Source organism: Artibeus jamaicensis, unplaced genomic scaffold, assembly GCF_021234435.1.
Source record: "Artibeus jamaicensis isolate MK-2021 breed Jamaican fruit bat unplaced genomic scaffold, CSHL_Jam_final contig_601, whole genome shotgun sequence".
NCBI lineage: Eukaryota > Metazoa > Chordata > Mammalia > Chiroptera > Phyllostomidae > Artibeus > Artibeus jamaicensis.
In genome coordinates, this window is record NW_026521902.1 from 102765 (window position 1) to 174853 (window position 72089).

General features: G+C 42.7%; 1 long non-coding RNA gene across 1 annotated transcript; it reads right to left on the reverse strand.

Annotated features, from left to right (window-relative positions):
* Positions 1–28049: 28049 nt before the first annotated feature.
* Positions 28050–47215, reverse strand: LOC119047532 (uncharacterized). Its single transcript, XR_005082165.2, has 3 exons — positions 47131–47215; positions 33447–33588; positions 28050–28143 (listed from the first exon to the last, which is right to left on the reverse strand). It is a non-coding gene; the product is annotated as an uncharacterized LOC119047532 (long non-coding RNA).
* Positions 47216–72089: the final 24874 nt, after the last annotated feature.

A 72089-nucleotide genomic window follows, 5' to 3' on the forward strand; every position in this document is an offset into this window, starting at 1 on the left:
TCTGATCCTAACCCCTGGCCCTGGCCATAGCCCTAGCTTTAACCCTAGCCATGGCCCTAGACCCTAGGCCCTGGCTCCTAGCCCCTAAGTCCTAAGCCCAAAGCTCTAAGCCCTACCCCCTAGCCTTTGTCCTAACTCCTGTCCCTAGCCCCATCACCAACCTTGTGCCAGACCCCTGACCCATGACTCCTGATTCTGACTCTAGCCCCTAGCCCTTAGCCTCTCCCCTTCTCTGACCTTAACCAGGCCCATAACCTATTGCTCACAATAATACAACTTCTTTGAAGCAAGTCTACCTGTTTGAGTTTCAGCTGTTGTGATCTTTCTTTTGCCCCATGATCTCTTCTCTGCCATGTTCATGTAATAAGTGTAGTGATCATCTACCTATTTATGTTGAAATGATGCTTTCCTTACCTTCCCAAAGAGAGTCCCATGTAGAAATGCTCTCATGAATGCTGCTTGAGGGCTGGTCCACTGCTGTCGAACTCAGCGATGAACATAAACATCCTGGTGCCAATGATTTTCAGCGATGGATTTGGGTACTTTGAGTATGTCATCTGTTTCCCGAGTGGCCTCATGTGGTCAGTCCTCAGGCAACATCTGGACAGGATGGCCTCAACAGCAACTAGTCCATCTGATGTGTTCAGAATCCTGGCAAATTTCCAACATCAACCTATAAGGCAATTAAGACATGTTAGATCCATCGCAGCACCTTCTACATGCCCCATGTTGTTTCTTTGGTTTCGCTGACATTTTCACCCTTTTTTGATTTACAAACACTAGCGTACCAAAAACTTGGCTTCATCCACCTTCATTATCAAAATAACCATACAAACACTCAATAGTTTTAATAAACTTTCTTTATTATCCAATGCAGAGGAAACCAGCATGAACACATGCCCCAAAGGGCAACCAAGTGAAAAAATAGCAGTTCTATATTTTATTTTATTTCTTTTTAACCCATTATAGACAGTATCAAAGAAATTTTACTTTTCTCATTATATAAGGAAGATGCAACAAAGTGAATGACAATGATATTCAAGCATACTTAGAATGTTTTTTTTCTTTTTTAAATTTTATTTAGTTATTTTTCAAGTACAGTTTTTTGTCTATTTTTCTCATCCCAGCCTCCCCCACCCCTTGCTCCCCACCTCCCTCCCATTTCCACCCCCCCTTAGTTCTCGTCCCTGTGTCCTTCCTATTTGTTCCTCCAAATCCCTCCCCCTTTTTCCCCTTAACTTCCCTTCCTTCTCCCCTCTGGTCACTATCCCCTTGTTCTCTATTTCAGTGTCTTTGTTTTTTTTTTTTTCTGCTTGCTTGTTTGTTTTGTTGTTTAGCTTCCTGTTAAAGGTGAGATCATATGGTATTTGTCTTTCAGCACCTGGCCTATTTCACTCAGCATAATGCTTTCCAGTTCCATCCATGTTGTTGCAAATGGTAGTAGCTCCTTCTTTCTCTCTGCAGCATAGAATTCCATTGTGTATATGTACCACAATTTTTGGATCCATTCATTTACTGATGGGCACCTAGGTTGCTTCCAACTCTTGGCTATTGTAAATTGTGCTGCTATGAACATTGTGGTACATAGGTTCTTTGATATTGATGTTTTAGGATTCTTAGGATATAATCCCAGCAGTGGAATTGCTGGGTCAAAAGGCAGGTCGATTTTTATTTTTCTGAGAAAAAATCCATACTGTTTTCCATAATGGTTGTACCAGTCTGCACTCCCACCAACAGTGAACTAAGGACCCCGTTTCCCCCACAACCCCTCCAACATTTGTTGTTTGTTGCTTTGTTTATGATAGCCATCCTGACTGGTGTAAAGTGGTATCTCACTGTGGTTTTAATTTGCATCTCTCTGATAGCTAATGATATTGAGCATCTCTTCATGTGTCTCTGAATGTTCTGTATGTCCTCCTTGGAGAAGTGTTTGTTCAAGTCCTTTTCCCATTTTCTAATTGGGTTGGGTGTCTTCTTAGAGTGGAGTCGTGTAAGTTCTTTGTATATTTTAGAGATTAAACCTTTGTCTGAGGTATCATTGGCAAATATGTTTTCCCATACAGTTGGTTGTCTTGCTAATTTAATACTGTTTTCTTTAGCCATGCAGAAGCTTTTTATTTTGATGAGGTCCCATTTGTTTATTCTTTCCTTTACATTCCTTACTCTAGGGGATATATCATTAAAGAAGTTGCTGCATGAAATAGCTGAGATTTTCTTGCCAATGTTCTCCTCTAGGACTTTAATGGTGTTATGACTTACATTTAAGTCTTTTATCCACCTTGAATTTATTTTGGTGTATGGTGTAAGTCTGTGCTCAAGTTTCATTTTTTTGCATGTAGCTGTCCAGTTCTCCCAACACCATTTGTTGAAGAGGCTATCTTTACTCCATTTTATGTTACTGCCCCCTTTGTCGAATATTAATTGACTGTAGAGGGTTGGGTTGATTTCTGGGCTCTCTGTTCTGTTCCATTGGTCTATGTGCCTGTTTTTATGCCAGTACCAGGCTGTTTTGATTACAGTGGCCTTGTAATACAGTTTGATATCAGGTATTGTGATCCCCCTTACTTTGTTCTTCTTTCTCAAAAGAGCAGCTGCTATTCGAGCTCATTTATGGTTCCATATAAATTTTCGAAGTGTTTGTTCTATGTCTGTGAAATATGCCATTGGTACTTTAATAGGTATTGCATTGAATCTGTATATTGCTTTGGGTAGTATGGACATTTTGATGATGTTAATTCTTCCAATCCATGAACACGGTATATGTTTCCATTTGTTTGTGTCTTCCTTGATTTCGTTCTTCAGGGCTGTGTAGTTTTCTGCATACAGGTTTTTTACCTCCTTAGTTAGGTTTATTCCCAGATATTTCATTTTTCTTTTTGCTATATCAAATGGGATTTTTCTCTTTATTTCTGCTTCTGCTGATTCACTGTTGGTATACAAAAATGCCTTTGATTTCTGGATATTGACTTTGTATCCTGCTGTTTTGCCAAATTCATTAATTAGTTTGAGCAGTTTTTGGGTAGAGTCTATAGGATTTTCCATGTACACTATCATGTCATCTGCAAACAGTGACAGTTTTGCTTCCTCCTTTCCTATTTGGATGCCTTTTATTTCCTTTTCTTGCCTGATCGCTGTGGCTAAAACTTCCAATACTATATTGAATAGAAGTGGTGAAAGTGGACAACCTTGTCTTGTTCCTGATCTTAGTGGAAAAGCTTTTAGTTTTTTCCCATTGAGTATGATATTGGCTGTAGGTCTCTCATATATGGCCTTTATTATTTTGAGAAATGCTCCCTGTATTCCCACTTTGCTGAGTGTTTTTATCATAAATGGGTGTTGTACCTTATTGAAAGCTTTTTCCGCATCTATTGATATGATCATGTGATTTTTGTCTTTGCTTTTGTTTATGTGATGTATTACATTTACTGATTTGCGAATATTGAACCATCCTTGCATCCCTGGGATGAATCCTACTTGATCATGTTGTATGATCTTTTTGATATATTGTTGGATGCGATTTGCCAATATTTTGTTGAGGATTTTAGCATCTATGTTCATCAGCAATATTGGCCTGAAGTTTTCTTTCTTTGTTGTGTCTCTATCTGGTTTTGGAATTAGGATGATGCTGGCTTCATAAAAAGAATTTGGGAGTTTTCCATCATTCTGAATTTTTCAAATAATCTGTGGAGAATAGGGGTTAGCTCTTCCTTAAATGCTTTGTAGAATTCTCCTGTGAAACCATCTGGTCCGGGGCTTTTGTGTGATGGGAGTTTTTTGATTACTGCTTCAATTTCTTTTGCTGTTATTGGTGTATTTAGATTTTCTGCTTCTTTTTCACTGAGTTTTGGAAGATTGTATTTTTCTAGAAATGTGTCCATTTCCCCTAGGTTTCCAAATTTCTTGGCATACAGTTCTTCATAGTAATTTCTTACAATCTCTTCTATTTCTGTGGTATCAGTTGTAATCTCTCCTTTTTCATTTCTGATTGTGTTTATTTGTGTCCTCTCTCTTCTTTTCTTGATGAGCCTACTTAAAGGCTTGTCTATTTTGTTTATCTTCTCAAAGAACCAACTCCTGGATTCATTGATCCTTAAAATTGTGCTTTTAGTTTCTATGTCATTTAATTCTGCTCTAATCTTGGTTATTTCCTTCCTTCTGCTTGCTCTGGGCTGTCTTTGTTGTTGTTCCTCGAGTTCTTGCAGGCGTAGGGTTAGGTTGTTTGTTTGAAATGTTTCTATTTTCTTTAAGTAGGCCTGTATTGCTATAAACTTCCCTCTCAGGACTGCCTTCGCTGTGTCCCATAAGTTTTGGGTTGTTGTGAGATCATTTTCATTTGTTTCCAGAAATGTTTTGATTCCTTCCATAATTTCATTCTTGACCCATTCATTGTTTAATAGCATGCCATTCAGTCTCCATGTTTTGGGGTGCTTTGGTTTTTTTTTTCTTTGGGGTTGGTTTCTAATTTCAGTCCCTTGTGGTCAGAGAAGATGCTTGGTATGATTTCAATTTTCTTGAATTTGTTGAGGCTGCTTTTGTGTCCTATCATGTGGTCTATCTTTGAGAATGTTCCATGTACATTTGAAAAGAATGTGTATTTAGCTTCTTTGGGATGAAGGGCTCTATATATATCAGTTAAGTCCATTTCATCTAGGGTGTTGTTTAATGCCACAATATCTTTGTTGATAATTTGTTTGGAAGATCTGTCCATTTTTGATAGTGGGGTGTTCAAATCCCCTACTATGATTGTGTTGCTGTCAATATCTTTCTTGAAGTCCTCTAAAATTTTCTTTATATATTTGGGTGCTCCTATGTTTGGTGCATATATGTTTACGATGTTAATGTCTTCTTGGTGGATTCTTCCCTTGAGTATAATGAAGTGACCTTCTGGGTCTCTCTTCATGGCTCTTTTTTTTTAAGTTTATTGTGTCTGATATAAGAATTGCTACCCCCGCTTTTTTTCTTGTCCATTTGCTTGGAAAACTTGTTTCTAGCCTTTCACTTTTAGTCTGTGATGGTCTTTTGTCCTGAGGTGGGTTTCTTGTAGGCAGCATATGTGTGGGTCATGCTTTCTTATCCATTGAGCTATTCTGTGTCTTTTGATTGGAGCATTTAATCCATTTACATTTAAGGTTATTATTGATGGGTACTTATTCATTGCCATTTTTGTACCTGTATTCCTTTCTATCTCCCTCTTTTCCTTCCTTTCCTTAAAGCAGTCCTTTTAGTATTTCTTATAGAGCTGGTTTGGTGGAGGTGTGTTCTTTTAGACTTCTTTTGTCTTGGAGGCTCTTTATTTGGCCTTCTATCTTGATTGAGAGCCTTGCTGGGTAAAGTAGCCTTGGTTGTAGGCCTCTGGTTCTCATTACTTGGAATATTTCTTGCCATTCTCTTCCTGCTTGGAGTGTTTCCATTGAGGAGTCAGTAGCTAACCTTATTGGGGCTCCCTTGTATGTTACTTTTTTTTCCTCCCTTGCTGCCTTTAAGATTCTCTCTTTGTCTTGGAATTTTGCCATTTTGATGATGATGTGTCTTGAAGTGGGCCTCCGTGGGTTCCTCTTGGTTGGGACTCTCTGTGATTCCTGGATTTGTGAGACTTTTTCTCTCATCAAATTAGAAAAATTTTCTCTCATTACTCGTTCAAATACGTTTTCTATCCCTTGTCCTTCTTCTTCTCCTTCTGGTATTCCTATTATTCGGATATTATTACGTTTCATATTGTCTTGCATTTCTCTTAATCCTTCTTCATTCTTTCTGAGCCTCTTTTCATTTTCTTGCTCTTTCTGTGAGATGCTTTCTACCTTGTCCTCCAACTCACTAATCCTATCCACCGTTTCATCTATCCTACTTTGGAAACTTTCTACTGTGTACTTCAATTCGGAAATTGTATTCTTCATTTCCTCTTGTCTCTTGCTGATAGTTTCCATTTCCTTTTTGATGTTGCTGTAGTTTGCAGAGAGATCATTATAGTTCCCCTGTAGTTTCTGGTAGTTCACTGTGAGCTCTGTGAACTTCGTAATAACCAGTGCTTTGAATTCACTGTCTGATAGTTGATCAGCGTCTATTTCATCTAACATTCTTTCTGAAGTTTCCGCTTTTTCTTTCATTTGGGGATTGTTTCTTTGTCTTCCCATTGTTTTCTCTGCTTCCAAAATTGATCTGTTCTGAAACACTGGTTTTATGGTGTAAACTTCTGTGGTATGATCCTTGTGAAGTTCAGTGGTACAGACTCCTTGAAGTTTCTTGATGTTCTTCGTCTCCACCTACACTCACGCTGGTCCTCGCGCTGGTCCCTGCGTTGGTCGCCTACCACTGCTGAATGTCCCGGCTCTAGTAGCCGCCTCCTCAAGCACCCAGGCCCATTACTAGGGCAGTGGCACAGAGGCTGGGAATGTCCTGGCTCCCGGATCTGGCTCTCTCTGCAGCCCAGGGCCGTCACGGGGGCTTGGAGTGTCCCGGTTTCTGTACCTGACTCCCCGGCATCTAGTCCTGTCTCTATGGCAGTGGCACAGAGGCTTAGAAAGTCCCAACTCCTGTACCTGATTCCCCAGTGTCCAGTCCCGTCGCTATGGCAGCAGCACAGGGGCTGAGACCCTCCCAGTTCCCGTAGAGGGATCCTCTGCCACCTAGGGCTGTCTCAGGCGTTTGGAGTGTCCTGGCTTCCGTACCTGACTCCCCTGCATCCAGTCCCGTTGCTATGGCAGCGGCACAGGATTTGAGAGCTTTCTGGCTCCCGTAGCTGGCTCCTCAGTTGTGTCACAGGGGTTTGGAGAGTCCCAGCTTCCATACCTGACTCCCCGGCGTCCAGTCCCGTCGCTATGGCAGCAGCACAGGATTTGAGAGCTTCCCGGCTCCCGTAGCTGGCTCCTCAGCTGCGTCACAGGGGTTTGGAGAGTCCCAGCTTCCGTACCTGACTCCCCGGAGTCCAGTCCCATGGCTATGGCAGCAGCACAGGATTTGAGAGCTTCCCGGTTCCCGTAGCTGGCTCCTCAGGGTCCAGGCCTGTCTCTATGGCAGCGTCACAGGGGTCTTTGGTGTCCCAGCTCCTGCAACTGACCCTTCCGTTGCCCAGGCCGGTAGCTATGGCATCGGCACAAGGGTGTCCCCTCTCCGGTTCCTGACTCCTCTGTCTCCCAGGACCGTCACAGGAGCTTGGAGTGTCCGGCTTCTGTACCTGACTCCCCGGCTCCCAGGCCTGTTGCTCTGGCGGCAGCACAGGGGCCGCGTGAGACCCAGCTCCAGTAGCTGACTCTGCCGCTGTCTGGTGTTTCAGCGTCGGTCACAATCTCTGGTCTTTTAATTTCATAAATGCTGGGTAACCAATTGTTTATTGTGCTGTTTCTCCATAGATCTGCCAGGATTTTCACCCATGAGTACAGGAGCTAGTATCAGCTCCATCTTACTCCGTCGCCATCTTCCCAGCATCCTCCAGAATGTTTTAAAACATAATTGTATAAGGCCACAAGCGCAGTTCCAAGAAATAACATATAAAGAGAGTTTCTTAACTGCTTTGACCCTCACTGTGAAAACCAGTCACAAGGTAACTAGATCGTGCTGACATTTTTTACATGCTTTGGGATGCACTTGTAAATACCACTGCCATCCAAAGTCACTGATATTCCACTGGAATCAACCACTTTTTCCACCAACCTGCACTGAGGTGTCATTCCCCAAAATAGCCACGAGGTGACAGCAGAGACCGACATATGCATGCCTAACCCACTATTGCCTTGGATGAAAGGTTCCATCCATTTTAACTGTGATGGGCACATTTTTTATTTTCCCAAAACAAAACAAAAAGTGACAACACAGGGTCGTCACCATTCTGTTTCACTCTCCTGTGGCATCTTTCAGGAGCACAGAGTTCTTCCAGGGGCTTTCCGCAGGCTTCCTAGGAAAGGAAATTTTTCTTCGCTGACAGAAATTTAGAATCCTGAACTAAACGGCCACACAAAGGTTCGAGGTCTGGTGACTACGAAGAATGAATCGTGACTGCGCAGCCAGGCTGAAACACTTCTTCCATGGTCACCAAACAAACCTGTGCTCCCACCTCATCCTGAAGCTTTGCAGTCTTCTGATGATGAATTCTGGACTCTTTCCCTCGGGGGATGCTTTCACTTGGTCTCACAGGGAGCAGTACCTGTTGTGAGTAATCTACTGGATTTCCACAAACACATCCTAATGCAGGACTCCATAAAAATCCATTATCTAAGGGCAACCTCACCTTGTTTAGATGAAGACCTCCCTTTGGAGGAGGATGGTGGTGGTTCCTTGACTGGCCCTCCATCTCTCCCATTCCACATTATTGTAAAATAGCCATGATTCATCCCCCCTCACAATTTATTTTTGGACATGTAACATCTTCCTTATCTTTCAGTAGAGAACCTCATGTGGATATGTGGTCAAGATGTGTCCCCCCTCCTCCCCACGTCACTTCTGTGAAACCCAAACTTCAAAGCAATGGACCTAACTCTGCTGCTACAAATGATTTTTGATGCTTGATTAGGGTGCTTTACGTATGTTGCCTATCTCCCATGTGCCATAACATGCTTTGTCGTCAGTGAACCTCTGCCCTCCACTGCACTGGTCTGCCAGACCCATAGGGCAACTGCACGTGAGAAATCTCCAGCATGATGCTGCGCAATCCACTTTGGACATGTGGTGTCACTTATGGCAATGTCTTCACACACACCACAAATCTTTCTTGACTGTACAGTGGCACTTTACCTGTCTTGAAATGACAAAGCCAAAAGGGTTCAATATGTTGCCTATGTTATGCCATCTTCAGTGAGAAAATGGACACACACACATTCACTGGTTGTGTTTAGATTTTTTTTTAATGCAAGCTGGTAAACCAGTTGTCATGGTACAATCTAACAGCACAGTTTTTAATGACATAAAGGCAAGTATGCATGACCAAAGTGATTGGATAGGGTAGGTGTGTGACAGTCGGGGAGGGTGGGGACCAAATTAAAGTTTATACTTGCCCGATTTAATTCAAGTTTCAACCATCATCACAGCCTTGAAATCTTACACAATGTTTTCTTGCTCTCACACCACTTCAGCTACCATTCACACCAAATGGATAACTTGAAAGTTCTTTTGTTTGGGACTTCTAAGGTAGATCCCTACGGAGCCTCTTAAATGCACCACCAGTGCAATTACAAAATAACTCAATATGACAGATGGTAAAGACGCTCCATACCAAACTTGAGAAAGAAACCTTCACCATTGATTGCACATGTTGCAAGCAGAAGCTACAAATGGACAAGTTTTGCACCTGCAAGAGGAATCTAAAAGGGTAAACAAAGTCCAGGCAAATCCAAGCAATGAGGCTGTAGACATATTCAGAAGAACATGAACACACAATGATACTGCTGATATTTTGTTTTGTTTTTTATTTTTTGGTAACTCTTGGTGCAGCATTATGTATAAATTTTATCTCCTCATTCTTTAAGGAAGTTGCAGCAGACCAACCAAAGACAAATAACTTTCAAGCACACCCATAACTTGTCAAAGTCTGATTCTAGTAGGCTGCAAAGCCACTTCAAAAAAGGATCACATAGTACACATTCACTGCTCCCTTTGTCCTTGACTTGCAAACCAGTCACAGGGTAACTGGACAGTGCTACCATTTGGACGTTTTCAAAGGCACGTGTAATCACTACTGCAATCAAAAGCCATTGATATTCCATTGCAATCAACCACTTTTCCTGCAGACCTACACTAAAGTGTCATTCTCCAAACTGGCCACCGGATGGCAGCACAGACCGCCAGATGGACCACATATCCCACTAAGAAGGGGGCTAAAAAGTTCCTTGGCTTTGTAGCCTGAGATGCAATGTCAGACACAGTTTTCAGCCCCCCAACCCCCGCCCCCCAACAATGTGACTGAAAAACAGCCTCGCTGTTTTCTTCCACTGCCCTCTACCATTTTTAGGGTGACTTCACCACAGCGATGGTGACATCGTTCCACAACATTGTTATCTTTTGGAGCACAGAAATCTTCCAGGGGCCTTCTGCAGACTTCCAGGGAATGGAAATTTCTCTCCACAAAGAAAGTTGGAAACACCAAAATCAAAGGCCACGCAAAGATGCAAGATCTGGTGAGTACTGTAGATGAACCATGACTGTGTAGCCAGAATGAAATCGTTTTTCTCTGGTCAGAAAGAGAAACACACACTCTCACCTTGTCCTTAAGCTTGCATGTCTTCTGCTGACAGATTCCAGGCTCTTTCACTTGGAAAGTACTTTCAGTTGGTCCAAAGGAAGCAATACAGGTTGCCAGTAACCTGCTGGTTTCCCCAAGAGCTCCCACTGCAGGACTCCCTCCTGAATCCACCACAGGGGACCATCACTTCTGATGAATGAAGACTGCCCTTTGGAGAGGCAGCTGGTGGTGGTTCCTTTGTTTGCCCATAATCTCTCCTGTTGCACATTGTTCTCAAATATAAACAATTCACATCCCCTCACCCCCCACAACAAACTGGCCTTGGAAATGAAAGGTTTCCCTTACCTTTCAATAGAGAATTACTTGTGGACATGTGATCAGGAGGGGTCCCCTACCACCCCACTTAACTTCTGTAGAGCCCAAGTGTCAAAAATGATTCATGTAACTATGCTGATGTAAATGATTTTCGATGCTACATTAGAATAATTTCAGTATGTCGCCTGTCTCCCATATGCCATGACATGGTCTATAGTCAGGGAAGGACTGCCCTGGATGACTCTCCACTGCAAATGATCTGCCTGCCAGGGTGGGGGGGGACAACTGGGTATGAAAAATCCCCAGCGTGAAACTTGTGATCCACTTTGGGCACATTCCATCACTCACAGCAATGTCTCCACACACACTGCAAACCCTTTCTTACCTTACTATTGCACCTTTACCTTTCTGGAAATGACAAAGTCCAAAGAACTGGAAATGTTCCTCATGTTCCTGAGTCTTCAGAAGGAAAGGGCCACACACACGATATCCAGTGGTGATGAGGTTTTCTTACTGGATGCTGATATGATGGTGGCCATGACACAGTCTAATAAAACAGTTTCAAATGATGTTAAAGGCAAGTATAAGCAATTGGAGCAAGGCGATGCAGGGGTGACAGTGGAAGTGAGGTGGGGGCCCAACCAACTTTTTGGCCAATCCGATTTAAGACAAGTTTCAACAAGCAGTGCTGCCTCGAAACCCTATGCAGTATGTTTTGGCTCTCATAGCCCTTATGCTAGCATTCACAGAGAATAGAGAACATTCTGTTGTTAGGGAATTCTGAAATACACTCCGACAGAAGCTCCAAAATGAATCACTATTACAATTTAAAAATAACGTAACCAGAACAATGCTAAATATGCCATGACCCAAAACTTGAGAAAGAGATCTTCACCCTTGAATGCAGGTATTAGAAGCAGAAGCTTGAAATGTACAAGTTTTGCACCCATACAAGGAATCTAAAAAGGTAAATATAGTCTAGGCAAATCAAAGAAATGACCCTGTAGAAATGTCCAGAAGGGCAATACATACAATAATGCTGATATTTTACTCTGCTTTCTTTTGTATCTCTTGGTGCAGCATTATTTATAAATTTTACCTCCACATAACATGAGGAACCTGCAGCAGACAAAGCAACAACAAATCATTTTCAAACACACCTACAACTTTGCAAAACCTGACTCCACTACACTACAAAGCCAGTTCCAATAAAGGTTACATAAACCACGTTCATCACTCCTTTTCCCTTAACTTGCAAACCAATCACAAAGTAACTGGACAGTGTTCAGATTTAGGTGCTCTCAAATGCACTTGTAAATACTACGGCCATGAAAAGTCATTGTAATTCCACTGGAATCAACCACTTTTCCTGCTGACCTGCACTAAGGTGTCATGCCCAAAATAACCGCAAGATGGCAGAAGAGACCAACAGAGGAAAGGCATATTCCGTTAATGGTTTGGATGAAAGGTTCATTGGCTTTTTACCGTGACATATGACCACAGCCACACTTTTCATTTTCCCTCAAACATCTTGACTACACAAGGTCGTCACGATTTTCTTCCACTGCCCTCTACCACCATTTCAGGTAATATTACCATTCCATGGTCCCACAACTTTCTTTTCTTTCAGAGCAGAGAACTCTTCCTGGTGCCTTCTGCAGTCTTCCAGGGAATGGAAATTTCTCTCCATGAAGAAAAATTCAGAGAGACTAACTAAATGGACATGAAAAGGAGCAACATCTTCTGAGTACTGTGGAGGAATCAGGACTTGTGCAGCCAGGCTGGAACCATTTTCCCTGGTCACCAAAGAGAAATGTGCTCTCTCACCTAATCCTAACCTTCCGCATCTTCTGCTGACAAATTCCAGACTCTTTCCTTTGGGCAGAGCTTTCAGTTGGTCTGACGGAGAGCACTACTTGCTTCCAGTAACCTGCTGGCTTTCCTAAACCAGCTCCTGCTGCAGGACTCCCTTCCAAATTCACCACAAGGCAACATCACCTCCTTTGGATGAAGAGCACCCTTCGGAGGGGTGAGTGGTGGTTCCTTTCTTTCCCCTCAATCTCTCCCATTTCCACATTATTCTCAAATACCAGAAATTCATCCTTCCCCTCCACACACAATCTTCATGGAAATGGAACATTTTCCTTATGTTTCATTGGAGAATCACTTGGGGAAATCCACTCATGAAGAGTCCCCCACCATCCTGCTTAACTTTTGTGGAGCCCAAATGGCAAAGCGATTAATGAAACCAAGCTGGTGCAAATGATTTTCGAAGCCTGATTAGGACACTTTGAACTTGTTGCCTGTCTCCCACCTGCCATGATGTAATCTGTCCTCAGAAAATTTCTGCTGTTGAGGGCTCTCCACTGCACTTGGTCTGCCTGCCTGCAGGAGAAATCTATAGCATGAAGTTTTGCAATCCACTTATGACACGTACTGTCACTCACAGCATCTTCTCCACACATACCACAGATCTTTTCTTGCTTTACCCTTGCACTTGTATCTTGCTTGAAATGACAAAGCCAAAAAGACCAAAAATGTTGCTTATGTGCATGCATCTTTACTGTGAAAATGGCCAACCATACACTCACCACTTGTGGTGAGATTTTTTGATCACACACTGATAGGACATCCATCATGATACAGTGCAACAGGATGCTTTCAAATGAAGTTAAAGACAAGTCATGGTATCCATGATAACCCCAACCCCTAATCCCAATCCCGAACCATGCCACGCACCAGACACTGGAATGGGTATCCCAAGGCTGTCCCTGACTCCAGATGCCTGGCTCTAGACATCATACAACAGAGAACGGTGTGTCCTCCTATTTAAATCTGTAAACCCTTGAAATGTAATCATCTCAAGTCTAAAACCACACATTAGACACGAGATACATGAGGCTGCTGCTGGCATAACAAGGCATACACTTTGAAACCAAAATTGATTAAAGTAAATGAGTAAATATGATATCTCCTTGATTAAAAAATTCTAGGTAGCAGGAGAAACTATTTGCAAAGTTAGGAGACCGCTCATGGAATTGAAGTAAATGGTTCCACATTATACTTCTTTTTTTTTTAAATTTATTTTTTTACACATTATACTTCTGATCAGACTCTTCATTCCACAACAAAGAACTTTATGAGTCATCAATGAAGAGACACCTATATTATTTTAAACATTTTATTTATTTATTTTTAAAAAGGGGGAGGGAGGTAAAAACAGAGGGAGAGAAACATCAATGCGTGTTTGCCTCTCACATGCCCCCTACTGGGGACCTGGCCAACAACCCATGCATATGCCATGACTGGGAATCAAACTGGTGACCCTTTGGTTCACAGGCCAGCACTCAGTCCACTGAGTCACACCAGCCAGATAGACATCGATATTTTTAAAGAGCTTGAATACTCCATTCTAAAGAGAAGACATTCATATAAGTAGCAAAAAAAGAAAAAGAAAAATGTTCAGTGGCTAAATCACAGTGCAATATCCCTTTCACAACTACAAAGACAATAACGCAAAAGCAAAACTGAGAAATGTTTATACTCACAAACAAATATTAGAATGACCATTTCCTTTGTAAATATAAAATATTGCAGACCTTGTATAAACTGGTTTGTGATTTCCTCAAATCAAATACCCTACTGTGTTCAATAACTCTACTTCAAAATATACACCTGAGAAATTGAAGACAGCTGTTATAACAAACATGATTATTCCTGTTTGTTTTAACAACACTGGATTATTCATAACAGCACTGTTAACAACAACTGAAAGGTAGAAAGCAGTCAAATATCCATCAACAGGTAAATGAATAAACAAAATTTGGTTATTCTGTCACTGAAAAGGTACTGAACCCAAGGTGGGTTTGCCCTGGCAAGGAATCATGTATATAGATTCTTGACTTCCTACAGTAAAAATTTCACAATACAAAGCTAGGGAATTTTGAGAGTTTCTATATTAAATCTAAAGACAGTGAAACAAATAAAGGCATTCAGAGAGAAGAGGCACAATCATAGCAACAAGAGTGAGCATAGGTGGAACTGCTTCTTGGGAAACAGAAAAGTTAGACACAAAGAAGGTCCTTGGAGAAACTGCCCACTGCTCCCCTGGCTGCAAGTCTCAGGGACTTTTGAAGATAAGGAGAAACAAAGTGAAGATATGCAGCAAAGAAGAGAAGGGAAGGTGCATGTGGGCTCAATGAACAGCGCATACTGGGTCCTTTGTCTTTAGGGTTTTACCTGTGTTCAAATGTTGAGGACTTTAGAGGAGGTCTTAGAAGAGTCATCTGCACAGAATACTCAGCTTTCCAGTGGTGCCCTTTGATGTGCTCATGCAACAAAGTGAGCACACAGAGTGATCAGGATCCTTCTCTGGTGAATTTCTCCTTCACAAAAGTCACCAGAGAAGGGCTGGGACTGAGGTGTGTCTTCCCCTGTGTGGTCTCGAATGTCTAAACCATTTGCTCTCCAATGTCCTTACTCAGGGAAGATAAGATCCTCTGATTTATTACCCGGCTATGAATTGCTAGGCTTTATTTAGCTATCAAGCTCAGTTTTCCCATTCCACTACCAAGAAATTTTCCTACATTTTTAATTAACCTGTCTAAACTCCATACACTTGAGGACTTATACTGAAATTGAATTTCACATAATGATCATCTGTTGACAGACACCTGACACCACAGCCAAACTCAGGATCCTGGACACAGACCTTTGACTCCAAAAGCTAGATCCTGGAGCGGACCCAAAGTAAAACCTGGACTCCAGGCCCAAAGCATCAAACCCAAAGCTGTGGGCCCTCACCCAAGCCAGACCATGAGGTCCAAAGGTCAAAGACCAGATGCCGGGGATTGACATCAGACACTTATAATGCCAGATTCTGTACACCAAAGCCTAAATGTTCATCTGCACATGAACCTCACATGTGAACCCGGGACATGAAGCCACATCCTAAGAGGTGCAAGACTGCAGACACACAACCAAATACACTTTAACTCTAAATCACAGGCCATGGACACAGGATGCAGATCTATAACAAGGATGCCACAGCCAGAATTTGGAGTTGGAGCCAGACACTGGGCACTCATTGCCAGAGGCTAGAGGCAGGAGATAACTGGATCCTCCAATTGTAAACAACCCTGTGATTTGATAAGATAAAACCCTTATCTCTCCAAATGCAAAGTTCAAAATTTTACCAAACCAAGAAGGAATAGGCCAAAACACAGAATGAACAAAAATGATGCTGACTTTGGAGAACAGACATCCATGATCTCTCAGCTGCAACAGCTTCAGGAGTTCATTCCACACTTCCAGCTTTTCCAAACTGTGAGGGATTTAAAACCGATTATTTTCCACAAACCTTGTCAGCTCTAACAACTATAGGATAATAAACAAAATAGCATAATCAGGTCAATACAAGATATTCAACATTTAATACATGCATGAGTACAAATAAATACCAGACATTGAGGTGATATCAGGTATATAGGACTCTTGAGAATATGGGGAAACAGGGTCTTATAGCAGTAAAATGGGTGATAGAACATTTATGAAAAGTGTAGCATTCGTGGAATGTTACTTTTCATTAGGCAATCCCACAAATTACAGGACACAAGCTAAATTAATAAACTCTTCTAAATTTCATCAATATAATCATTCAGTTGAGAATAGGTTGCTTTGCTGAAATTGTTAAATCTTGTGGCAACAGCAGCAGACACAGCCTGAGGGAGCAACCAGCTGCCATGAGGACCTTACATTGCCCTCAGGGGCTGAAATGACTGAGCATTTCTGAGTGCAAACCATCCAACTCTGCCTGCAGCTGCAAGAAGGCAGTGGAGCCCACAAGTGCAAGACAGGTGACCGTGAAGCCACAACCAGGAGGTGAACCACAACCACGCAAGTGGGACAATGTTGCAGTCAGGACCTCAATGCTGCCCATACATCAGGCAGCTGGGATATGACCGCATTTGAAACACTGATGCAGTTGGGACACCAATGAGCTAAGACATTGATGAAGGAGGACAAAGGCACAGCCAGGACACAGACACAGACAGGACATCGACAAGGCCAAGACATCAACACAGAAAGGACAGCAGCACAATTCACATATTGCCTTGGTCATGCATTGACTCAGGTGGTACAGAAGAGCAGCTGGGACACTGAGGGAACTGGGACATTCACAAAGATAGGAAAGTGGCACAGCCAAGAAATCTATGCAGGTGGGACAGCGGTGCAGTGGGAACATCAGTGCAGATGGAATACTGAAATATAGGCAACACAGCAGTAGGACCTCTGCATCAACACAGATAGGACAGTGATGTGGATGGGATACAAACACAGACAAGATGTCAGCACAGTCAGGACTTCAAGGCAGAGGGGACCTAGACACACAATCATGATTTTGGCGAGGCTGTAACATTAGCATAGTGAGGATGTGGACACAAGAGGGACATCAATGCTGCCAGGATGCCGACACACACAGGACATTGGACCACAAAGACGTAGACACAGCTGAAACATGATCACAGGTCTGTACCACAACAGGTGCCTAGTTACCTGACATAAACACACCACTGTTTTACATGGGGGAGAGTAGAAAAAATGAACTACAAAGTCTGTTTATATAAAAGTAATAATGTCCATGACTAAGTACCATTCCATTTAACATTCGTAGATCATTCACTACAGCTGACAACCTTTCCTGCTGGCCTGCACTAAGGTATTCTTCCCAAGATGCACTTGAGACTAGAAGAGAGCCACACTTAGGACATTTTGCTAAGTGACCATAATGAGCCATAAAGGAAGATTAAACAAATTATAAATAACTAAAATTATATTGAATATAATGCTTACTCTCATTGATGTTAATGTAGAAATCAGGAACAAATGGTCATTTAAAAGTCATTACATTTAAAAGCTATGAAACACACTTCTAAAAAACATTGCAGTCAACATTTGATGATATTCCATTGGAATCAACCACTTTTCATGTTCACCAGCACTAAGGTGTCATTCCCAGGAATGCCCTCGAGATGGCAGAAGTATGCATACTTAGAACACTGAAAATGACCCTACTGTAGCATCCATTAGTTTTCAGCTAACTTCAAAGGACTGAAATTATAAAAAATACATGTGTTGTCCTCATGGCCACTAAGGTAGAAGTCAGAAGCAAAAGGTAACTAGAAAGTCCTTTCATTTAAATGTAATGAAAGACAGTTCTCAAATAACATTCCATGAACCCGAGTAGATAATTCACTATAGCCAATGACTTTTCCTGCTGGTCTGTACGAAACTTTTATTCCCAAGTGACATATGACATGGCAGCAGAGGGCCACACTTGGGGGGACATTTTTCAAAGGGACCATCCTATGCTAATGCAAGTTTTAACACATATCAAAGGACTGAAATTATATACAGTAAGTTTCTTTCTGTCATTGCTGTTAATATAGAAATCGGGAACAAAAGGTACCTAGTAAGTCCTGATATTTAAAACTTACTAAACACACGTCTAAATAACATTGCAATCAACATTCATTGGTGTTCTACCACACTCAACAACTTTTCCCACTCACCTGCCACTTAACATCTTATTGCCAAAATGCCTACGAGATGGCAGCAGAGATGCACACGTGGAACATTTTACTATTTCCTTGGCCAAAAGGTTTATTGGATTTTTAGGTAAAGACACAATAAAAGAGAATCATTTCGTTTTCACTGATAATTTCACTGAACAATGTATTAACCATCTTGTCCCACTGCTCTCTGCAGTCTTTCATGCATCTTCATAATTCCATCCTCCCAAAAGTTTTTATCTTTTGACCAAGCCAATAAAAAGTCAGTTTCAACAAGCATTGCAGCATTAAAAGTATATACTATATGTTTCTCTAAGTGCTCCTATTGCACTTAAGCTAGAATTCACTAAAACAGAGTGACTGGAAAGTCCTTATATTTTGTAGTCATGTAATACACTTCTAAGTAACACCAAAAATAAAACAATTTGAATTATAAAATAAACTGAATGGTGATAAAGATACTACATACCAAAACCTGTCAAAAACATCTTCACCCTTAAATGCACAGTATCAGAAATAAAAGCTGAGAGAGGGGGAAGATGGTGACAGAGTAGGACAGAGCGGATTCTAGTTCCCACACACATGGGAGAAAATCCTGGCAGATCAACTGAGGAACAGCGCAATCAACCAACAGTTCCTCAGCTTTTATGAAAATAAGAGACCAGAGATTGTGACAGACACTGAAGGACCAGACAGCTGCAGGTCAGTGGGGTCTTGGGAACCTGAGTAAAGACAAGAGCGGTGGCAGCGAAGGCCGGTGCCCTCGCCCAGTGCCTAGCGGCCTCGGTGCCCCTGTGGTCAGGGTCTAGAGGCATCAGTCTGGGACCAGCACTGGGGGCGTCTGCCACAGAAGCCCGAGTACCCAGCAGCCTCAGGAGGCAACCAGCGCTGGGGGCCTCTACCACGGAGAACTCTTCTGGGGCCCGGGCCCCCGGCAGGTCTACGGCAGACTCTTTGGGAGCCTTAGGCTCGTTGCAGGGTCCTTGGGAGAGAGCTGGGTCATCAGCTCCCTCCCTCCTCTTCTAAGCAAGGATTGGCAACACGGGGCAGCGACCTGTCTTCTTGAGTTTACAGAGAGGGTAACAAGGACAAAGGGCCATCTTCAGCTGCGGACTCTGTGGTCACCAGCCACAGAGAATTGAGAGGTGCATTGTCGTCACTCATCTGGCTGGGGATTGGGCTGGGCTGAGAGACAAGTTTTCTGGAGAAGTTTTTTTGGGAAAGTGGACTGAAGTGTTCTCCTGTGACAGCAGCTTGGCTTGCTTCCCACCCAGCGGGGCAGCTACCCAGAGGAGGGGTGGAAGCATTGAGTTCTGCCACAGAACTGGGAAGGACCTTGCTAGATCCTGTGAGACATAAACAGCCTGGTTGGCATGCACACACCTGCACCCCAGCTCACACAGGGGACCCCCAGGGAAGATGCTCTGAGAAGAACCTAGATCCCCTTCGTGGAGCAATGGGGAGAAGATAGCTCTTGGGAGAGCACTCTCAGAAACACCACACCAATCGATCTACAGCATGCTGCAACCAGAAAAACTGGTTTGGACAGTTTGAAACAAACAAGGTGGTAGGTTTTTTTTTTTTTTTTGGTGTGTGTTTTTCTGTAGTAATTTTTATTTTTAGTAATCTTATATATTTTTAAATTTTATTATTATTTTATCTTTCAATACTTTGTTCCTCTCTTTTTTCCTGTTTTAGTCCTTCTTCCTTTCTTTCCAAACTTACCGCTTTTCCCACCCTTCTCCTGCCTTTTTTTTTGTTTGTTGCTTTATTTTCTTTTATCCACAAGAGACAAAAACAATTGGGAACTTCAAAAAGACCAGAGTGGGACCCAAAGAGGGGGCATCCCAACAGTAGAGACAGAGAGACAAATTTCACTTTGCTATAGCAGAGAAGCCACAAGTTGCTGCATATTTGTATTAATTTTTTTCATTATTCTCACTTCTTTTATATTTTAATGGTATCTTTGTATTCCTCCTCTTTCTGTATAGGCTTCTTAGTCTTGGCTGGTTATACTGTATTATTTCACAGGTTTCCCCTGTTCTCTCCTCACAGTGTATTGCTAATTTTCTACACTTCATGCCACTTGTTTTCCTTTAGCACACTACCCAAAACTCTATACCCCCTATTCAGACAGATCACATAGAGTCTGTCATATGATTGTTGCTCTAATATTATTGTAAATAACGGCTGTTCTATACAACTGTAAATACTTCACAACACATCTCCCGGATCTTAGCCCACTTTATAGGTTCCTGAATTCTATTACTGTAGTGATTAACTCTATTTGCTCACATATTACACCTATTTACTATTTTTTACTCTCACCTTACCTCAAAATCTGACCGCCCACAACCTCACTGCTTTCCAAATCCAACTCACAAGCTTTCCCTCCCCAACAAGAGACTTATCTTTTGTCCACACTTTCTTAAAAGTGGCAAGTTGGGTTGAAGATTATGGTTAACACTATATACAGCCTAAAGATCTTCTATCTCTTCTCTATAAGCTGTGACTGTAAATATCATAAAATACTCTTCTGCTGTCATGAACCATTTTGCCTCCCCCTCCAACTGATCACACACACACACACACACACACACACACACACACACACACAAAGGTGTAGGTGGAAGTGGAGAACATCAAGATACCTGAAGGAGACTGCACGACTGAATTTCACAGGCATTCTACCACAGAAGTTCACACCATAAATCCAGGGAGTCAGAACAGATCAATATAAGAAGCTGAGGCTAACAAGAAGAGTCTTACAAACAATGGAAAGACAAAGAAACAATCCCAAATGAAAGAAAAGGAGGAAGCCTCAGAAAGAATGTTAGATGAAATAGAGGCAAGTCAACTATCAGCTATTGAATTCAAAGCACTGGTTATCAGGAAATTCAAAGAGCTGACAATGAGCTAGCTACCAGAAACTATGGGGGAGCTACAATGAATTCACCCCAAACTATATGAACATGAAAAAGGAAATGGAAACTATCAGCAAAGGCCAAGAGAAAATGAAGAATAAAATTTGTGAATTGAAGAACACAGTAGAAGGAATCAAAAGCAGGATCAATGAAGCAAAAGATTGAATCACTGAGTTGGAGGACAAAGTAGAAAAAAACTCACAGAAAAGAGCAAGAAAAAGAAAAGAGGCTCAGAAAGAATGAGAGGGATTAAGAGAAATGCAACACAATATGAAATGTAATAATGTCCGAATAATAGGAATACCAGAAGGAGAAGAAGAAGAACAAGGGATAGAAAAGCTATTTGAAAAAGTAATGTTGGAAAACTTCCCTAATTTGATGAGAGAAAAAGTCACACAAATCCAGGAATCACAGAGAGTCCCAATCAAGAGGGCCTACTTCAAGACAAGTCATTATTAAAATGGCAAAATTCCAAGACAAAGAGAGAATCTTAAAGGCAGCAAGGGAGAAAAAAGAAATAACATACAAGGGAGCCCCAATAAGGTTAGCTACTGACTTCTCAATGGAAACACTCCAAGCAAGAGGAGAATGGCAAGAAACATTCCAAGTAATGAGCACTAGAGGCCTACAACCAAGAACAGTTTAACCAGAAAGGCTCTCAATCAAGATAGAAGGCCAAATAAAGAGCTTCCAAGACAAAAAAGTCTAAAAGATTATGCCTCCATCAAACCAGCCCTGCAAGAAATACTAAAAGGACTGCTTTAAGGAAAGGAAGGAAAAGAGGGAGACAGCGAGGAATACAGGTACAAAAATGGCAATGAATAAGTACCTATCAATAATAACCTTAAATGTAAATGGATTAAATGCTCCAATCAAAAGACATAGAATAGCTGAATAGATAAGAAAAAATGACCCACACATATGCTGCCTACAAGAGACCCACATCAGGAGAAAGATCACCACAAACTGAAAGTCAAAGGCTGGAAACAAATTTTTCAAGCAAACGGACAAGAAAAAAAAGCTGGGGTAGCAATTCTCATATCAGACAAAATAGACTTCAAAAAAAGGGCCATAAAAGAGACCCAGAAGGTCACTTCATAATACTCAAGGGAAGAATCCACCAAGAAGACATTAACATTGTAAATATATATGCACCCAACATAGGAGCACCAAAATATATAAAGAAAATCTTAGAGGACTTCAAGAAAGATATTGACAGCAACACAATTATAGTAGGGGATTTAACACCCCACTATCAAAAATGGACAGGTCTTCTAAAGATATTTTGTTCTAAACAAAATATCAACAAAGATATTGTGGCATTAAACAATACCCTAGATGAAATGGACTTAACTGATATATATAGAGCCCTTCATCCCAAAGAAGCTAATTACACATTCTTTTCAAATGCACATGGAACATTTTCAAAGGTAGACCACATGATAGGACACAAAACGAGCCTCAACAAATTCAAGAAAATTGAAATCATACCAAGCATTTTCTCTGACCACAAGGGACTGAAATTGGAAACCAACCCCAAAGGAAAAAACACAAAGCACCCAAAATCATGGATACTGAATGGTATGCTATTAAACAATGAATGGGTCAAGAATGAAATTAGGAAAGAAATCAAAAAGTTTCTGGAAATAAGTGAAAATGAACTCACAACAACCCAAAACTTATGGGACACAGTGAAGGCAGTCTTGAGAAGGAAGTTCATAATAATCAGGCCTACCTAAAAAAGATAAAAACATTTCAAACAAACAACCTAACCCTATGCCTACAAGAACTTGAGAACAACAACAAAGACAGCCCAGAGCAAGTAGAAGGAAAGAAATAACCAAGATCACAGCAGAATTAAATGACATAGAGACTAAAAGCACAATTCTAAGAATCAATGAATCCAGGAGCTGGTTTTTTGAAAAGATAAACAAAATCAATAAGCCATTAAGTAGGCTCATCAAAAAAAAAAAAAGAAGAGAGAGGACACAAATAAACACAATCAGAAATGAAAGAGGAGAGATTACAACTGATACCACAGAAATAGAAGGGATTGTAAGAAATTACTATGAAGAACTGTATGCCAAGAAATTTGATAACCTAGGGGAAATGGACACATTTCTAGAAAAATATAATGTTCCAAAACTCAATGAAGAAGAAGCAGAAAGCCTGAACAGACCCAATAACAGCAGATGAAATTGAAGCAGTAATCAAAAAACTCCCATCACACAAAAGCCCTGGACCAGATGGTTTCACAGGAGAATTCTACAAAGCATTTAAGGAAGACCTAACCCCTAATCTTCACAGAGTATTCCAAAATATCCAAAATGATGGAATATTTCAAAACTCTTTTTATGAAACCAGCATCATCCTAATTCCAAAACCAGATAAAGACACAACAAAGAGGGAAGGGAACTTAAGGGGAAAAAGGGGGAGGGATTTTGAGGAACAAGTATGAATGACACAGAGATGAGGACTGGGGGGGGAACGGGAGGGAGGGGGGAGACCGGGCGGGGGGGGAAGAGAAAAAAAAATGTGTACTTGAAAAGTAACCAAATAAAAAAAAAGAAGAAAAAAAAAGACACAACAAAGAAAGAAAACTTCAGGCCAATATCACTGATGAACATACACGCTAAAATTCTCAGCAAAATATTGATGAATGGCATTCAACAATACATTAAAGAGATCATACTCCATGACCAAGTGGGATTCATCCCAGGGATGCAAGGATGGTTCAATATTCACAAATCAGTAAATGTAATACATCACATAAACAAAAGCAAAGACAAAAATCACATGATCATATCAATAGATGAAGAAAAAGCATTTGATAAGGTACAACACCCATTCATGATAAAAACACTCAGCAAAGTGGGAATAGAGGAGCATTCATAAATTTATTAAAGGCCATATATGAGGGACCTACAGCCAACATCATTCTCAATGGGCAAAAACTAAAATCCTTTCCACTAGGATCAGTAACAAGACAAGGTTGTCCACTTTCACCATTTCTATCAATATAGTATTGGAAGTTTTAACCACACTGATCAGACAAGAAAAGGAAATAAAAGGCAACCAAATTGGAAAGGAAGAAACAAAACTGTCATTGTTTGTAGATGACATGTTAGTGTTCATGGAAAATCTTATAAACTCTGCCCAAAAACTGCTCGATGTAATAAATGAATTTGGCAAAACAGCGAGACACAAAGTCAATATCTAGAAATCAAATGCATTTTTGTATACTAACAATGAAACAGCACAAGCTGAAATAAAGAAAAAAACCCCATTCAATAAAGCAAAAAAATAAAATAAAATATCTGGGAATAAACCTAACCAAGGAGGTAAAAGACCTATATACATAGAACTACACAACGCTGAAGAAAGAAATCAAGGAAGACAAAAACAAATGGAAACATGTACCAGGTTCATGGATTGGAAGTATTAACATCATCAAAATGTTCATACTACTCAATGTATTTTAGAGATTCAATGCAATACCTATTAAAGTACCAATGGCATATTTTGCAGACATAGAACAAACACTTCAAAATATTTATATGGAGCCATAAAAGACCCCAAACAGCAGCTGCAATTTTGAGAAAGGAGAACAAAGTAGGAGGGATCACAATACCTGATACCAACCTGGATTACAAGGCCACTGTAATCAAAACAGCCTGGTACTGGCATCAAAACAGGCACATAGACTAGTGGAAGAGAACAAAGAGCCCCCAAATAAACCCAAGCCTCTATGGGCAATTAATATTTTATAAAAAGGACAGCAACATAAAATGGACTAAAAATAGCTTCTTCAACAAATGGTGTTAAGGGAACTAGACAGCTATGTGCAAAAAATTAAAACTCAAGCACCAATTTATACCATACACCCAAATAAATTCAAGGTGGATAAAAGACTTAACTATAAGCTGTGACACCATTAAAATCCTAGAGGAGAACACTGGCAGGAAAATCTCAGATATTTCATGCAGCAACATTTTTACTGATATGTCCCCTAGAGCAAGGCATATAAAGGAAAGAATAAACAAATGGGATCTCATCCAAAAAAAAAAAAGCATCTGCAGGGCTAAAAAAAACATTGTTAAGATAAAAAAAAAGAGCCAACTGTTTGGGAAAACATATTTGCCAATGATACCTCAGACAAAGGTTTAATCTCCAAAATATACAAAGAACTTACATGACTCCACTCTTAGAAGACAAGCAACCCAATTAAAAAATGGGCAAAGGACTTGAACAGACAGTTCTCCAAGGAGGACATAGAGAGGATACAGAGACACATGAAAAGATGTTCAGTATTGCTAGCTATCAGAGAGATGAAAATTAAAACCACAATGAAATACCACTTTACACCGGTTGGAATGGCCATCATAAACAAAGCAACAAACAACAAATGTTGGAGAGGTTGTGGGGAAAATGGGACCCTAGTTCACTGTTGGTGGGATTGCAGACTGGTACAACCACTATGAAACACAGTATGGAATTTTCTAAGAAAACTAAAAATGAACATTCCTTTTGACCCAGCAATTCCACTGTTAGGAGTATATCCTAAGAACCCTGAAACACCAGTCCAAAAGAACCTCTGCACACCAATGTTCATAGTAGCACAATTTACACTAGCCAAGGGATGAAAGCAACCTAGGTGCCCATCAGTAAATGAATGGATCATAAAACTATGGTACATTTACATAATGGAATTCTATGCAGCAGAAAGAAAGAAGAGCTCCTACCCTTTGCAACAGCATGGATGGAACTGGAAAGCATTATGCTCAGTGAAATAAGCCAGGCACTGAAAGACAAATACCATATGATCTCACCTTTAACAGGAACCTAAACAACAAAACAAACAAGCAAGCAAAATATGACCAAAGACACTGAAATAGAGAACAGGCTGACAGGGACCATGGGGGAGAGGGGAGAGAATTTCAGGGGAAAAGGGGAAGGATTCATAGGAACAAGTATAAAGGACACATGGACAAAAACTAAGGCAGGGGGGGAAATGGGAGGGAGGTGGGGAGCACTGGTGGGGGGTGGGATGGGATGGGAGCATAAGACAGAAAACTGTACTTGAACAATAATTATATAAATTTTTAAAAGAATAAAATAAAAGCTAAAAATATACAACTTTTGTGCCCATACTTATAATCTAAAATAGTAAATGAAATGCAGAGAAAGTAGAAAGAAATGTGCATGTCGACATATCTGCAAGTGTATATGCAGCATGATAGCAGTTCTTTTTAACTCTTAGAATGGAATTTTGAATAAATGTGTTGTTATTGTTTAAGTAAGCAGCAACAAAGTATATTTAAAATGTTTTTCAAGCACACTAGGAACTTTTTAAGAAATGACTACATTTAGCTATAGAGCAGGTTTCAACAAATGTCTCACGAACTATGTTTATTGCTCTCTTTGCTATTAATCTGAAAACTAATCACAAGATAACTACAAAGTCCCTATATTTAGATGTTTTAATATACAGTTCTAAATACCTTCCCAAAATAAATCACAGTCAGAGTGGAACATAATTTACATAGCAAAATAATAAAAATACTGCACACCAGACCAAGATCTTTCTGGTTTCAAAAATGATAAAAGCTTCAAACTGTTTCTCAAGCAAAGGTTATTTTTGCCCCCAAGGGGACTTTAGGTAATTTGCTAAGCCATTTTAGATTGTCCTGAGGGGAAAGGAAGTGAGGGTGATGACAGTGAATAGAGGTATTGGATGATAATAAGCACTTACAATGCAGAGGACAATCTCCCAGAAGAATGAATTATATGGCCAAAAAGGTCCATACTGCTGAGAATAAAAACCCTGCTCTGTATGAAAAGTATATCCATTTGCATCCTAGATCTCAAAAGATGCCTTTCTTGGATCAAGAAGCATGGAAGATAAAACTTCAAGAACAAAAAATGCCACCCATCTTGCCAACATTGGGGAGAAGTTTCCTAGGCAATAAGGTCAGAAGGCAAAGGAAGATCAGTCCACTTAGGAGACCATAACACACTGATTAAACTGAGTAGTCATCTGAGGATCCCTGCCTCTTTCCATTGCTCATACATCACTTTAATTGTTACAGAAAACAACTCAGCCGCTTTCAGGTGTATGGAGTGGAACTTTATTTATGTACCCGTACCCAGAGGAGGCAGTCTCCAAATTCTGGGCCCCAATCAGTGGGTGGCAGTTGCTTATATAGGGTGAGGGGGTGGTCTGTCACTCAGACCAGTACTTTTGGCATGCAAGCAAGAAGCAGTTTACGGAAGCAAGAAAGATGGAACTGCTGATAGGAGTTAATACAAAATTCTTTGTTCTTACTTCCCAGGTACTTAGTTACTTGCTCTTCCTGATCTTGTTGAAATCAGCTGCAAGCTCCCCTCCTAGGCAGGCCACTACATTCCCCACTTTTTATGGTCAACAGTGCTGTTGACTGCTCTAGCATAATTTTATGGTTATTCTTGTGCATCATGGGGCTGTTGTAATTTATGATAATAGTATCGCTGGAGGGACAAGATCTTGGTGGTTGCCCTGTGGGTAACTGTTGCTTCTTAAGTTCTGGACTATGATCCACAGGATACAGGGGCTGAAGCTTAAACCTAAGAAGATAATAATTAGGGGTCTTAGAAAGGGAAGTAGCCACTGGAGCCAGCCTTGAGGATTTATTCCTCAATTTCTCTAATTTTAACTTTCTGTTTCTTTGGTGTGGTGGTTTATATTCTCTCTGATTTCCCTAACTTTCTTTGCTATAATCCCTGACTGATTTACATAGGAGCAACACTCCTCTCCTAGGAACGCACAGGCCCTCTCTTTCCCTGGATTCAGTGCATTAATGAGGTTTCTTTCTTTATTATTTTTCTCTTCCTATGATTTACTATCAGGGAGGAGTTCTGAGGCCCCTTTCTCCTTCTGGAATTATATAAAGGACAATGGACGAAGGTCTCATCTTCTTGTAACTACTTCCAGCTGGATGAGGATTTCGTCCTACCTACCATTGGGTCAGGGGTACCCTGAAAGAGGAGGGTGGGTGCAGCACAGAGGGAGTCCTTCCTACAAGGAGAAGGACTTTACAGGGTCCTGGTCAGTTGGCTGTCACCAGGAAGTTGCAGACTTGGTGTCCAAAGGCTGGCATGACTGGACCATTGGCATCCTGGTTGTATTCTGAAGGTGACAAATTAGGCAAGAAATTGGAAGCACAATTAAATCATAACTATTAAATGACACAGGCAAGGTCTAAAGTAAAGATTGGCTTATCTAGTGGAAGGTGTACAAGGCATGCTACACCTATTTCAAACTCTTGTGGCCCACTATACTTCACTCGGGCCAAGGGGAATATATGAGGATTTCTCTCCTTTTAGATTTCTGAGCCCTTTCTGTCCAAGCCATCAAGACAGAAAAGTGAAAATCAGTTCTAAAGTGAAGCCCACGGACTGCCCAAGCCCTTTATCAACCTAATTACTTAGTTCAATCAAACTTTTTGAGTCTCAGGGGGGTGATGACAAAGATGAGCTTCTTAAGTGAGGCCTATATTTTAACCAATCACTCATAGGCATAGGCAGTGATTGGTTAAAATATAGGTATTTTAATGTAGCATGCCAGTTTTCATAGGCATACACCCTATGAAAACAGAAGAACATACAGGTTAATTCACACAACAATCTCTAAACTAGTCTCTGCACCTGTGAGACTCTTTTGGGAAGACATTCTATTGCTAGGTCCTTCTTGCTGTAATAACTTCTTGCTGCCACTACAGTAATAACAGTGGCAATTTGACAGGTCCTTTGCACCTGTGAATTGTATGTCTTTGGTGATATTACAAACCTGGTTTCAACTTTCAAATGAAAATAAACTTTCAAGACAGTTAGCTGCTCCATTCTGATGTCCAATACTGAGCATTGTGATTTCCCTTGAACCACAGTTTTTCTCCTTAAGATAACCCTCATTGTTATTACAGGGACTACTTTGGGTCCCACTTTTGATTTTGACTGTTCATTTGCATAAACACACCAAGTGCAGCCTGGATCACTTATGATCCTTAAGTCCGCTTTGCTGGAACTCACACAGAGAACCCTTAGACTGACTTCTCAGTCGGCCTCTTGGGGCACAGAAGCAGAGCTATACATCTGCCAACTAGCTTAGCCTGTACCAGTCATTTCACTCAAATCCTTGAGCCTCCATTGTGCCTACAGGTTCCTTTTTAGCCATCTTTCAGGAAGGCAACCTTCATTCCTTCCCCAGAAAGACTGGCACAAACCACACAATTAACCAAAGTACCAGGCTTTTTTTATGGGCTTTTGCTAGCTTCGCAAGTCAATCCCAGTTCCTCGGGGCTTTCTGGTGACGACCAAAACCCATACGTGCCTCCTTCAGGTGTGACATTCCAGTCAAAGTCCTGGTTAACAAAACCACTATTAATAACTGGTCTTACTCGTTTTATGCAAGGAAACCTTACATCATCATTCATTTCTTCAGAGTGCCAGATTCTGGAGGGATCAGGTAGGGAGAAAAATACAAAGCATGATGGAAAATACTTTTCCTTTTGATACCCACTAAAATTGCATCTTCATGCCTTATACCTTCTACTACTAACCTTGCATAATTCTAAAATGTTATGTAAACATTTTAAACTTTCTAAAACTTTCACAACTTCTACAACTTTTTACACACCTTATTCTATTTGTACAGCTTTCCACAGACCTTCAGCAACATCTAAAAAACTTTCACATCTTTTCATATACTTTTTTATTTATAAATCTTATACTTTCTATTGTTCATTTTCTTACAGAGTGTGAAGTTTCAAATTTTTCTGGAATCCTCAATTTCCTTTCTCAGAGTAGATACAGAGCAAAACCCGAAACACAGAGTTCTGAAACAATACACAGGTAGAGGCATTCTCTTGCACCAATGCGTCCACTGGTGACTCTCAGAGACACGCTCCTTCAGGCCCGATCTCCAGGCAGAGACATGCTGCTTTGCCTCAGGCTGATACACTCATCAGCCCCAAATGACCCTTCCTGGGTCCCAGGTGGCAAAAGCATTCTCTCCAACCAGCTACAGTGACCTTCACTAGGTCTTACAATACAGGTTTCTGATCAGAAACAGAATCACCTGTGAGAAATTTGCTCTTTTCCCACAAAATCAGAAAAACTCTAGGTTTAAAACTTTTACATCCTTTATATATATATATATATATTCATCTAGATTTACTTATTATCCTCTTTTATTCTTGGTTCTTTTCCCACAAGGGAAGGACTATACTTAAACTCAGTATTTAAACTCAGTATGTGGCAGCCAAAATCTCCCTAGCACTATAGGTATCTTCCACTAAAACTCCCTAGATTTGCAGGGACATCGCAGCTTCCTGATGCTTAGACATTGCAAACACCCTATAAATCAGATGGTCACTCTTGGACCTCAGTTCATGACCTTCAAAACTAGAGCTATTCCTATCAGAACCAGTTACACAGAGAACCTGACTGCTGCAGTGCCCCTACAGCAGCAGCATACAGCCCCATAATCTGAAGAGAAGCCTTATCTAGTTGCAAGATGGTGGCACCCATGAATGCTCTGTCCTCCATGGTGGGACAGTCATGTGGCTCATCCATTTTACCCAAAATGGCAGCACCCCAACTCTGGTTCCACCCACCTGCGAAGGTCCCAGGACTCCGGTTTCAGGAACCCTGGAAACCCCCAAGGCCCCTTCCACCTCTGGGTGTGGGGGAACCACAAAGCCACCCTCCACCCATTGGGGGTGGTTCACTGAGGCTGCAGTCACCAGTGGAGGTGGGGCAGAGGTCCTGCCTGCCTGTGAAGGTGGGGGCCCTGCAGCTCCATTTTCAGGAGCCAAGGAAGCTCCTGCCAACCCCTGGTTCGGCGGGTGAGCAGAGCCCACTTGCAGAGGCTGCGAATCCATGGTGGAGACTTTCTCCCACCTGCAGGGCAGGAGAAGCCATAGTGGGTCTCATCTCCCCAGAAGGCAGCATCACCACCAGAGTTCCTGTTCTCTGGGGTCCCCCATTGTCTATTCTGAGGACTGGAGGTCTCCCAAAGACTAACTCATATTGGGTGTAGCCTGAAGGGTTAGGGGCATTCCTAACTCGAAGTAGTGCCAGCAGCAGTAAGTCAGTCTAAGGCAGTCCAGTCTCCTGGTGGAACTTTGTTAGAGTTTCCTTGAGAGTCTGGTTCATGCACTCTACTTTTTCCAAGCTCTAGGGTTGGTATGCAGTGTGCAATTTCTATGTGATATGGAGGAGCCTTATTACCTCCTGTATTATGTTTGAGATGAAAGCCAGACCATCATCACTCCCAATACTCAGGAGCAATCCATACCTTGGGATGATTTCCCTCATCAGGGCCCAGGTGACTTCTCGGCTTTTCTCAGTCCTGGTGGGGAAGGCTTCTACCCACCCAGAAAAGGTGCAGCTGAAGACTAAGAGGTACTTATACCCTCGGCTGTGTTTGACTTCAGTAAAGTCTACTTGCAAGTCCTCAAACAACTGCCTCCCTGAGTGCTGTATTCCTGACTTTATCCTTGGGTGCCCTGCTGCATTGTTCCAGGCACATGTAACACACTGCGTTGTCGCAGAGGCACAGAGCACAGCCAGGTTAGGGAAGTAAAAGTACCTTTTTAACAGGTTATCTAGGGACATCTTGCCCATATGAGTGAAGCTGTAGCAATGCCTCAGTAGATTGCTGGCTTGCCCCTGGGGGACATATATTTTCCTGTCTGACAACTTCCAATTCTCCTCAGCAGTTTCCTGTCCTCCAGCTTGTTGTGCCCACTCTGTTTCAATTTGTGCCCCTTCTTTAAGGACACCTGGTACCCTGTCTTGGTTAGCAGTTCAAACAGCTGGCAAGGGCCCTCCCAGCACCCATCTCGGGTTGGTGCAGCTGAAAGGAGGTTATCTACACACGCAGTAACACTGGGTCAGTCTCCTTCTTGGTGAATGATCTTAGATCTCTGGCCAGGGCCTCTTCGAGGAGAGTGGGAGAGTTTCTTAAACCCTGTGGCAGTTTGGTCTGGGTCTAAGCCAGCTAACCTGAGGACTGTAGGTGCCTGTAACCCTGGTCTTTGTCACCTGCCAGTGGGCTTTTTCTTTTTCTTTTTGGGCACGCTCTTTTCTAGTACCCCTTCGCTTTGCAGTAGGCGCATGGTCTCGTTCCATGCTCTGGTGTGCAAGTCTATTTCCTTTCTTAGCCAATCTGGTGGCTCCCCGCTCCCAAGAGGTATCTGGTTTCCCAAAGGACCCACTGCCGGGGCAGCCAGCTCGGGCCAGGAGGTCTTCACAGCTCGCTCCTGGCTCAGTCAAGGGGGCTCAGCTGGGGTAGCCCTGCTTGTCTCCTTGGCGACCCATTTAGCAGGACCAGGTGCAGGGGGCCATGAGGGCTTTGGCTGCCTCCCATCCCTCCAGCAGGGGGGAGTCACTGCCTGCTGCCTGGTTGGGCGACTGCTCTGTCATACTGGGGCATATTTTAGAGAGGCTGACCTCTTTGAACAGGGTCTCTACTCTGCTGCCAGAGACCAGCAGGAGCTGGAATCTAGGTCACAGATGAGGGTCTTTGCTTCCCCGTGTCTGGCCAAGAGTTTCCAGGGGAGGCAGACTGACAGGCGGCTCTTCCTCTGGCTCTCCTTTGAAAATGGGGGGGGAGGGGTGGCGGCATGTTTCTCTTGACTGGGCGACTAAAACACTGGATCGCACCACTTTTCACCTACCACCAGCCTTTCCTACTGTCTTAGGCTTCTGACCTGCACACTGCTGGAGCCATGACAGCATGTCCTGTGCTAATTCCTGCCAGAGGTCTATGTAAACTTACTGATTGGGGTGTCCTGGCTTGACTGTTACTAAGAGGTGGACTGCTCTAATTATACCTAAGTTCAGTGTTCCTTCAGGGGGCCAGCCTACTCCAAATGTTGGCCACTCAGAGGTGCAAAAGACCTGTAACTGACCGGCCTCCATGGTCTAATGCTGGCCATGGAACTGATCAAAGTTCTGCAGCATGCAGTTTAACACAGGGGAAGGTCCCCCACCCATGGTGATCCTCTCAGAATGGTGCAGACAAACAAAGGGAAGGGGTTTTCATTTCGCCCACCTGGCCTTCCCTCTCACAAGCTTAGCTTGGGTCTTAGCTAAGGCTGCCCCAGTAGAATCCGGGTTAAACTCCTAGCCGTTATGCCATATGACAGACCAAGGAACCACAGGTTGGGATCCACTCTTGCTCCATAGTTTTTTCAACCATGGAGCCACAAACACAGTCACTCACACACAAACACACAGACAAACATCTGAGAGTTTATACAGTCTGGCATGGAGTAGGACTGCCCAGGTGGGGATACGTTTCCCCTTCCAGATGGCCAATTGGCCTCCAGAGGACTTACGGCCAATTGCCTGCCCAAGAGATGATCAGTCTCTCCTTCCACCGCAAGGGGTGGCCTGGTCTCGGGCTCTGGTCCCCGGGGCACTTACCAATCGGCACCTTCTCAGGTCTGGATAGTTCCAGTCTGCACCCTGCCTGCCCGGGTCTGAATAGTTCCAGTCCGCACCCCACCTGCCCGGGTCGAGGAGCAATCCGGAGGATGACTTCCATGGAGCACGGGGCTTCCGGGACCTGAAATCACCAGGGCACGCATTTCCCTTCGGCTGCCAGACTCTCTCTTGGTCAGTCCCCCACCGCCTTCACTGGAAGCAAAAAGGCCTGCTCACATGAGTAGATTATCGGTCAGGGAACAAAAATGTTACAGAAAACAACTCAGCCACTTTAGGGTGTACGGAGTGGAACTTTATTTACTTGGGCAGACCCAGAGGAGGCAGTGTCCAAATTCTGGGCCCCAATCAGTGGGCAGCAATTGCTTATATAGGGTGAGGGGGTGGTCTGTCACTCAGACCAGTACTTTTGGCATGCAAGCAAGAAGCAGTTTACGGAAGCAAGAAAGATGGAACTGCTGATAGGAGTTAATACAAAATTCTTTGTTCTTACTTCCCAGTTACTTAGTTACTTGCTCTTTCTGATCTTTTTGACTCAGCTGCAAGCCCCCCTCCTGGGCAGGCCACTACATAATAACTGATTCATGATGTCACTTAGAACAAAAAATCTTACTCTGTTAGATTCCAGACTTGACCATCTCAAGTTTTCCTCTTTGAAAATGTGGACATGTGTTACATTCTGTGTTCTCAGATTACCTACCTGAGGCATACTTCCTGTCACAAAATACTTATGATTTCTAGAACACCATGCTTCCCGGCCCTAAACCCATTTAAAATGCTAACAAAAATGTTACTATTTTATTTATTCATTAATGGATTTATGACGAACAAAGACAATTTTTCTAGCTCCTCACATTACCTCACTTCTTGTTTTCTTTCAAGCTTTAACTATTTCTAGGCCATCTGCACCAACAACCATGTAATGATCATTATTGCATGAAAGCATGTTTACCTTTGTAACTCATGAGAATCAACGAAAAAGTACCACAAATAGAATTTAGTGCAGTGATGGGAAAATAACATGCAGAAATAAATATGTAGAAATGTAACAGAGCACAGCCAAGAGGGGGGCCCCAGAAAAGAATTTGGGATGGGGTCCAGAGCTCAGGGTATCCAGGAAATATTAAGATGTCCTCACCACCCCCCCCCACCCAGGTGTCAATTGGGGAAGGGACAAATGGAGCAGGGCCATTGAGAGCTGTTTTGCATAGCAATAGTTTCGCAGTTAAACTCTGGAATGGTCATTTAACATATCTATAACCTTTAACTGGTTTCATAGACATGTTAAATAGCTGTGGCCATGCTCTGAGCCAGGGGGATGGAAGCGACTTCCACCAAAGATGTAACTGGGGGGCAGGTCCCCCAAGTTACAGCACCTATGTGGGAGCTTGGAGAAGATTGGTTCCATGACATGGGGCCATACCTGCACAGACTAACAATGGCAGCCCAGTAAACTTGTAATAATACAGAAATAGTGGCAGGTGTAACTGATCATGGGAGGAGTCAGAAATAGGGGTACAGAGGAAGATTGGTGCAGGGATTTAAACCCAGACATGGCAGCCATTGGAGAGCCACACAGTTTTGTCAGAGTGGGGACCCCTGCAGCCATGTGAAGAAGTACCACTCGGCTTTTCCAGAACGGGGACCCTTGCAGCCACTGAAAAGAGAGCCACGTGGTTTTGCCAGAGTGGGGACCCCTGCAGCCAGGCGAAAAAGAGAGCCACATGCTTTTGGTGAAGTGCAGGCCCCTGCAGCTTTGGTAGAAGAGGCCCACACAGTTTTGGTGTGCTCCCTTTGGCCATGTGGCCTGGGAAGCAGGAGAGACTTTGCCTGGAAAAATGGGTACAAAGAACTCTTGCCAATGGACAAGAGTGCCATGTGACTTTGGATTAAGTGGAGATCCTGACTGGACACAGCTGATGGTCCCAATGTTATACCCAGCTATGAAAATTACAGCTAGGGCATTACCCAACCCTAAATCTGCAGTTCCTGGAACAGGGTAATGAACAAACATCCGGGAACAATTGGGTTTAAAATTCTAGCCAAATAAGGTAACTAACCCGGGCCCGCCAGAAAGTGCCCGCCAGCAGCAGCAGCACCCACCAATCAGGGACCCTCGCCGTTTTTAAATAAGCCAATAGCTAACCGCCACCTCTGCTTCTGTATGCCTTTGCTTGCTTGCTAGAAAATATAAATACCCAGTAGTCTGTAAGCCAGGCGCGACTTCCATTTTGTAGCTCTGGGTGGCTGTGTGACTGTGATCACAGTTGGGGAGGTTCGCCCCTGCGCAGGAAAATCTTTCGCCATTAAAATTTTTGTCGATTCGGTTCCGGACTCCAAGAGTGTGTATTTACCCGCCGATCATCTACAACACCAGCAGCCAGGAAAAACGAACGTAGGCTCTTTTCCTGATTTACGGTACCTGGAGTTGGGACAGTGGGAGAAGGGAGAGCTGTGTGTGTAGGTAGATATCTTAGAGGACTTTGATATTTTGATGAAGATGTTAGGTCTGAAGAGCATTAAATAAACATTTCTTTTTTTTTACAAATCTCTGGAATTGAGAGATGTCTTTCCAATTGGCGATGGACAATCAGCCCAATAGGGCTGATAATAGGGTCCGGACGATATTCGTATACCATCCTCTGGAGTCTGGGGCCCCAGTGTATCTGTTCTGTAACAGTTTTTTTGGCATCCCTGGGTGGGCCAAATATTGCCCCCCCTTGGATCTCTTCTCGGTAACAGAAATGGTAAGTTAAATATACAATTTTTTAAAAGACTCAATAACAACAAAACAAGAAAACAAAACCTAGAAATAAACTTAACAATGTACAGGATCTATATGAACAAAATTGGAAATTTCTATGCAATAACAAAAACTTTAACAAATGAAAAATATCATCTTATTTGGGAATTTAAAAATGGCTATCTTTATATATCTATTTACCAAAGATATCTATAACTGAAATGTAATCTAGATATATAAAGAAAAGTGGTCTGACAGGAAGTAGTCAGCTAAATTGTACCTGAGACACATATCCCAGAAACAGTCCTAGCCCCCTTTGGTGCCCCCCACAGCCCTGTGACCTCATAGCCCCCATGCAGCTCATCTCGTGCCCTTGGACTGCATTGCTTCTATCGCATTAGACTGTGAGCATCACCTCGTGACCACAGATACCGGCAGCTGGGAGCGCCTAACCTCCAGTATGTGTAGTTGTTCCTCTCTCCACCAGAACTGCCCACCCCTCAAGCCTACCAGCCTAAATTTGCCTCCCAACCAGGCCCACCCACATCTGTGGCTTGGCCTCCTCTAACCTCCAGCCCACTTCTGACTCTGACCTTTGACCTTGTCCTCATCTGTAAGTTTGATTTTTTTCCTGGTCCATTTAAACAAAACCACTGAGGAATCAGGGATACTTGTGGACATGCAGTGTAATGAAGATATACATTAAAAATATATACTTTAAAAATTGAACAATACTCTGAAAAAGTTCAGTGAATAAAAGGACAAGACACAAACTGGGAGAAAATATGAATGATTTAAAACATGGTTAAAAACATTGAGAGGGAAAGAATGGGAGAAGATACACAGGATAGTGCAAAAGCAGCTTTACAGTTGTTCACATGGAAAATAATGTCATAATTATTAAATAATAACACAACAATAAACTTTGTTTCTTGTCCTCACAACTCTAAACCTACTTCTGCCCCCACCTTCTATTATGCAAACATAAACCACATGAAAATTACATAATAACATGCAGTGGACTTCAAGGTAACAAGCATGACTAGAGATGAAGACCACTTCATATCAATGAGTTTAATTTACCAGGAAGATCCAAATTCATAAATAATGTCATTAACTTAAATTATATACAACAGAGACACAAACAAAAATTTATAATTGCAATAGATTTAACAGACCTCTCGCAAAAGGAACATAGCTTTCCACTTTCAGAAACAAGAGACCACCTCAAAAAAATCAGTAAGGATATAAGAAACACCATGAGCAGCAAACTGGATTCAACATTCTTGTTACTGAACAGGGGTCTCAGGGGGTGCAATATTTGGCCCATTGAGGGACACCAAAAACTGCCACAGAACAACAGGGGCCCCTCCCAAGGATGGTATACTAATACCTACTGAGCTTGTCTGTCCGCTGCCAGTTGGAAAGATATCTCTCAATGCCAGAGATTTGTGAAAAGGAAAGGAAAGGTTTATTTAAAGCTGTACAGACTTTAAGTAGTGACCCGATGTCCCCATAAAAATATCAAAGTACTTTAGATAACCACAGATGCCCACAGCACTTCCTTCTCCCCCTGTCCTAATTCGGGGTACCGTATCTCAGGAAAAGAAGCACATGTCTATGTTTCAGGTCACTGGCACTGTCAGGTGTGTCACCATCCAGGCAGGATCTCCAGTTAATCCAAAGTCATGTGGCACATTCTCACCATCCATTGGCAAGGGTTCTTTGTACCCATTTTTCCAGGCAAAGTCTCTCCTGCTTCCCAGGCCATGTGGCCAAAGGTAGTACCCCACAGCCATGTGGGCCTCTTCTACCAAAGATGCAGGGGTCAGCACTCTGACCAAAAGTGTGTGGCTTTCTTCTTCACCTGGCTATAGGGATCACCATTCTGGCAAAGCGTGTGGTTCTCTTTCACCTGGGCAAGAGGGAGTCCTAACTGCCCAAAACCACATGGCTCTCCTCAATGGCTGCCGCATCTGCATTTAAATCCCTGTGCCAGTCCTCCTTTGCAGCCCCATTTCTAACTCCTCCTATAATCAGTTATACCTGCCAGGACTCCCATACCCTCCCAGCTTTACTGGGCTGCCATAGTGCCTTCTGGGCAAGTGTGGCCCAATGGTGTGGAGCCAATCAACTCCAAGCTCTCATGCAGGCACTGTAACTCAGGGGACCAGCCCCCAGTTACATCCTGGGTAGAAGCCACTCCCTTCTCCCTGGTTCAGAGCTTGGCCACAGCTATTTAACACCTCTATGAAACTGTTGCAGAAAAATGAAGCAACCAGACACCGAGGGTTTCTGGAGTACGAGGTTTTATTAACGTGTACGGGCCTAGAGGAGTCAGTCTCCAAATTCTGAGCCCTGAACAAAGGATTCTTGGGGTTTATATAGGCTACGGGGTCTTCCTGTCTATGTAGCAAAGCAGGATACAGAAGCGGAATGTGGAAGTTAGTTCTAGCTACGGGGCAGAAGCAGAGTACAAAAGCTAAATTCGAAGGTCAGTGTTTAACAGCAGGGGTGTTAATCTCAGTCCAAGCTAATGCACCATTGTTTACTTATACCAGACAGCCCCATCATTCTCCCCAGGGTGCCTGGGGCCTGGGCAAATAAAGGTTAAACAAAGGTTCTTCAAAGTTTCCCATATCATTCCCCCCTTTTATGCTAAACAGCACTAGTGCTTGTTTAAGCATAACGATATTCTTTTTGTAGGAATAAACAAGTCCCCCCTTTTCCATTGATGAGGTTTTCTTTCTAAGCTCTCATACTGCCCCCCTCTCAGGGGCTTAGTCCTTAGTTATATCCTGGGTAAGTGACTTTATCCCTTAGTTCCAAGTCCGGCTATACTACCTAACATATTTACGAAACTAGTTAAAGGCCATAGATATGTCAAACAATCATTCTAAAGGTCAGCTGGAAAACTGTTGCCATGCAAAACAGCTCTCAATGGCCTTGCTCTATTCGTCCCTTCCCCCTGGGGGGGTGAGGATATTTCAATATTTCTTGGACACCTTGAACTTTGAACTTTATCCTAAATGGTTTTCAGGGGGCCCCCTTGGCTGCAACCTGTATTAATATTCTTCCTTTTAGATTTATATCTACTTTATAATTATATAAAGGAAAATGGACGAAGGTCTTATCTTCTTGTAACTGCTTCAGGCTGGAAATGGACGCCATCCTACCTACTCCTGGGTCAGGGGCGCCCTGAAAAGAGGGGGTGCAGCACGGAGAGAGCCCTTCCCGTAAGAGGAAAGACCTTACAGGGTCCTGGTCAGTTGGCTGTCACCTGGACGTCACAGGTTTGGTGTCCAAAGGCTGGCATTACTGGACTGTTGGCATCCTGGTCAGGTTGTATTCTGGAGGTGACAGATTAGGCAAGAAATCGGAAGTACAATTAAATTATAACTATTAAATGACAAAGGCAGGGACTTCAGTAAAGAATGGCTTATCTGGAGGAAGGTGTACAAGGCATGCTACACCTATCTCAGACTTTTGTGGCCTACTATACTTTACTCAGGCTGAGGGGAATATATTAGGATTTCCCTCCTTTCAGATTTCTGAGCCCTTTCTGTCCAAGCTATCAAAGCAGAAAAAGGAAAATTAGTTCTAAAGTGAAACCTACAGACTGCCTTAACTCTTTATTAACTTATTTAGTTCTATCAAACCATTGAGTCTCTGGGGGCGATGACAAAGATGGGCTCGTTAAGTGAGGCCTATATTGTAACTAATCATTCATAGGCATAGGCAGGTTATAGGCATACGCCCTATGAAAACAGACGAACACATAGGTTAATTTACACAATAATTCCCAAACCAATCTCTGTGCCTATGAGACTGTCTTTTGTGATGACGTTCCATTGCTAGGTCCTTCCTGTAATATTTAACAGTGGCAATTTGACAGGTCCTTTGTACCTGTAAATTGTACATCTTCGGTGACATTACAAACTTGGTTTCGACTCTTAAATGAAAATAAACTTTTAAGACAGTTAGCTGCACCATTCTGATGTCTAATACTGAGCATTGTGATTTTCCTTGAACTATAATTTTTCTCCTTAAGATTACCCTCACTGTTATTACAGGGACTACTTTGGGTCCTGCTTTTGATTTTGACTGTTCATTTGCATAAACACACTAAGAGCAGTCTGGATCATTTCTGATCCTTAAGTCTGCTTTGCTGGAACTGACACAGGGAACCCTCAGATTGACTTCTTAGTCTGCCCCTCAGGGCACAGAAGCAGAGCCACATATCTGCCATCTGGCTTCACCTGTATTAGTCATTTCACTCAAATCTTTGAGCCTCTATTGTATTTACAGGTTCCTTTTTAGCAACCTTTCAGGAAAGCAACCTTCGTTCCTTCCCTGGAAAGGCTGGATGGAACTACACAACTAACTAAAGTACCAGGCTTTTCTCGTGGGCTTTCGCTAGCTTCACAGGTCAATCCTAGTTCCTTTGAGCTTTCTGGTAATGACCAGAACCTATATATGCCTCCTTCAGGCATGACATTCCAGTTAAAGTCCTGGTTAACAAGTCACTATTAATGACTGGTCTAATTGGATTTATGCAAAGAAACCTTATGTTACTATTACTTACTCTTTCAGAGTGCTAAATTCTGGAGGGATTAGGTAGGGAGAAAAATACAAAGCGTGATGGAAAATTCTTTTCCTTCTGATACTTACTAAGATTGTATCTCTATGTCTTATACCTTCTATTACTAATTCTACATAATTTCTTTTTTTAAAACTTTCACATATTCCTTTATTTTTATAACTTCTTATAGACTTTCTGCAATATTCATAAACTTTTTATAGCCTTTTTACCTATCCAGATTTATCTATAACTCATTTTTAATCCTTGTTTCTTTTCTACACTGGGAAGGACTCTACTTAAACTCAGTATCTGGCAGCTAAAAGTCCCTAGCACTTTAGGCATTTTCTATAGGTATCTTCTACTAAAAGTCCATAAATTTGCAGGGACATTTTTCACCTTTCTGAAGCTTAGACCTTGCAAACACCCTATAAATCAGATGGTCAGCCTTGGACCTCAGTTTATGACCTTCAAAACTAGAGCTATTCCTATCAGAACCAGTTATATAGAGAACCTAACTGCTGCAGTGTCCACACAGCCGCAGCATACAGCTTATAATCGGAAAAGAAACCTTGGCCAGTTCTAAGATGGTAATGCCCATGAATGCTCTGTCCTCCAAATGGTTCACTCACATGGCTCATCTATTTTACCTAAAATAGCAGTACCCTGACTGGTTCTGCCTACCTGCAAAGGTCCTAGGACTCCGGTTTAAGGAATCCCGGAAGCCTCCAAGGCCCCTTCTACCTGTGGGTGTAGAGGCACCACAAAGCCACTCTCCACCCATTAGGGTGGTTTACTGAGGCTGCAGTCACCAGTGGAGGCGGGGCAGAGGTCCCGCTGGCCTCTGAAGGTGGGGGCCCTGCAGCTCCATTTTCGGGAGTCAAAGAAGACTGGGTTAGTCTCCCTCCATGTGAATGACTCCAGATCTCTGGCCAGTCCCCCCCTCTGAGGGGAGTGGGAGAGTCTCTGAAGCCCTGTGGCAGTCTGGTATGGGTCCAAGCCAGCTAGGCTGAGGGCTGTAGGTGCCTGTAACCCTGGCTTTTGTCACCTGCCAGTGGGCTCCTTCTTTTTCCTTTCAGAGTAGACATAAAGCAAAATCTGAAACACAGTTTCAAAACAACATATAGATAGAGGCACTCTCTTGCACCGATGGGTTCACTGGTGCCTTGCAGAGGCATGCTGGTTTGTCTCTGGCTGAAGCACGCAGCAGACCCAATTAACCCTTCCTGGGGAGCAAAGATTAAACAGTAGATAACGTTTCAAAGAGGTCTGTGGGAGTGTCTGTCAGGAAGAGAGTTGCAGAAACCCTGGGAGACACACCCATCCCCCCTCAAACCCTTATCATATCAATGAAAGCACTCCTAGCAGAGCAGATTTCACAGGTTTATCAGCAAGTCTTTGTGACCCTAGATTTTCCCCAGGATACACTCAAGCAAGGCGTGGGGCTGCACCTCTCCCCAGCAGTCATTCAGGCTCAAGGGGACTGGAGCCAGGAAACACCCCCCACCAGAGTACATGGGGACCCAGGGCTTTGTCAAAGCCAGGGGACAGGAGTCCATTGCTCTTTACTGCAGTCCTCCCAAGTCCCTCCATGAAGGCCTCCCAGGCGATCGAGCCTGGCCCAAGTCGCCCCTTGCAGTGAGGGGTCCCACCCGCCACTGACTTTTGACCAAGCTCTGGGGGCAGGGAGAGGAACCCGAGGCAGCGCCTGCCACCAGGGACAAGCCTTGTCTCCTGCTGCCGGCATTCCAGAGGTTGTCTCTTGCCCTTAGCCCCAAGGGGTAGAGGTACAATTCCTAAAATCAGGCAGAGTGGTCAGCAAGATCTCCCTATTCTTGTTTATAAAATTAAATCGAAATAGGCCTGTGAAATCTGCTATTTGCTATTCTCAAATGCAATTACAAGAAACAACTTCTATATACATCAGAGAGTACAAACAAGAATTAAAACTAGGCATTCCCGGGTTGTTATAACTCAAATTCTTAAATTCAGTCAGTTGAAAAATGATATAAACGCATGGGAAAGACAAAAGTAACAGGTCTGGTTACATTTCAATTTTGGGAAGAATTAGCACAGACTTTACAAAGTTACTTTAGAGATATGCAGCAAGGGCTAGTATCTGAACTTAGCGTGAGACAGTTCATCATGAAGAATCTGAAAAAACTCCTGCTTGGTTAAGCGTTAAATGTCCTGCAGCATTAATTTTCTTTACGTTGGTAGGAAAAGTCTCTCTTAGGTGACCACGTTGCGGAAGCTTTTTCTGTGATATGGCTTCCCTCTCATCACCTGCAGTTCTAAAGGTCATTCTGAAAAGCAAACCGCATACCCTCTTCTCCAAGTTAAGAGTTAAAATGGCCAATAAAATTAAATTTTTTTTGGGGGGGGAGGCTCAAGACTCTTTTAAAAGTATGATGAGCCCGTTTTACAATTGCCAGACTAGTTGGATTGTAAGGTCTTTATTGGCAAATATCTTAGAACTGAAAATTCCTCACACTGCAAGACACTGCACTTAGAAAACCAGCTTCAATGCTACCAGCCCTGCCGCTCGCTGAAATCTTACCTGTTGCTAGGAAACAGCTAGCGCGGAGGCTCTGGTCAGTGTTCTAAATCTCTTTGGTAGTATTGAGCGGGGGCTGCTGTTGGCGCACTGAAGTCACGCTAGGACCCCGCACGGCAGCGGGAGACGCCGAGGAGTCCCGCAGGTCATCACTGGGGACACCCGGAGGCTGACGGAGAAGACCGCGGCCTCGCGCCCGCCCTCGGAGAAACCTCCTCTTCCTCTGGGCCGGATAAGCGCGACCAGCCCTGGTGCACTGTGGACAGTCCACCCTGCCCCCAGCCGCATCGGGCACCTGGCTCCCACCCTGAATGTGTCTCCAGGGTTGGGGAGGGGAAGCGGGAGGGGGTGGGAGAGCGGGTCACGCCGGGAGGGGTGGCCAGGCCCTTCTGCAATCCCGATTGTCTAAGCGCTTGACCTGAGGAGATAGCCCCCCTCCCGGCCCACCCTCCACCTGGGTGCCGATGGTGGGGGGGGAAGGAGAGGGAGTCGCACAGCTTTTGCTCCGGGTGTGCCTGCTTTTTCAATCAAAGAAATTCTTTTCTGAGTTTCGGGTTTACTTACACAGCTGAGAGGGCTTGGGGCACTGGACATGTGCTTACCAGCCGAGCCCCAAGATTCCGTGCAGACACACAAAGGACAGGGGCACATTCGCTCACACTTTCACTCTCAAGCACTCTGAATTTAAACAATTCCTCTCATCTAGTTCCTGATGGTTGGACTTGAACCAACTCAGCTGGTGGCCAAATTCAGATGAATTCGACCCACAGCCCCACCCGAGTGAGGGCCAGGCGGTCAGGCTCAGCAGGAGCTCGACCTAAATTTCTGATTTGAGGTGATCAGCCTCTGTCTGGTCTTGGGTCAGGTCCCCAGGGTTCTTACTGATTTGGCGCCCCTGGTCTCAGGTCAGGGTGTAGTCCAAAACCCTTGCTTCCCGCCTGGAGTGCAGGTCGGCGGCCATGTACCCCAACCGGATGGGGTCTGAGAAATCTCAGGGCACATGCACCCCAGTTTCTCCAATTGGAACTCAGGCCACCGCCTGCTTATCCAGCCCGCGGCAAGTGGGCCAGAATTTGTGAAAGGTCGCTTCCCGGCCAATGCACCAAATGTTGCAGGGAAATGAAGCAACCAGACACCGAGGGTTTCTGGAGTACAAGGTTTTATTAACGTGTACGGGTCTAGAGGAGTCAGTCTCCAAATTCTGAGCCCTGAACAAAGGACTCTTGGGGTTTTTATAGTTTACAGGGTCTTCTTGTCTATGTAGCAAAGCGGGATACAGAAGCGGAATGTGGAAGTTAGTTCTAGCTACGGGGCAGAAGCAGAGTACAAAGACTAAATTCGAAGGTCAGTATTTAACAGCAGGGGTGTTAATCTCAGTCCTAGCTAATGCACCGTTGTTTACTTATCCTAGACAGCTCCATCATTCTCCCCAGGGTGCCTGGGGCCTGGGCAAATAAAGGTTAAACAAAGGTTCTTCAAAATTTCCCATATCAAAACCAGTTAAGGGTTATAGATACGTTAAATGTCCATTCTAGAGATTAGCTGCAAAACTGTTGCTATGCAAAACAGCTCTCAATGGCCCTGCTCCATTCGTCCTTTCCCCCAACTGACAACTGGGGGGTGGGGCGTGAGGACATCTTAATATTTCCTGGACACCCTGAGCTCTGGATCCCATTCCAAATTCTTTTTCTGGGACCCCCCTCCTGGCTGCGCCATGTTACAGTCTCAGATAACGGACTATGCACAGCTTTTCCTGCTGACCTGCTGTAAGGTGTTATTCCCTAAATGATCAAGAGATGGCAGCAGAGACACATGCTTAGAACATTTTTTACACTGACGATATTGTAATGAAGTTTCCAAAAAAAATTCAAAGGATTGAAATTACATGAAGTTGCTGGCTCTTGTAGATAATCTAGAAATCAGTTGTAAAGATCGCCAGAAAATTCTTACATTTAGAAGTTATGAAATTCACTTCTAAGTAATCCTCCAAATGAATCACAATTGGAGTTAAAAATAATTTCAACCGAATAATATTAAAATACTTTAAAAACCTATGAGAAAATGTAGGGATAAATCTGCATATTAGGGGAAAACAGTTCAAAATTCACATATTTTTCATCCATACTACAAACCCAGAAAAATAATTTAAATCCTGGGAAGTAGAAGAATGGAAATAAGCAAGGAGAGATGTCTGGAAGGGTACATACTTAAAACAATACCAGCTATTACCTGTTTGGGTGGGATTTTGAATTCATTTTTATTTTTCTGTATAATTCAAGTAAGCTGCCACAAAAAAAGGCAGTCTCAGTTTGGGTAAAAACAAAAAAAGGTACAAGAGGAAAATCTGGCATAATTTTAAAATGAATAGACTGCTGTGGTAACAACACCAGGGGCCTTTTCTCTGCTCTCCCAGACTGATCTCAGAGGGCCCCCTATTCCAAAGTGCACTTCTTTGTGTGCAAATGCAGTGGAGCAGAGAGGAAGTGACAGGACCAGACTTGAATGAGCAGAGCAGTGCTGGGCAGTACAGCCTGAGGGGGAACTTGCCCAGGGGCTGCCTCACTTCAGAGCCCCCTCACAGCCAAGACGCTTCATAACTAAGCAGCAGCACCATTAGGCTGACCTACAGCGCTGCTGCTTCATGATTCACCTGTAACAATGCTGAGCTTCCTAACAGCCATGCTGCACTCATAGCCACTAGTACCAAAATGGAGCTATTTGCACTAAATAGAGTTTACTTCTTCCCCACACCCTAGCTCTGGAACTCCTGCTGGCATTGACTTGGAACCAATGACCATCAGTTCACAGACACCAGATGCCACAGACAGACTCAGCATGAGACACAGGCCTTAGACTCCAGAACCTGGGCCCCAGAGCAGACCCAAAATCAAAAGCTGAACCCCAGACCCCAGCCCCAATCCCAAAACTGTCCCCATGACCCCAGCCAGACCACTGACCCTGAATGCCAGACCCCAGACACCAGAGATTGATGGCAAATGCTGAACACCAGATTTCACACATCAGAGCTGAGAGCCAGAGCTGCACATGGACCCCACATACCCACCCAGGACATGTGTTAGGGGAAATTGATAGCTCCACAGCACAGCCACTAAGGAGTGATTTGTTTTTACAGCCCAGGTTTTACAGCCCAGTGACTCGTCTTGTTTCTTCTAGTTTTTTTTAACTGCTTATCGTCTACATACCAGAGATAATGTAATGCTCTGCTTTCTGCTTCTATAAGCTGCCTCCTACTTTCAGTCCGAAGGACCAGCCCTCCTTTGCTCCATAAAAATAACTGCTTCCCCACTGCTCAGGGCCCAGAATTTGGAGATTGACTCCTTTGGGTCCGTGCACATAAAGTAAAGTTCCACTCCATACTTCTGAAAGCGGCTGAGTTGTTTTCTCTAACACATGAAGCCACACCCAAAGAAACTCCAGATCCCACACACACAAACACAGATTCAACCCCAGGCCACAGATCCAGGAGACAGAACCCAGATCTGGAACCAGGACCCCACAGCCAGACTCCAGAGCTGGAGCTTGACAATGGAGCCCACTTGCTAGATGCAGGAGTGGAACCGAGTTCTCAAAATGTAAACAGAGCCAGGAGCCAATAAAGCACCAATTCTTGACTCTCTAAGTCCAAGCAGCTGGCCTCAGAAATAGTTTTTCATGCCAATGCAAATGTACAAGGGAAGAAAATAACTCCCAGCACTACTAAATTATACCAAGCCCTGCAGAAATAGTCCAACAGGCTGACAGAGCAAAAAATAATAATAATTCTTACTCTTGCTGGGAGAAGTCCATGATCTCTCAGAGGCTGCACTTTCCAGAAGTTAGTGTCCTGGCCATGAATGTCACACAGCTGGTTCACAAAACCTGTGGGGGAATAAAAAATTATTTTTGTCATATCTTCTAAGTTCTAACAGCTGGAATAACAATCAAATTCCATAATTTAATTAATGAGAGGAATTCAACATCTACTACATGAACAAAGAAAATTCATATTAAAATGAATACCAAACATAATGAGGTAATATTAAGTATATAGGGTATTTTGGAAAATTGAAGAACAGCATCTGAGATTTCAAAGGTGAAGTTGGGGACATGCAGGTAATTTAGAAAAAAAGACATCATACCTGCCAAGTTAATTTATATTGGGCAACTCCCACAACTTTAAGACACAAGGAGTACAATAAGAGGGTCAACAAGCTCTTGCTAGGAGTCTTAATGCCTGAAGCTGAGGTGGTTGTGCTGAAGCTCTCTTCCTAAAACAAATTGTGGCAACTAAACCTCTTAGGAAGACATGAAATGACAATCTTAAGTAATTTCTCAGTCTTCCCTTTCTTAACAGCCAGTTTACCATCAACATGCCAAGTGCAAAATGCCGGCCCTCTCATGACCGCCTTTGATACTTTACATGGAAGTTTTATATCCACCAGCTATACTAGTCCATTGTTCCATATTTCACTGACATAATCATTCAGTTTTGAGAATCAGTTACTTTACTTAAATGGTTAAATCTTACTTAAGTAAATGGTGACATACATGTACTCCCCAAATGCACCCCATATTAAATACCTGACTGCTTGCTTATGTGGTGGGAAAACAACCTTTCCTGTAACCTCAAGAATCTTTGGGCTGGTCCAATAATCCAACAGGTATGACAGATTAGTAAATAAAAATCGCCAAATGTAAGACATCCACAGCCAGGACAACCTCACTCACAGGAGAGAGCCAGAAACCCCACACAGAGAAGAGCATAAATGAGGCAGCCATGATGTGAGGGGCCATGGTGATTTTCTACAACAAAGATCTATCCTTAGATCTGTGGCAAAAATATTTAAGAACTAATAAAAGGTGTTGGAACAACTGAATGGGAAAAATATTGGGCCCCCTTCATTACATCCTCCACCAAAATAAATTATTTAATTGATTTCAATAGCCATGCATAACTAACATAAAACACTGAGAGCTATCTAAAACATACCAAGAGATCTACAGTGAAAGAAAGGGAAAAATATACTATGCAAACATTAATCAAGTGAAAACTATATAACATACAGTAGACTTGAAGGCAAAAAAATGAACCACTACTACAAATAAAGATGAGTACTTCATATCAGTAAGTTCAATGTACCATATAATAAAAATTAGTCCCAAAATTTTATTCACTTAATAACATCCACTCAAAATTATATGAAACAGAGCTGCATGGGAAAATACACAAATTAACAATCATAATAGGAATTTAACCAACCTCTAACATTCAGATCCTGTTTCAGAACCAACAAAGCCCACAAAAAATAGTAAAAATATTTCAAAATATAACATTAGAAGCAAATGGCATTCAATGTGCATAAGTACTTCACTACACCCCAAAACTGCAAATTACAAATGCTTTCCAAGCACCCTGGGAATTTTTTTAAAAACCGACCATATTGTGATATAATGCAAGTTCCAACAAACTTTAAAGGACTGAAATTTATATATATATATATAAATGTATATTTATATATGTAGATATAAATGTATATTTATAAATGTATATATAAATATATATTTATATATAAATATTGTATATTTATATATAAATATATTTATATATAAATATACATTTATATATGTATAGGCACACATATATGTGTATATATAAACATGTATATATTTCTTGCTCTCATTGCCATTAATCAAGAAATCAGTAACAACACATAACTAGAAAGTACTTATATTTACAAATTATGAAATACAATTCTAAATAACAACCCAAAAATAAATCATAATTGGAGTTAGAAAACAATTTGTATTGAATGATAGTGAAAACACTTTTTACCAAGCCCAGATCAGTCAGGTTCCAAAGATGATCACAGCTTCAAGATCAGTGATTTTCAACCTCAGGTTGACTTTTCCCCCAAGGGGACATTCGGCACATTGTATAGAGACCTTTCAGATTGTCCTTGGGGTGGGGTTAAGGTGGGAGTTACTGCATTGCACTGAACAGAGGTAAGAATTACTAATAAGCACCTACAATGTAGGGAAAAATCCCCTGGGAGAAAATATTATCCATAGCAATGAGAACCCCTACTCTCTATGGAGCAGGATGAAGAGTCCATTAGAATACAAACAGCATGTGACTTTGCACTGTTGTGGGAAATGAAGCGACCAAACACCGAGGGATTTTGGAGTACGAGGTTTATTGTTTAACGTGCACGGGCTCAGAGGAATCATTTCCAAATTCTGAGCAATGAACAAAGGATTCTTGGGGTTTTTATAGTTTACAGGGTCTTCTTGTCTACGTGGCAAGGCGGGATACAGAAGCGGAATGCGGAAGTTAGTTCTAGCTAAGGGGCAGAAGCAGAGGACAAAGGCCAAACCTGAGGGTCAGTTTTAACAGCAGGGGTGTTAATCTCCGTCCTAGCTAATGCACTGTTGTTTACTTATCCTAGACAGCCCCATCATTCTCCCCAGGGCGCCTGGGGCCTGGGCAAATAAAGGTTAAACAGAGGTTTTTCAAAGTTTCCCATATCAGCACCATAGCTCTGAAATCATGCCTCGCTCTGGACAGGCAACCTGGAGGCTGACAGCTAAACAATAAAAAATAAATTAAAATGTCAGCCATCCTGCAAAGACTGGGGAGGAATGTCCTTGGCTAAGAAGACACCCACAAAAACTCAGAAGCCAAGGAAGATGAAACCTTAAGAGACTGCACCACAGTGTGATAAAACACAGCACTAAGGGTCATTGTCCCTTGTCACTGCCCAGAAATCACTCTTCAATAATTCTTTCTTAAAATTACTTACAGTCTACACTCTTACTCTTTTATATTCCAGAACTCACCATCAAACGTTCTCTTTTTTGAAAAAGTGAACATTTGCCATATTGTGAGTTCCTCAGATAACCTATACGGGGCACAATTTTACTTACAAAATACTTCTGATTTCTAGAACACCATTGCTCCAGGTCCTGAATTTATTTACAATGCTAAGAATCATGTTACTATTTTATTTAATTATTAATGAACTTATAACTAACACATTTTTAACTCTTCATATCTTTATGTTTTATTCCAAGCTCTATTTTTCATGCTTTATACAGCTTAACTGATATGAGAAATTTTGAAGAACCTTTGTTTAATCTTTATTTGCCCAGGCCCCAGGTGCCCTGGGGAGAATGATGGGGCTGTCTGGGATAAGTAAACGGTGCATTAGCTAGGACTGAGATTAACACCCCTGCTGTTAAATACTGACCTTTGAATTTAGCCTTTGTCCTCTGCTTCTGCCCCATAGCTAGAACTAACTTCCACATTCCGCTTCTGTATCCCGCTTTGCTACATAGACAAGAAGACCCTGTAAACTATAAAAACCCCAAGAGTCCTTTGTTCAGGGCTCAGAATTTGGAGACTGACTCCTCTGAGCCCGTGCACATTAATAAAACCTCGTACTCCAGAAACCCTCAGTGTCTGGTTGCTTCATTTTCCTGCAACAAAACTAATGTAATTTTATTATTGCATGACATCTTCTTTACCTTGACAACTCATGAATATCAACCTAGGGTTATTGTAAATAACACAACATAGTAAATTGTGTGGTAAATAACATGCAGGAGTAAATATCTTATATATATACAAAGAATAATTTAAAGATATAATCAAAGAACCAATGGTGAACCCCCAAATCTGGTATCTGGTCCAGATGATGTGCTCATAAAAAGTGGTTCCAAGGAACTAGTCACTGACATTGGGACCTGAGATTTGTACCTCGAAACTGTCTTTTAAAAAAATCAACAAGCCCTGCTAATGTAGTTCAGTGGATTGAGTGCGGGCCTGCGAACCGAACAACCACGGTTCGATTCCCAGTCAGGGCACATGCCAGGGTTGCAGGCCAGTTCCCAGCAGGGGACAGATAAGAGGCAACCATACATTGATATTTTTCTCTCTCTCTCCTTCTCTTCTCCTCTAAAGATAAATAAATAAAATCTTTTTTAAAAAGAAGCAACCAATGAATGCATAAATAAGTGGAATGATGGAATTATGTCTCTCTCTCTTTTCCTCTATCTCTCAAATCAATAAAGTTAAAAATGTTAAAAAAAAAAAAGACAGTCACTGATATCCCACTATAATCAACCACTTTTCCTGCTTACCTGTACTAAGATGTTACTCCCCAAAATTCCCACAAGATGGCAACAGAGGTGCACACTTGGGACATGTATTAGTTGGCTTGGTGTAATTGCTCGATTTTTATGTATAAAATGATAGCACTTTATTTTTAACCTCTTGGGTTAAAATTCATTTTAAATAGATGTTACTTTCTTCATTGTTTCCTTAAACAAAGCACATTACAAATGTGCTTTTCACACTTGGATCTTCTAAAACTTTCAAGCACACTTGGATCTTCTAAAAATCTGACTCTATTACATTATAAAGCTAGTGCCAACAAAGAACACATAAGACACATCTATAGCTTCCTTTGTCCTAATCTGGAAACCAGTCACAAGGTAACTGGGCAGTCCTTACATTTAGACATTTTAAAATACACTTCTAAATTCCATTGCCATCAACAGTCATTGACATTCCACCAGAACCAACCACTTTTCTTGTTGACTGGCACTAAAGTGTTATTTCCAAAACAAACAAGATATGGCAGAAGACAACCATGCTTGGAACTTGTTTTTTGTTTGTTTTTTTTTCATTGACCATCTTGTACTATGGAGCAAGTTTTTTAAAAAATCAGATTCTTTGAGGTTATGACCAAGATGGAGGCATAGCTAGAAAATCTTTACTTCTTCGCACAACCAAAAGGAGGATAAGAACCAATCTACAATCAATAAGCAACCAGAAGTTCCAGAAAATCAAACTGCATGGCACTCTGACAACCAAAGAATTAAGAAAACAGTCAACCAGACCAACCAGACTGTGGTGCCAAAACAAAGAACTATGGCCCATATGAAAGAACAGAGCAAAACTCCAGAAAGAGAGCTAAGTGATGAGATAGCCAACCCATCTGTTGGAGAGTTCTGGAAAAAATGTTTACCTTACATTTCAGTAGAGAACCACATGTAGATATGCATTCAAGATGGATCCCTCCTTGTACCCGCCTAACTTCTGTGGAACCCAAACATCAAGGGCAACTAACCTAACTGTGCTGGTGCAAATGATTTTCAATGCTTGATTAGGATACTCTGAGTATGTTTCCTGTCTCCAGCGAGCCGTACCATGGTGTGTCTTCAGTAAACATCTGCCCTGGATGGCTCTGCACTGCAACTGATCTGCCAGACCTGTGGGGCAACTGCAGGCCAGAAATCTCTGGAATGAAACTTGAAAATACACTTGTGACGTGTTCTATCATTCACAGCAGTGTCTCCAAACACACCAAAAAAATCTTTCTTTGCCTCACAGTTGCGCTTGCACCTTTCTTGAAATGACAAAGCCTAAGGGGCTGAAAATGTTGCTTATGTTCTTCCATCTTCAGTGTGAAAATGGCCACACACACATTCTCCAGTTGTGATGAGATTTTTTTTAATGCAAGCTGGTATGACAGCTGTCACAATGCATTCTAACAAAACAGTTTCGAATGATGTAAAGGCAAGTATGTAAAACCAGAGCCAGGTGATGTGGGGTATGGCGGGGGGGGGGGTTAAACTGACATTTTTACCAGCCTCATTAAAGCAAGGTTTAGCCAGCATCGCAGCCTCAAAATCCTATACAATATGTTTATTTGCCCTCATAGCACTTAAGCTAGCATTCACTGAGAATGCATGAGCTCTTTTCTTTGGGGCTTCTGAAATAAACTCCTTCAGAAGCTCTGAAATAAACTGCCATTGAAATTACAGAATAGCTGGACCTGAGTGATGGTAAAGATGCTCCATAAAAAAAACTTGAAAAATAAATCTTTACCCTTGAATTCACAGCTTAGAAACAGCTGGAAATGCACGTGTTTTGCACTCATATCAGGAACCTAAAATAGTAGATGAAGTCCAGGGAAAGGGAAGAAACGAGCCCATAGACATGTGCCAAAGGGCAGGTACATACAATCATCACTGTATTTTACTTTACTTTTTTTGTGTATCTTGTAGAAGCATTATATATAAATTTTACCTCCACATTGTTTTAGGAAGCTACAACAGACAAAGCAAATTACAAATAACTTTCAAGCACACCTGGCACTTGGAAAAACCTGCCTCTATTATGCTACAAAGCCACTTCCAAGAAACATCCCATAAAACATGGCTATTCCTCCCTTGACCATTACTCTGGAGACTAGTCACAAGGTAACTGTATAGTCCTGACATTTAGATGTTTTCCAATGCACTTGTAAATACCACTACCATCAAAATCATTGATATTTCACTGGAATCAATCACTTCTCCTGCAGACCTAAACTAACATGTCATTCCCCCAAATGGCCATGAGTTGGAAGCAAAGACCGACAGTTGGAACACATACTATACTACAGGCTTGGCCACAAGGTTCCTTTGGGTTTTCCAGTAAGTTGCAATGACAGGCACATTTTTTCATTTTCCTCAACAATGTAACTAGAAAGAGGTTTCATGATTTACTTCCATTGTCCTCTGCTATAATTCAGCCCACTTTACCATTCCATCTGCCCACAACATTATTATCTTTTGGACCACAGAACTCTTCCAGGTGCCTTTTGCAGTCTTCCACGCACCAGAAAATTTTTTCCACCAAGAGAATTTAGGAAAGGCTACTGAAATACCTGGCAGTCCTAGGATACAATGTCTTATGTGTACTGCGGATGAATCAGGACTGTCCAGCCAGGCTGGAAAAGTTTTCCTCTGGTCACCAAAGAGAAATATGCTCTCTAGCCTTTTCCTTATGAATGATTACATGTCTTCTACTGACAAATTCAGGACTTTCCCTGGGGCAGTGAGTTCCATTGCTCCAATGCGGAGCAGTACTTTAGATGTAACTGCCTAGTTTCCAGCGAGGAGCTCCTAGTACAGGACTCCCTAGTAATCCCACCATATCCACAGCATCACCTTCTTTGGATTGAAGATCACAGTGGGAGTGGCTGCTAGTGGTTCCCTCCATGTGCCCATCATCTCTCCCGTTCCACATTAGTGTCAAATATCAACGATCCATCCACCTGTCCACAATGTCTTGGAAATGCAACATTTTCCTCACGTATCAGCAGACAATCTGATGTGAAAATGTGGTGAGGCAGGGATCCTTCCTTCTCTCCCCTTAACATCTGTGAACCCAAACATCAAATCAATTAATGTGACCATACTGGTGGAAATGATTTTCGACGTTTGCTTAGGGGGGTTTTAGTATGTTGCCTGTCTCCTGCATGGCATAATGTGGTCTCTCCTTGATGAATGCTGGGACTGGATGACTATCAACTGTGACTGATCCATCCGACATGTGGGGAACCCTCACATGAGAAATCTCCAATGAGAAACTTCACAAACCACTTCTGACACATTCAAGCCATCACAACACCTTCTATGCACCAGAAATCTGGTATTCCATTGAACTGGCATTTAACTCTCTTGATATGCCACAGTGTAATGTACTGAAAATATTACTTCTATTCATCCATCTTCAATATGAAAATGGCCACACACTCAACAGTTCTAATGAGTTTTTTTTTAATGCACGCTGATAGGATATCTGTCATGATACATTTTAACCAAAGTTTTTAAAGAAAGTGAAAGACAAATAAGTGAACCAGAGTCCATATCACAGGAGAGTGAAGGTGGGGTTGGTGAGGGACTGAACTGACTTTTTGGCCAACCCAGTATAAAGCAGGCTTCAACCAGCATTGCAGCATTGAAATCATATACAGTGTGTTTTTTGTTCTCATAGCACTTAAGCTATAATTCACTGAACGTGGGTGACCACAAAGTTCTGTTGTTTGGTATTCATGAAACAGACACCTAACTAATATCCAAAATGAACCACCCTTTGAAATCTAAAATAACTTTAACTGAAATATGCTTAACATACCACATGCCAAAACTTGAGAAAGAAATTTTCACCCAGAAATACACATGTTAGAAACAGAAACTAAAAATGTACTAGTTTTTGTACCCATATGAGGAAACTAAAATAGTAAAGGACATCCAGACAAAAAAGGAGAAAAACAGCCCTAAGACATCCCTAAGGCCACATACATAAGACAGTGCCACTTTTATTTTATGTATTTTATTTAATATTTTACACCATGGTAGAGAATACTGAATAAACTTTACTTTCTCATTGTTTAAGGAAGCTGAAAGAGACTAATTAAATTACAAAAGATTTATAGCATGCCTGCAATTCATCAAAGCCTGACTTTATTACACTACAAAGCCAGTTCCAAGAAACATCACATAAAATGCATTCATCACTCCCTTTACCCTTAACCTGCATTCCAGTCACAAGTTAACTGGACAGTGCTTATATTTAGACATTTTTTAATGGTTTTGTAAATATCACTGCCATCAAAGGCCATTGATAATCCTCTGGAATCAACCACTTTTACTGCTGACCTTTACTGAGGCCTCATTCCTCAAAATTGCCATGAGATGGAAGCAGAGACCGACACTTGGAACACATCAAACTATTGGCTTAGCTGAAAGGTTAGTTCACTTTTTACCATCAGGTGCCATGACAGGCATGCTTTTCATTTTCCCCCAACAACGTGACTGAACAACAACTGGACGACATAGTCACCACTTTGTTTCACTGTCCTCTGCCACTTTTCAGGCAACTTCACCATTCCATTGTCCCACAACATTGTTCCCTTTCAGAGCAAAGAACTCTTCCAGGTGCCTTCTGCAGTCTTCCAGGTAGTGGAAATTTCTCTCCATTAAGACAAATTTGAAAAGACTGAACTCAATGGCCTTGCACCTTCTGCATCTTCTGCTGACAAATTCTGAACACTTTCCCACAGGCAGCTTTCAGTGGCTCTGATGGGAGTAACCCACTGGGTTTCTGCAAGGAGCTCCCACTGCAGAGCACCCTCAGGAATCCACCACATACACATCACCTCCTTTGGATGAAGACTGCCCTTTGAAGGGGCAGCTGGTGGCAGTTCTCTTCTTTCCCTCAACTCTCCCATGCTACATTATTCTAACACATCAACAATTCATCCCCCCTCAAAACTTGTCTTGGAAGCAGAATATTTTTCCTTAGGTTTCAGTGGAGAACCATCTGTGGAAATGCAGTCAAAAGGGGTTCCCCAGCATCCCACTTAACTGCTGTGGAATCCAACGTCAAAGCAATTAACATCACCGTGCTGGTGCAAATAATTCTTCGTACTTGATTTTGACCCTCCTACTATGTCACCTGTCTCTTGCGTGCCATAACATGGTGTGTCCTTAGTGAACGTCTCCCCTCCATGGCTCTCCACTGCACCTGGTCTACCAACTTATGCAACTGCACTCAAGAAATTTCTGGCACGAAACTTCACACTCCTCTTCTGACACATTCCATCATTCACAGCAACATCTTCATACACACCACAAACCTTTTGTTGCCTTGCAGTTCCGCTTGTACCTTTCTTGAAGTGACAAAGCCAAAGGGGCTGAAAATGTTGCTTATGTTCATGCATCTTCAGTGGGACAAGGGCCACACGCACATTTATCACTTGTGATGAGGTTTTTTATCTTCCAAAAACTTTAAGGCACGAGGAGTAAGGTAAGAGGGTCAACAAGCTCTTGCTAGGAGTATTACTGTCTAGAGCTGTGCTGAAGCTCTCTTCCTAAACCTAGTCTTGGCAACTAAATCTCTCAGGAATAAATGAGGTGACAATCCTAAGTAATTTCCCAGTCTTCCTTTTCCTAACAGCCAGTTTAAAATCAATGTGCCAAATGCAAAATGTTGGTCCTCTTTATTACTGCCTCTGAAACTTCACATAGAAGTTTTATGTCAACAAGCTAAACTAGTACATTGCTCCATATTTCATTCAGATAATCATTCAGTTTTGAGAATAAATTACTACAGTTAAATTATTAAATCTTACTTAAGTAAATGGTTACAAACATGTACTCCCCAAATCCACCTCCGATTAAATATCTGACTGTTTGCTTATATGGTGGAGAAACAATCCCTCCTCTAATCTCAAGAATCTTTTGGCTGCTCTAATAATCCAACAGGTATAACAGGGATTACCAAATGAAACCATCAAATTTGAGACGTGCATAGGCATGGGAGCCTCGCTCACGTCACAGAGTCAGGAACCCCACATGCAGAAGAACATCAGGGGTAGAATGGAAACGTGCACACACAAAATGTACTGAGGCTGTGATGGTGTGAGGTGCCGTGGGGCTTAAAAGTGACCTTGTAAAATGATAGGAGCAGATACTACCAGAAATGTGCTATTCCAAAGATGTCCACAAGGTGGCAACAAAAAAGAACATTTCCTGCCGGCCTCAACTCAGATGCTATCCCAAAGATGCACACTAGATGGCGGTGTGCAGCAGAGTGTGAAAAAGGATCCCCTCTCCCCCCCCCCCCCCCCCGGAAGAGCAGGGGTCCTGCCAAGTCAGCCCTGGGTCCTCTAACTGCTGAGAGAAGTACTTTTACCTAAGAGAGGATGGAGCCTCATGACATGAGCCCTGGGTCCTCACCAGAGAGCATAAGAAATCATATCAGGTTACCTCTGGGTCCTATAAGCAAGGGAAGGGGCCCCACCTGAGACCCGGGGATCCAAGAGTCCTTTGACCTCAGACCTAGGCCACTTGAGTATGAAGAGGACCACATGAGAGATGGAAGTGTGCTGTTACTGCATGCCTTTGTCCTGTGAGGGTTGAGAAAGGTCCCTCCCTGTGAAATTTAAGTCTCTCAACACTTCACCTTTGAGCCTGGTGACTGTGGGGAGGGGTCTGACTTGAGAGAGTAGGGGTCCTGTCACTTCAGCTCTGGGTCCTGGGAGCCTGAAGACAGTCCCCCTCCAAGAGTACAGGGCTCTGCCACTCTGGCCCTGTGATCACGAGGTGCGCAGAGGCTGTGGGTCCATGACTGTGGGGAACATCCCTGCCTCTGAGTGTGACTGGTCCAGTTCCATTGCTTGTGCACTGTAGGTGTGGCAATAGGGGCTTCGTGGAGAAAGCTGTGGGTCTTGTCACTTCAGCCCTGGGTCCAGGAATTGCAGGAAGAACACCCTCCAGGGGTAGGAAGCTGTAGTTTAGTGTCAGTACCTGGTGTTGAGCAGGAGGAGAGGCCCTCCCCAGAGGACACCTGGTCTTCTGACATTAGCCAGGGTCCCAGAGAGTGTGTGGGGGTTCAACATGGGATAGTCTGGGGTGCTGTCTGATCACCTCAGGGTCTCGTGAATGTGGGGTGGGCCCCTCATTGAGAAAGTAGGAGGCCCTGCCATCTGAACTCTGGGTCCTGGGAGTGTGGGAAGGGGCCTCTCCCTGCCATGAGTGGGGTCTTGTCACAGTGAAGAGGGCCCCAACCTGGGACAGACATGCATCCTGCCTGACAACAGAGTCCTGTGGAGGTGGGAAGGGCTCCCGCCTGACAGAGTAGGGAGCCTGTCACACTGGCTCTGTCCCCTGTGCATCTGGAAAACTGTCCCACCAGGGAGAAGAGTGGTTCCCCTCACCTCTGCTGTGTGGCTCCTGATTGTGGGGAAAGGTCCCTCCTGGAGAGTGCAGGGGATTCTGTCACATCAGCTCTGGGTGCTGCGAGCTGGGGTCGTCGGGTCACGCTGGGGACAGGAGAGGGCAGAAGAAGGAAGTCAACGCTGTGGTCCCAATTATTCAGCAATGCAAGTCACAGACCAACACCAACCCTGGGGACTTCTGGAGGCAGTAACTCCTGGCAAGAAAGGTCCCAACTTCAGCAACAGGGTTGGCTCTGACATCTTCTGCCTGATTCCTCCAGTCCATATGTGACCCGCCTAGGGTTGTTGCAATAGCAAAGTTCACTTTCATCTTTAAGGAGAACTCGTTGCAGTGGCTACAGCAAAGAAGAAAAGACCCTCTCCGTCAACCACTTCACTTATGGGACCAGAACTGTCCCCAAACTCTATCTCGGCCCTTCCCCTGGCCGAGCACACAGAGAGAACCAGACCCCCACTGGGGCGGCTTCTGCTCAGACAGGGACGTTTGTCTCACCAGGGGCATTTCTGACATATAAATGCTGAGTCTCCCTACTGGCACCTAGACAAGCCGACTGTCTGGGGAGAAAGACTCTCGTGTAAGAACCCTGCTGCTGGAGGCAGCCTGTGTGCCCAGGTCCTCGGCTCAGGGGTCTGGAGCCTCCGCGTCCGCAGCTGGGGTCCAGCGACCCTCTCCCTGTTCACGCCCCGCGGAAAACGGGAGAAGACCTTCACCCCTTCACCACACTCCCTGGACGCCAATTTCCCCGGGTTTTCCTCTCTCATAACCAGGAAAGAGAGAGGTGAGCTGGACGGCCTTGGAGAGCGCATCCGTGTGAACCCTCAGCCGGCTCTGGCTTCGCGAACCCCAGGACCCGGGCTGCGCCCCGCCCGCCCGTGAAAGGCCGCGGGCCGGGCGAGCAGCGCCGTTCGCGCCCGGTGAGGCCGCTCCACTGCGCTCTCCCTTCCAGCCCACGGGGGAGAGGACCCCCCAAACCGGTACGAGCAAGCGACCCACTGTCCAGTTTCCCGCCCCATCACCCTTCTCTCAACCCCAAACCCCCGTTCTCTCTCAGGTGCGCCGAATTCCGTGTGGGCCCTTCCCCGTCCCGCCCCCAAAGTAACCGGTTCCGACCTCCCCCAGCCGGCTCCGGTCCAGCCCCCTTAGAACCTGCCGCTTCCCGGCAGGGTCCAGTCCTCCTTCCAGACATTCCTCGCCCCGGCTTCGCCCCCCGAACCCCGCCCCACCGCATCGCAGTCTGGCCAGCACCTCCGAGATCCTAACACCCCTCCCCGACTCCTCCGTCCCTCATCGAGCAGCGTTCTGCTCACTCCTCCTCTCAAGGTTCCCGAAGTTCTGGGACCGCATCACCTGCGCCCCCTCCTCTCTCCTTCCCGAGACTTTCGCTCCCGCGGGATCCCGCCGACGCCCCTTTGCCAACGCCGGATCCTCCGCCACGCGTCCTGTCCTGCGGCAGCTGGGACGGAAGAAAGGGGACGGGCCGGCGGAGGGGGGCCAGGCTGGGTCTGGGAAGGGCTCTGGGACTGGCGGGACCGTCGGGAACCTCCGGACCCCAGGAAGGCCGAGCTCAGAGCCAGACAGACGCGGAGGACAGGGACTAGAGGGCGGTCTCGCCCCGGCAGGGAGCGCGTTCACTCGGTAAGTGCCTGTGAAGACGCATTTGCTCTTGGTCAGGCCCAGGGACGAGCGTCTCGTGGGTATTACAGGACACAACACTGGTGAGAGGCACAGACGTGCCTTCGTGGAGCTCACGTGGCCGAGCCGCGGTGGAAGCGTCCAGCCTGAGAGGGCACCTGCCCAAACGCAGCAGGAGGAGGGGACCACACACTTGGGGAGACTGAGTCACAGTGGTGAAACGCCGCAGATGTGTGAGGATGAGGACTTTCTTGTCATTGCTCATACGTCACTCCTTAATAACTGTTCTGTCAGGTCACTAAAAGTAAATACTGTTGCTTTCTATATTCCAAACTTCACCATCTAAAATCTCCCTTAATGGAAACGCGCACATTTGCCATTCCGTGAGTTCCTCAGATAACCTAGAGGGGGCGCCATTTCACCTACAAAACACTTCTTTCTACAACACCAGGAGTCCAAACCCTGAACGCGTCTAAAGTATCCTATTCCTCTTTTATATCATCATTAATGAACTTGCCACCAACGAAATTTTTTTATCTCCTCACATTACCTCATTTCTTCATATTTTCTTTCAAGCATTGTCTATTTTTACATAGCTAAAGTAATACAACTTTATTATTGTATGATACCTTATTTACCTTAATGAATCATGAAAAGCAATGTAATGATTACAAATAATAGAATTTATTACAGTGAGGGGGAATAACACAGAGAAATAAAAACGTTTATATATATGTAGAAACACTAAGTTAAAGGTAGAATTGAAAAGATCCAATAGCAACAAAACAGGTACAATGCCTAACATTAACCTTAGCAAGAATATGCATGATCTGTGTGAACAAAATGTTAAAATGATGCCCAATGAAAGACACTTGAACAACAGGAAAGTAACATCGTGTTCTTTCATAAAAACATAAGGATGTGAATTTCCCAAAGTTGCTTATAAATTTATTGTGATACAGTTTAAAATATCAACATTTTAAAACTAAAACAAACTCATTTTCAGTGTTACAGGAAATTGGCAGTTACTTTAAAACATAGCACAGCACCCAGAGAATGACTTGTTTATGACTTTTTTCCCCTTTGCTTCTTGCTTCTGTAAGCTGCTTGCCCCTGCAAGCCAGAGATAACGCTTTGCTCCTTGTTACTTCTGTAAGCTGCTTCCTGTTTTCTCGCCAGAAGTAACGGTCTAAATGACAAACTGCCCCTCACCCTATATAAGCAATTACTCCCTGCTGACCAGGGCCCAGAATTTGGAGACTGCCTCCTCTGGTCCCCATGCGTAATAAAGGTTACACTTCGCTACCTCCAGTGTTCGGTCTGAGTCTTTCCCATAACATTTTGGTTCCCTGACCAGGAAACGACTCACAGGAGCAGGCGTTAGCCTCTGGTGAGGTGGCCACGGGTGCTCTGTGGAACCCTATGATGGAGGGGAAGCGTGTGCCCCGGTTATTTTGGGTCGTCATCCGCCTGGACTCCACAGTTAGCTGCCAGCGAAACCCACTCCCTACCCGGGCTGGAGAGGGAGTGAACTGGTCCAGTTTGGGGAGCTGCACAGCCTTTGGATAGGTAAGTGCCCTGGGGACTAGGACTCGAGACTAGATCCACCCGTTGCAGTGGAAGGAGAGCTTGATCACCTTTCAGGCAGGCAATGTGCCTTAAGTCCTTTCAGGGGGGAACGTGTCCCCATTAGAAGGGCAGTCCTGCTCTGGTGTAACTGTATTAAACTCTCTAATGTTTCTCTGTGTGTTTGGGTGAGTGACTGAGTTTGTGGCTCCGTGGGTGAAAAACCTAGGGAGTCTGAGTGGGCCCGAAGTACCATCCATGCTATAAAAAGGGTAGGAGCTCCTTCTTTCTCTCTACTGTGTAGCATTCCATTGTGTAAACAGCATAGTTTTTTAATTTTTTAAAAAGATTTTTTTTTAAGATTTTTATTTATCTTTAGAGGGGAAGAAAGGAGAGAGGGAGAGAAATATCAGTGTATGGTTGCCTCTCATGCGTCCCTTGCTGGGAACCGGCCTGCACAACCTAGGCATGTTCCCCAACTGGGAATAAAATCATGATACTTCGGTTCACAGGCCTATGCCCAATCCACCAAGCTACACCAGCCAGGGCCAGCATAGTTTTTTGATCCACTCATTTACTGATGGGCACTTAGGCTGCTTCCAACACTTGGCTATTGTAAATTGGGCTGCTATGAACACTGGGGTACATAGATTCTTTTGGATTGGTGTTTCAGTGTTCTTAGGGTATAATCCCAGCAGTGGAATTGCTAGGTCAAAAGGTAGTTCCATTTTTAGTTTTCTGAGGAAATTCTATACTGTTTTCAATGGTGGCTGCACCAGTCTTCATTCCCACCAACACTGCACTAGGGTTTCCTTTTCTCCACATCCTCTCCAACACTTGTTTGTTGATTTGCTTATGATGGCCATTCTTACCGGTGTGAAGTGGTATCTCCTTCTGATTTCAATTTTCATCTCTCTGATGGCTAGTGATGCTGAGCATCTTTTTATATGTCTCTGGGCCCTTTGTATGTCCTCCTTAAAGATGTGTTTGTTCAGTTCATTTGCCCATTTTTTAATTGGATCGTTTGTCTTCCTGGAGTGGAGTCATGTGAGTTCTTTCAATAGTTTGGAGATCAAATCCTTTTCTGAGATCTCATTTGTAAAAGTATTTTCCACAAGATTGGTTGTCTTTTTATTTTAATTCTGTTTTCTTTAGTCATGCAGAAGCTTTTGTTTTGATGGCATCCTATTTGTTTATTCTTTCCTTCATGTCCCTTGCTTTATGGGACATATCAGTGAAGATATGGCTGCATGGAATATCAGATTTCCCTGCCTATGTTCTCCTCTAGCACTTTTATGGTGTCATGCCTTATATGTAAGTCTTTTACCCATCTTGAATTTATTTTTGTGTATGGTGTAAGTTGGTGATCAAGTTTTATTTTTTTCTTTTGCATGTAGCTGTCCATATCTCCAAATGCCATTTGTAGAAGAGGCTATTTCTATTCTATTTTATGCTTCTGTCCCCTTTGTCAAATATTAATTGACCATAGAGACTTGGGTTTATTTCTGGGCTCTCTGTTCTGTTCCACTGGTCTATGTGTCTATTCTTATGCCAGTACCAGGCTGGTTTTACTACAGCGGACTTGTAATGCAGTTTGATATCAGATATTATGGTCCATCCTGTTTTGTTCTTTTTCAAAATTGCTGTGGCTATTCAGGCTCATTTATTTCCATAGAAATTTTTAAAATGTTTGTTCTATATGTGAAATATGTCATTGGTATTTTAATATGGATGTTGAATTTATAAATTGCTTTGGGTAGTATGGACATTTTGATGATGTTAATTCTTCCTATTCATGAGCATGGTACATGCTTCCATTTATTTTGTGTCTTTCTTAATTCTTTAGTGTTGTGTAATTTTCTGAGAATAGGTCTTTCATTACCTTGGTAAAGTTTATTCCTGTTATCCTTGTTGTATAGCAAATGGAATTTTTTTCTACACTTCTGATTCTCATATTTAATTGTTGGTATATAAAAATGCCTTCAATTTCTGAATATTGACTTTGAATCCTGTTCTTTTGCCAAATTCATTTATTAGGTTGAGTAGTTTTCGGGTGGAGTCTATAGGGTTTCCTATGTACACTATCATGTCATCTGCAAACAATGAAAATTTTACTTTCTCCTTTCCAATTTGGATGCCTCTTCTTTCTTTTTTTTTTTTTTTTGTCTAATTGCTATGGCTAGGACTGCCAATACTATGTTGAATAGGAGTGGTGAAAGCAGGCATCCTTGTCTTGTTCCTGACCTTAGTGGGAAAGATTTTTAGCTTAGAAAGAAAACAACACACATTCATAGATTGTCAATAAATGTCCATAAGGCTATAGTCATAAAAACTGAAACTGTCTATAGATATTGATTGGAGAAACACAGAAATATTTTCAGGTTGGGGTCTGCAAGACACACAGATACCAAATAGTTGTAAAAGTGTGTATCATGAAGTAGTGAGTTTCGCTCCTTATGCCTTGAACTCAAACATCTGGGTTATACTGAGAGGGTTTATTGCTGAGCAGAGCCAGCTTCAAATACAGAAATGTGCATATTAGGCATGATTCTCATGGGATCATTGGTGAAAAAATCGAGTCATGCCTGCCATCTCTGTTATTACCTGATTTTCCAGGGATACTTAACAGCCCCTTTCAGAGCTTGCTCTTGTGGGGCAATAATCTCCAAAACCACCCAGAGTGCTCCCTAACATATTGCCACCCCAGTTTTTTTTCGCTGTCCATTTGCTTGGAATATTTTTTCCAACCCTTTGCTTTCAATCTATGTAGGTCCTTTTTTCTGAGGTGGGTCTCTTGCAGGCAGCATATGTGAAGGTCATGTTTTCTTATCCATTCAGGCACCCTATGTCTTTTGATTGGAGCATTTAATCCATTAACATTTAAGGTTATTATTGAAAGGTACTTGTTCATTTCCCTCTCTTGGTACCTGTGTTCCCTTCTCTCTCACTCTTTTTCTTCCTCTTCTTATAGCAGTCTCTTAAATCAGTGCAATTCTTATCAAATATTAATGTCATTTTCAATATAAACTTGAAGAAATAACCCTAAAATCAATCTTGAGGAAGGAGAACAAAGTTGGAGGAACCACGTCAATTAATCTATGACACAGAAGGCAAGAATATACAATGGGGTAAAAACAGCCTCTTCAATAAATATTGTTGAAAAAACTGAAGCAAGAAAAATAAACAAATGGGGCTACATTAAACTAAAGTTATTTGACAGTGAAGGAAACCATCAACAAAGTAAAAATACAACCTACTGAATGGGAATACATATTCTCCAATGATAAGTAGTTCATATCCAAAATATGTGAGGAACTCAAACACCTGCACACCTTATCACCAAAGAATCAAACAATCCTAATAGATATTTCTGTAAAAGGTACATACAGATGGCCAGTAGACAGGTGCAAAGATGTTCAACATCACTAATTACCAGGGAAATGAAAATAAATCTACAAAGAGATATCGCGTCACACCTGTCAGAATGGCTATCACCAGTAAATCAACAAACAAGTGTTGGTAAGAATGTGGAAAAAATGTAGCACTTATGCATTGTTAGCAGGATTCTAAATTGGTGCAGCCACTATGGTAAATAGTTGAAATTTCCTAAAAAAAAAATTTTAAAAAAAGGTAGAACAATCATATGACCCACCACTTCAACCTTTAGGTATTTAGTTCAAAAACCCAACACAACCCTGGCTGGTGCGGCTCAGTGGACTGAACACCAGCCTATGAACCAAAGTGTTTCTGATTCACTTCCTAATCAGGGCACATGCCTGGGTTGCAGGCCAGGTCCCTCGTAGGGGGTGCACAAGAAGCAACCACACATTGATGTGTCTCTCCCTCTCTTTCTCTCTCCCATACCCTCTCTCTAAAAATAAGTAAGTAAATTTTTTTTAATTTAAAGATTTTATTATAAATGACACATAAACAAAACCAAGGCGGGGGTGGAATCAGGGGAGGGAGGTGGATGCTTGGGGTGGTGGGAAGAGATGGTGGAAAAAGCAGAAAACTATACTTAAACAACAATAAATTTTTAAAAAAGAATCAAACTCTGAAAAAATTTTAAAGAATTTATAGAAATACAAAACACAATTCAAAAAGACATATGTACCCTTTTGTAGCATTTTTTACAATAGCCAGGATATGGAAGCAACCTAAGTGTCCATCAGTAGATTAATAGAGAAAGAGGATGTGATTCATATATATACATTGGAATATTACTCTGGCATAAAATGAATAAAATTGTGTTGTTTGCAACAACATAGATGGGCCTAGATGGTATTATGCTAAGTGAAATGAGTCAAAGAAGACAAATACCATATGATTTCACTTATACATGGAATCTAATAAAACGAAATATATGAACAAGCAAATCAAAAACAAATTCATAGATACAGAGAACAAATGAATGGTTGCCACAGGGAAGGGGGTTGAGGGAGGTGGGTAAAAAAAGTGAGATGAATTAAGATGTACAAATTGCCAGATATGAAAAGGATCAGGAGTGTGTAGAGTACAGTATAGAGAATACAGTGAATAATATTTTAATAACTGTCATGGTGTAGGATTTATGGAGTGATCGCTTTTTAAGTTATAAAAATATGTAATGACTATGTTGTCTGCCTGTAACTAATATATTTTCAAAGATTTTATTTATTTATTTGATAGAGGGGGAAGGGAGGGAGAGAAGGAGAGAAACATCAATGTGTGGCTGCCTCTCATGCACCGTCTACTGAAAACCTGGCCCGAAAGCCAGGCACATGGTCTGACTGGGAATTCAACTGGCAACCCTTCGATTCACAGGCCAGTGTTCAATCCATTGAGTCACACCAGCGAGGGTGCTAATATAATATTTTACGTCAACTATAATTTAAAAATAAATATAGCCCTGGCAGGGTGACTCAGTTGGATGAAGTGTCATCCAGTACACCAAAAGTCTGAGGGTTTGATTCCAAGTCATGGCACGTACCTAGACTGAGGATTGGGTCCCTTGTTAGGGTGCATGCAGAAGGCAACCAATCAATGTTTCTCTCTCACATCAATGTTTCTCTTTCACATTGATGTTTCCCTCTCTCTCTTCCTCTTTCTCTAAAGTCAATAAACATATGCTCAGGTGAGGATTAAAAAATAAAAATAAACTAAATATAGATTTGAAATGAGAAAAACTACATAAGTATACAAAAGCAATATGCAACTATTAATTTATTACAGCATTATACAACTATTTATTTGCATAAAGTATATAAAATTATTTAGAGACTTCTGGCCAACACGGAGGCATAGGTAGACACACTGTACCTTCTCACACAACCAAAATAAGGACAACAATTTAGAAACAAAATAACAACCAGAACTGACAGAAAATTGAACTGTATGGAAATCTGACAACCAAGGAGTTAAAATACTCATCCATCCAGACCAGTAAGAGGGGTGGAGCTGGGCAGAGAGGGGTTATGGCAGTAAAAGCAGGGATTCTGGGAAAGCAAGGCAGCAGCTGACAAACCCTGGGTGCACAAGATGGCAGCAGGCAGACCCCGGGTGTAGAGTGGCAATGGGCAGACCCAGCAAGGCGGCAAGTGGGAAGCAGGATATTGCATACAAGCTCTGACTGGGAGGCCCCACATTCAGGCGCAGATAAACCAGGCAAAACTGGGGAGTGAGACAGACCATGGAACCCAGCGTCCCAACATGGGGAACTAAAGCCGCAAAACACTGATTGAAAACACCTATAGGGGTTGAGGTTCTGGAAAAAACTCCCAGCTTCACAGGAGAGTTTTTTAGAGAGACCAAAAGGGCTCTAGAATGTACACAAGTGCACCCACACAGAAATCAACACCAGAAAGGCCCAGTTTGCTTGGGGGAAGTGGTAGAAGGGACTGAAATCTCTCAGAGAGTGGAGCAAGCACCATTATTCCCTCTCCAACCCCAGCCCCACATACAGTATCACAACCCAACAACTGGTGGGTTGTTGACACACCCTGGTGAACATCTAAGGCTCTGCCCCTCACTGTGTAACAGGAGCTACAAGACAAAAAAAAATGGCCTAAACAAAAGAACAGATCAAAGCTTCAGAAAAAATACAACTAAGTGATGAAGAGATAGCCAACCTATCAGATGCACAATTCAAAACACTGGTGACCAGGATGCTCACAGAATTGGTTAAGTTTGGTCACAAATTATATGAAAAAATCAAGGCTACACTAAGTGAAATGAAGGAAAATGCACAGGGAACCAATAGTGATGGGAAGAAAACTGGGACTCAAATCAAGGGAGTGGACTAGAGGAACAAAGAAACAGTCAAACAGAAAAAAATGAAGAAACAAGAATTCAAAAAAATTACGAGAGGCTTAGGAACCACCAGGACATCTTTAAATGTTCCCACATTCAGGGCCTGCGAACCAGACAATCGCGGTTCGATTCCCAGTCAGGGCACATACCTGGGTTGCAGGCCGGTTCCCTGCAGGCCAGTTCCCAGCAGAGGACGCACTAGAGGCAACCATACATTGATGTTTCTCTCCCTCTCTCCTTCCCTGCCCCTCTAAAGATAAATAAATAAAATCTAAAATAAATAAATAAAACAGTCTATAAAAAATAAAATAAAATAAATGTTCCCACATTCGAATTATAGGGGTACCAAAAGGGGAAGAGGAAGACCAACAAGTGGAAAACTTATTGGAAAAACTTATTGGAACAAACAATAAAGGAGAGCTTCCCCAATCTGGCAAAGGAAATAGACTTCCAAGAAAACCAGAAAGCTCAGAGACTCCCAAAGAAGCTGGACCCAAGGAGAAACTCATGAAGCACATCATAATTATATTAGCCAAGATTGAAATGAAGGAGAAGGCCCTGGCTGGTGTAGCTCAGTGGATTGAGCATATGCCTGTGAACCAAAAGATCGCAGTTTGATTTCCCATCAGGGCACATGCCTGGGTTGCGGGCCAGTTCCCAGCAGGGGATGCACCAGAAGCAACCATACATTGATATTTCTCTCCTTCTCTCCTTCCCTTCCCTTCTAAAGATAAATAAATAATTTTTTTAAAAAAAACATAAAATGAAGGAGAGAATCCTAGAAGCAGCAAGAGATAAGAAGACAGTTACCTACAAAGGTGTTCCCATCAGACTGTCATCTGATTTCTCAAAAGAGACCTCACAGGCAAGAAGGGGCTGGAAAGAAGTATTCTAAGTCATGAAAGGCAAAGACCTACATCCAAAATTGCTCTATCCAGCAAAACTTTTATTTAGAATGGAAGGGCAGATAAAGTGCTTCTCAGATAAGGTCAAGTTCAAGGAGTTCATCATCACCAAGCCCTTATTATATGAAATGTTAAAGGGACTTACCTAAGAAAAATAAGATTAAAAAATGTATAGTGAAATGACAGCAAACTCACAATTATTAACAATTACGTGTAAAACAAACAAACAAACAAAAAAAACATAAGCAAACAACTAGAACAGAAATAGAACCACAGGAATGGAGATCACATGGAGGGTTAGCAACAGGGGAGTAGGAGGAGGAGAGAGGGGAGAACGTACAGAGAATAAGTAGCATAGATGGTAGGTAGAAAATAGGCAGGGGGAAGGCAGGAATAGTATGAAAATGTAAAAGCTAAAGAACTTATGACACATGGACATGAAGTCATAAGGGGGTGAATGTGGTTGAGAGAGGGTGTGAAGGGTGGAGGGGAATGAAGAGGGGAAAATGGGACAACTGTAATAGCATAATCAATAAAATATTTTTTTCGCTCCTGATCTAGCTGTCCACTTAGTTTGCTTTTGTTTTTTGTTTTTTTTGTGTGTGAAATCTTTTTTTAAATTTTTTTATTGATTATGCTGTTAGTTGTTCTATTCCCCCCCTTCATTCCCCTCCACCCTACCTACCGTCCCCACCATTACCCCCCTTTAGTTTATCTCCATGTGTCTCAAGTCCTTTAGATTCTATATTTCCCATGCTATTCTTGCCCCCCCATCTATTTTCTATCTACTGTCTATGCTACTTATTTTCTGTACCTTCTCCCCCCTTCTTCTCCTCTCACTCCCCTGTTGCTAACCTTCCTTGAGATCTTCATTTCCACTCCTGATCTAGCTGTCCTTTTAGTTTGCTTTTGTTTTAGGTGTGGTTGTTAATAACTGTGAGTTTGCTGTCCTTTCACTGTTCATGTTTCTTTAACTTCTTTTTCTTAGATAAGTCCCTTTAACATTTCATATAATAAGGGCTTGGTGATGATGAACTCCTTGAATTTGATCTTATCTGAGAAGCACCTTATCTGTCCTTCCATTCTAAATGAAAGTTTTGCTGGATAGAGCAATCTTGGTTGTAGGTCTTTGGATTTCATGACTTGGAATACCTCTTTCCAGCCCCTTCTTGCCTGTAAGGTCTCTTTTGAGAAATCAGCTGACAGTCTGATGGGGACTCCTTTGTAGGTGACTGTCCCCTTAGCTCTTGCTGCTTCTAGGATTCTCTCCTTCATTTGAATCTTGGCTAATGTAATTATGATGTGCTTTGGTATGTTCCTTCTTGGGTCCAACTTCTTTGGGACTCTGTGAGCTTCCTGGATTTTCTGGAAGTCTATTTCCTTTGCCAGATTGGGGAAATTCTCCTTTATTCTCCTTTATTATTTGTTCAAATAAGTTTTCCACTGGTGGCTGTGCCTTTCCCCCTTCTGGTACCCCTATAATTCGGATGTTGGAGAGTTTAAAGATGTCCTGGAGGTTCCTAAGACTCTCCTCATTTTTTTGAATTCTTGCTTCTTGACTCTTTTCTGTTTGGCCATTATTTGCTTTCTTCTGGTCCACTCCATTGATTTGAGTCCCAGTTTCCTTTTCATTGCTATTGGTGTCCTGTGCAATTCCATTCATTTCAATTAGTTTCACCTTCATATATTTGTCTAATTTGTGGGTATAATCAACCAGTTCTGTGAGGATCCTGATCACCAGTGTTTTAAACTGTGCATCTGAGAGTTCTGCTATTTCTTCATTGCTTAGATTTATAGGCTCTGGGGCTTTGAGATCTTCTTGAGCCATTTTTGGTCTGTTTGCTTCCGCCCGTTAAGTATGAGAAGTGGCGCCTTGGACTCCCAGGTCGCTGGGTTGTGACGCTTATGTGGGAGCATGGTCAAAGTGGGGAAATGGCGGCACCCTCTGCTGTTTCGCGCTGCTGGGTGAGGAGCAAAGCCTAAGGTGGTTCACCAGGGCCGGGCCACTCAGAGTTGCTGTGTTATGATGCTGTATGTGGAGGTGGGGTCAGAGCAGGGAAACGGCAGCGCCCTCCCTGCCGCTTGCCGTGGGGACCCGCTGGGTTCCGGTCAAATCGCCCACTCCCTCACTTGTCTATCCCTGCACAAATGCGTGACCACAGTCAACCCACAGCCCTGCTCCCTCGCTGTTTCCCCAGGGTCGCTCGCTCAGTCGCTCACTAGGTCCAACACTGCGCCTGGATTCCACGCGCCTGAGTCCCTCTGACGGAGTTGTCCTGTGCAACCCCGCTCCACCAGCTGCTGGTTTCACCCCTTATCGGTCAGGCTGAAGAATTTGTTGTTAACAGACTTCCAAAAAGTTCAACTTTCTGTGTTCTGGATGTGTTTTCTGTTGCTAATATTTAGTTGTCTCTAAACTTGGTTGTGTGAGAAGGCACGGCACATCCACCTATGCCTCCATCTTGGCGGAAGTCCCTAAAATATTTTCAAAAAAGATTTAAAGTGGAAATACAGTGTTCTTGTGTAATATTCAAAATATCAAAAAGTAATCCAAAATTACTGAGCATATGAAGAACCAGAAATATCTCAACTCACATGGGAAAAGATAACATGTTAGTAATGAGATTACGCAGATGTTGAAATCATCAAAATTTATTGATTCATCCATTTAAAATTGGTGGATTTTATTATACATACACTTTGCCTCAAAAATGAACAAAATGAAAGTTTTAAAAGGGTTAATATAGTTAAAATACATTAGTATTACTCCAATTACAGT